Raw genomic sequence first — 72,089 nt, 5'->3', positions numbered from 1 at the left:
CGCTGGATGGATCCTGGCGGGCAGCCACACGTGCATATTCATGCGTCCTCTCTTACCTATCGCCACCGCTTCCTTGGGAGAGCAACGTCACTTTTCAGAACTTAATTGATACAAATTCCAGGTGAACGGGATGGGCAGTTGGAATAATCCGCTGTGTGAGTGCAATAAATACATACATACATACGCTCCCCAAAGGCAACAGGAGAGGTCGTCTGCGGTTCATTGGCTAGCCAAATGCTCGCCCCCACAATTGCAGCAGCGTGATGCTGACTTGCGTGACCCTGCGCTGTGGTAAAAGCGCCAGCTGTTCCGGCATTGACGAGGTCGGGAGGATAACTGTACTACCCTGGAGATGAAAAGCCAGACTTTAAGTTCCGATGGGCGCGATGTACTCGCGAAGGTGGCGATCACGAATTATGTTGGAATAGCCGTATTTTCTATTACACTGTAGCAACGGTACGCAGAGATTACCCCGTCATGCCGAAACTGCCCAAGGAGCTCGCGGGGCGACATCTCCACGTCTACACCTTGGACTACTGCTTTTGTGCAGCCTAGGTGGGAGGGGACAAAAGGACTCACCGGGAACGATGCGAAAGTCGAGTACTTCGGAAGATTGTCGAATCAGAAGATCGACACAGCCGTCTTATTTCCCTCCCTGATGTCCTCGCTCTCCGCCCCGTTTTCCCCGTACCCATTTCCTCTGGCCCACATTCACCTACCGCCAACAGGGGCTGATGCTCCTCCCAAAATTCCTGTCCCTCTACTTCCCTCTACATCACCACTCAGTTTTTTTTATTTTCCTCCACTCTTCCCTTCTCCTTCATTCGTCACAGAGAGGGCACGGCACCGTCGATGCGAACAAAAAGCCTAAACTACCCCTTTCGTCTTCCAGGTTGTTCCGTTGATTTTGATAGTGATCACGACAAGCGGATCTGATAAGGCGGGTTTCCTGCTGCCTTATCTCAACCTCGTGTTGGATGATGCGACGTGGATCGACAAGCATCTGTCGTAGTGACGTCGCCAGCAGCAAAGCTACTTAGGGAGCCGCACAGCATGCAACTCTTGGAGGGTACGGCAGACAGCAATTGACCGTCGGTTGACTGGCTCTGATAATGAATTAGCGGAGATACACGCCAATACCGATAGAATGGCTCGCTTAGTTTCTTCAGTCCAGGAACTGAACGCAAAAATGGAAGTTCTGAATCATTCTGGAAAAACTTGAAAACAGAGGTAGACGTATTAACGTCTTGGTTTTTGGCGTATAGGAAGGCAGCGCGGTATCGTAGTCAGACTGAAAAGTTGCTGACAACAACAACATATTTCACAAGGAACTGAACATTCAAGTTTAACAATATAAGAATTCATCGATTAGGCAAACAAAGACCGGGGCATATTAGACTAGTCTTAATGAGGTTCTACGAAGCAAACAAAAAAGAGAATATATTCCGGAACTGGAGCAAACTAAAGGTAACTTCCATTAGCGCAAGTGATGACTACTCAAGGGAGACGGTCGAGGTGCGGAAAACGTGGTGGGATCGCGCAGTAGCGGACAGGGCCAGCGGAAAGAAGATATCGCTACTTCATGATAAATTGAAGATGGGTTACAGCTTATATACTTGGGACACGACCAAGATGAACGCCAACCATGTCAGAAAGAGCGGCATGATAAAGGACAGTCAGCAGCAATGCACAAGTCTTAGAGCGTTAGCGGCGCCCCGTAGGAAGGGGCGGTGCTTGCGTCACCACATACATTTATTTATTTATTTAAACATACTGTCAACCCTCATTTGCGGGTTGTTGCAGGGAGGGAATACATCAGACGCAAAGATTACATCAATTCGCTTTCAAGAAACGAAAAGACACAAAGGAAAAACCACACAGAGACCATCAAACGCTATCAATATTATCAAATCAGAAGAGCATGCAATAGCTGCCAAGGAACCTAGAACCCTAGAACATCGAATAAGTTTCAAAGGACGTGACTACGTCTGCCAGGTTCTGGTATGTACAAGTTTTTATCAATGTGTACATGGCGTTGCAGAACCTGAAATAATAATTTTATCCTGTTCCTTTGCCTCATAGTTGCTAACAATTCCAGATTGCATGCGGTGAGCATGTCGGTAACCAAGTCAGTTTTTTTTTTGTTTTGAACATATGAATCAGGCGGCGAGTCTTTGAATTCTCTCAACTTCAGCTTTTGCACCATCCTGATGGGGACCCCAAACTGCGCCGGCGTGTTCTACTACTGGGCAAATAAATGTTTTGTATGCGGTTAGCTTGACGTCGTTCGTTGCGTTTCGTAGTTTTATCCGAAGGAAACACAGTTTTTTTATGCTACCGAGCACACATTTTCAATGTAGCTGCGCCAGCTGAGGTCATCATTGATTACTACACCGAGATATCTGAAACTAGTCACGTTTTTCAAAACAACATTTCCGATGTGATACTGGAAGGAAAAAACACTTTTCCGCCAGGTAATGTGCGCATATGTGGTTTTGGAATAATTAAGTTCCATGTCCCATTTTTGACACCATGCATAAAAACCCTCGAGGCACTGGTTAATTTTCATTTGGTCATCTTCACCGCTAACTGGGGAATAAAGTAAACAGTCATCTGCAAATAGCTTCCACACCACTGCCGGGATAACCCCCATGATGGCCTTCTAACGAAGGAATACAGAATTACTAGGAATAAAATACCGGCAAGAAACAGGCTGGCCAAGAGACGTTATCAGGTAGGTCAATTTTCCAGCTGCCGAAGAAACAAAGAAAACTTTGGACCTGGCAGGCATTCAAATAAAGACCTTGATACAAATCTTAGATATTCTTTTCCCTCCTCAGATAGTTATGACTTGGCAAATAACTTTAATGAACATTTTATACATGCAGTCAATAAGCCTAAACATAACACTGCAAAGTCAAATTCTTGGCAGAGCCGCTCGTCATGCGTCTTTTCAGCCTACATGCCAGGTGTCACTGAGCTCGATTTATGCCAAGTAATGCGTAGAATGCCACTAACTAAGTCGCCTGGTTCGCCATTATCCTCTTCAATGCTCGCAGTATTGTTAATCACGTAACCGAACATGAATACTCATTGTTCTCGTGATTCCCCCATGTTCTTATTGTAACACAGACATGATTAAACAACTCTATTACAAATGATGTAATAATATTAATAACAATAATGTTTATTCAAGCTCTTTTACATTGTAATATCCAGCCCCCATAAGCCACAGTGGCTTGTGTGCGGGGCTGTGCAGTCGCGGCTAATACAAAGAGCCGAAACAGAAAATACTTGGTGAATAAAAACAATTCTAAAAAAAGGCATGCAAGAAAGAACATAAAAGCAGAAAAAAAGAAAAAAAAAACAAGCAAGAAGAAAGCACACTGCGTTGCATGATGTCAAACCCCTACTAAAGCATAATGAGAGAGAGGGAACAACATCTTTATTGGCCGGCTAAATTAGTCGCAGAAAAAAATGTTTGTTTGGTTTGGTTGACAAACTTCAATTCAAATAAAAGCAGCGTAATAACATTCAAGCACAGTATAAAACCATTGTCTTCTTCAATAGCAGCTTCGCGTATTTTGTTGGCTTTGGAGGGACAGTTAATGATGGGACGGCGTCTATTTTCTTAAAGTAAAAAGAAATGTGGAACGACCGTGTTTTATTTCCATAGCCGGTTAGTACTCCAGGCAACACAAAACGTCCAGTTTTAAGGAGGCATCTTCTTTTCTTATTATCAACTCTGAAAGGACGTTAAAAGGATTTTTTAACAAGATATCAAAAATTAGTTGTTTTTCACGGTTAGAATATCTTATTCTTTCATAACAATATCGGTTCGGTCTCCACGATGTCTAGTGCCATACATAATATTGTGCGCTATTTAGTGCCGGATGCTGTTAAGAGTGTTTAGTTTATAGGAAGATGCATTTCCATAAATATATAGACCATATCTAATGATAGATTCCCCTAAGCATTTAAAAAGCATTCTTTCTACAGCGAGGCACCAAACCGATTGAAGCGCATACAAATGAAAACATACCGCTCGCAAGCGTTTTGCAAGCTGTTCTAAATGTAAATTCCAAGATAACGTTTCATCGAATTGCAAACCTACATACTTAACATCATGAACAAGATCGACCGGACAGGAGGAGCAATTATGACAGGCGCTAGTATGCAGAAATACAGATGTGCTCTCGACGAAGGCCCGGTAAGGGCTATTTTAAAATATGAATTTTTTTTATTTATTCAGACAAATATGAATATTACTAACCCAGTTCATCAGAAGACAAGTATCCTCATGCATAAGACGAGCACCAACATCGTAATTCCAACACGGTAAAAGAAGAGCTGTATCGTCAGCATACATCTAGGGTTTGGCATTTACCGGGAAAAAAGCTAATTCATTAATATAAATGTTGAATAAAAGTGGCCCCAGCACCGATCCCTGTGGCACACAAGAACTGACGCACAGCATTTCACAACAAGAATTTTTGTTACGAACACACTAGACGCGATTGGAGAAATACTTTAAGAAAAATATGGTGTAAGATCCTCTAAACCTGATATTGGCTAATTTTTCAAGGAGCAGCTTATGGTCAATCGTGTCAAACGCCTTCTGGAAGTCTAAACAGAGTGCAATAACGAGGTTCTTTTTGTCGATCTGACTGCACATATAGTCGTTGAAATCGCCTAATAAGCTGGTCGTTATAACTCCACTCCGGAATCCATACTGTGCTGTACTGATTAGGCTATGCGTGTCGCAAAATGGGGTCATACTTTTTTTTTAAGATCTTCTCTATAGTACGTATTATTGAAGACTGTATTGAGATTGGCCTACATATGTTTGTGGGGTCTTTTCGGGATCCTTTTTATGGAGAGGTCTCACAACCCTGACTTTCATATCTTTCGGGATTATGCCGCTGTTTAGGGTCTACTTTATAATATAAAGTTATGCACTTTTGAGATGAGTGAAGTTCATTAATAAATCACGCACCCTGACTCTTTCATAACCAGGCAACTTAGTTAGTGGCATTATACGCATTACTTGGCATAAATCGAGCTCAGTGACACCCGGCATGTAGGCTGAAAAGACGCATGACGAGCGGCTCTGCCAAGAATTTGACTTTGCAGTGTTATGTTTAGTCTTATTGACTGCATGTATAAAATGTTCATTAAAGTTATTTGCCAAGTCATAACTATCTGAAGAGGGAAAAGAATATCTAAGCTTTGTATGAAGGTTTTTCTTTGAATGCCTGCCAGATATAATGTTTGCGAGGTCCCAAGTTTTCTTTGTTTCTTCGGCAGCAGGAAAATTGACCTACCTGATAACGTCTCTTGGCCAGCCTGACCTTTGCCGTTATTGTATTCCTACTAATTCTGTATTCCTTCGTTAGAAGGCCATCAAGGGGGTTATCCTGACACTTTTATGAAGTCTTTTTTTGGAAGACACAACTCCATTACCTCACAATCTATCCAAGGAGATTGAGGGTTTGTACGTTTCAGCGATACTTTCCTTTGTGAACACTCATATATCAGCTGAAATTATTCAACCAATAGTTCATAGGCCTTTGTATGCTATAAGCAAGTTAGACAGTCGCAGTTGAAGCGTCGTATTTCTTTGTCAACATTTGTGGCATTCAGAATTCGTTTTTCTTTCCTAATGACTGGAGGCATTAAACTCCTAATGTCAAAGACAGTGCAATGAAATAATGATGACTGACCTTCTCTTTAATAACGCATCCAAACTTCTCATGCTTCGGCTACCTAGTGACACTGTGATCTATGCAAGTGTGTGTTAATTCGTTACCGAGAATTTCCCATGTGTAATACTGTATAACGTTCTCCTGACCATGGCTTGCTATAAGCGTGAGATAATCACTAGCTGCAAGGGTAAGTTTACCAGAAATATTAATGTTGAAGTCCCCAGAAAGTATAACCTTCTGTTCACTTCAAGGTTTTTTGAAGAGGTTTGACAGTACTTCCAGAAATAATGTTTGTACACGACATAAACCACAACTTCCTGGTTACATTTAATGATGGGCACCTCAATGAGTTCTGCCTCAGTGACCAGAGGTTTGATGCTTTCAGAAAACCAGGCACTTTTAACGAACAATAGTACACCACCTCCTTTTCTGTGTTGCCTACAGAAAAAAAAAACACTGAAATTCAGGTATTGTAAACAACGCCCATTCAACGCGCACACGGGAATAACGTATAAAAAACGTCGAGATCGAATGGTGACGGAAGAGTTCCTCGCGTCTTGAGCGACATCGTTAACTAGCTGCTCATAGTTTTTCTAGCGGAAGAATAATTAAAGATCTTAATCTGGTCGCATATAAAATCTTTCTTTCTCCGTTGGCCGGTATATTTCACGCCTAATTATGCTTTCATCTTCGGTTTCCCGTTTAGGCGTGAACGGGTTGATGTTGGAGGGAGGGGGCATATACACATAGCCGGACGTCATGCCACTAACGATAAGACACACGTTGTGGTCGTGGGAAATTTGAGTCTCATGACTCAATGGGCCCTGCCAGCCGTCCTCCGCAATCGATTGGTTTGGCACTGGGTTTACGAATATATACTCTTTCTGCGGAACTGAGTACGCCTCCCTTATCCACATTATGTTGGCCTGAACCGACGTCTCTTACATCCCCCGAATACGCAACCCGACTCCCGAACAGTGGAAAGCTGCGTTGCTGACCTCGGACCAGGAAGATCAGCGACAGCTGGTACGACGGGCACCGAGTGCGTCCAGACCTAAAGGGGCCCTTGAACAGGGGCGCCGGTGCTCCTCAAGCAAATGACACCCTCTCTTTAATTACCCTGTGTAAAACTCTGTTATATCTCTTCCTCATAATCACATTTGTCTTGTAACAATGCGAAATCCTTTAAAGTACATTTTCGCACAAAAGAAAAAAAAACGATGACGCCAGTGAGACTCGAACTCACGACCCCCGGTTTACGAGACCAGTGCTCTCCCGCTGAGCTATAGCAGTGTAGGAAATCCGCCTCCTTATCGCACCTTCGCAGAGCACACACAAGGTTTGTTTAACTACCATGTCTCCTTCCATTTTCAGTTCGTTTTAAAGATCGTATGAGCTTATCTTTTCCACCTATTTCACGCCTGTTTTTAATAATACGGACAAGTCTGAGAGGGACGACCACTGGGGTTGTTTTTTGAGAGGGGGTCTTTTGCATCGTACTAGTGGAAGTGTACGCTTAGAGTTAGATTCAATAGAGTAGATGCTACAGGCGGAGAAAAATGTGTTCGGCGCAGGTTGCCTCCATGTCAGGACTGATGTGTTTATACCCAGCTTGATCTTTTGGGCTACGTTACCCTGATTGGTTTGTGTAAGTGTAAAAAAGTGGCTGATGAATTCGGTTACGGTTCGGGTTCGGGTGAGCTTACTCCATTTCGTTTAAGTTTCGGTTCGATTAAATCAGAACTCGTGCAAGTTGGTGAACGCTTCACTAGCCGGCTCGGAGAGGTAAATTATTATCACTGCGCAAAAATTGTTTTGCTGTGTACAGCAACCACAAAAATTGAATAGCAGTGTGTTGCATTCAAAATACTATTTATCCCCCAAGAAGTAGGGCCACTTCCAAAGACAACAGTAAGCAACTACGCTACGTTATAAGGAAAACAGATCAAGCCGTGACGATTTAACAGCTACTTTCCCGTCTAGCGTTGATATTTTCCTGGGCACTACATAAAGCAACCACTGAGGGTAATAACTGTGGTGGGGTATAGTTTCTCGAGGTTTTTTTATTCTTTTTGAAATCGCAATCCGTTCTCTGGAATCACGAAATACACGGAAAGTTTAACCCCCGATGTAAGGCCTGCGCCCCGCGTTCACCCCCGTAGATTAGAAGGGACGTGTTTAAATGCCACATGTGTACATTCCTCATCGCGGTAGCTCAGTGGCTAAGGCGTTGCGCTGCTGAACAAAAGGTCGTGGGTTCAATTCCCGGCCGCGGTGGTCGCTTTTCTGATGGAGGCGAAATGCGAAAACGTCCTTGTGAACGAGATTTCTGCGCACGTTAAAGATCCGCAGATGGTCAAAATTAATCCGGAGCCCTCTAGCCCTCTACTACGGTGCCCCTCATCGCCTGCGTTGCATCAGTGCGTTAAACCCTACAATCAATCAATGTACATTCTTCCTCAGTTCTGAAAAAAAAACCCTACAGCCACCACCTAAATACTGCCTAGGGATTAGATTCCACGGCCTCCCTCAATAAACGGTTACCGGGCCTCTTCTCGATTGTGTAAGCCAAACTTTTGTTTAAAGTGAGCTTTAGTTAACGCTTGCTTATTCCTAATTTCTCGGATGTCTTGAACACATTTTGAGATAGCTATTAGCGGTGTGCACGTCATCATGAACGCGTCTCCGCTCCCCCTGACCACCACCTTTTTTCCGTCCGCTGCATTGCGCAAACTTGTCTTACAAAAAGAAAGATTGATCGGACGGGTGAACCACAAAGTGGAAATCTTTTAGGAAGGCGGTCTTTATTTGTGAAGGGCACTCCAACCCATCCGTAACCAGAAGCAGTACCAGCAGATAGCGAGTTAAAATGTCAGTGAAGCACATCTCCTAAAAAAGAAGCAGCTCTGGACACGCCAATTATGAGCGATGGGCAAATGAGATAGTGCGAGATCAGCCTGCCTTACAGCATGTCCCATCTACACGTTTAGTGCCGTTTTTTGTCCAACAAAAAACACGCAGCTCCTGCAAGTCCGAGGAATACAGTTTCTAGCAGAAGAAAGCTCATTGCATACGCTGACCGATTTCTCGGCTATATCTATGACAGTCGAACCTCTTTAAACTAAGAAGTGTGGGGACAGCTAATTAGTTTGCTGCACTCGATAGTAGTTGTAGCAGTAGGGGTAAAAAGAGGCTCTAAAAATGGGCAATCTGGCTCCAGCAAGAATACGTACTACATAAATGCATTTTCTGGCTTCGAACACACTATAACCAAGTTAACCATTACCTTTCCCTTCGTTGCAATTCAAGCGGAATTAACCCAAACGTGAGTTCATGACATTACACAGGAAAACAGTTTACTTAACAAAACAGGTCCGCCTTTTTAGTTATTTGATGAAGGATATGATCTTGATCTCAGTACTGAGCAGGGTGGAGTTTTCCACACAGTGTACGAAAAAAGGGGTCTTTATACTTATGCAGTTTTGGATGCCAGAAGGTTTTTCTAAGTAGATTCTCAGCTCCTCGTCAAATATGTCGTCTTTATATCTCATATCGCTCGTCGCTCTAACGATTTCAGTTTCGTTATAAAAGAACAAGGGTCACTGAAACAAAGCCAGACCAACCAAAGTTCGTATTTTGCTCGCTATCACCGATAATTCGCTCTATGAGTATTTTTTATAACAAGGTTCACTGTACCAACCAATATTTCAATTAAAAAAACTCCACGTTTATCGCTCTGCTAGTCCTGGTAACTGACAATCATACGAGCACCACGGCGCTCGCTGCCTTTGCCATGATGACATGTTTTGATATGTTAAATGTTAGACAATAGAAGGATTGTCTAGAACCAGCTTTACCCTTTGGGTATTTTGCTTTTTTTTGCCTAAAGAGCGAAAATCGAAAACCAGCGAAGAGCGAAGAGCGAAAACCCAAGGCGCAATGCATGAAAATCCCGTTGTCGGGTTTTTTATTTCGTTTATCCGTGGAAACACACTTTCAAAAAAATATTGTCGCGTTTCTGCCTGAAGGGAGTACTGTGCTATGAGGAACACTGTATACTGCTGGGGCGCAAAACAATTTAGACCGCCTAGAAATCTTTACGTCCGTCGAAAGGTCACGCCACAGAAGTTTTTGTTTTCCGTCTACTTGAGAAAAACGGCCGCTCGCTGCAGTGATCAAACCGGCATCCTTGTCGTCAGTAGCCAACGGCTCAGCCACCGAGCAGCTCATGAGGGTCACACTTGTCCAGTATTTACACTTTTTTCTTGGTGTTGTTGTTGAAAAAGTTTAGTGAGAAAACGGGGTAACGGAGGCTGGTCAAAAAGTTGAGCAATGGGTGGCCACCATATACCTCTGTGACCTTCTTTAAGGAAAATTCATAAATGCAACAAGGAGGCACATTCCGGGTGCGGCCTTCGCCGTTGCGCCGTACACCAATCTTGGGGAAGCGCTGTCCTAACACCGCCGCTGCGTGGGAAGATCAAAGTAGATGTTTCATATCGTCTGGTGCGAGAACCAAGCTGCCGCTTCCCCGACTGCACACATCGCACATCGTGAAGCGCTTAGTCTCGTCAATCATTGTCAGAGCTGAGTTCTTTTAGAGCGCAGCTCTTAACAGAATGCTTTGTTGAGCGAGTTGGTTCACGGCAGCTCTTAAGCCTCCGCCCGTGCGGTTTCGGGGTCGCCGTCTTCCTCCTTGTAACGAAGCGAAGATAGACGAAGGTAGAACCTAAGGTAGACGAGATAGAGCGAGCATGAAAACGTGGGAGCAAAGTGTGGCGGAAGTGTGAGGGGGAGTGTGCTAAGCCCGGGCTCGGAAGAGGCCATGCGCTGCGAGATGATGCAAGAGTAGCGCGCGCCGTCTTGCGTTCGCTGACAGCAGCGTCACTTCCTGCGACGCAGCAGCCTATGCAGTCACCGAGAAGACTGCAGTCCGCGCGGCGCTCAAACTTTGAAATGGAGAGTGGAGTTAAACTTGCACACAACGAAATTGATAAAATTCGGAAGTTTTCGTTACATGCAGGTTTCGGTTACAAGCAAATTCGGAATAAATGAAGCAGAGACGCGTGCATGAAGCAGAGACGAAAGAAAACTGCTAGATGGTGAAGTCACCCTTAAAGGATTTATTTTGCACTGAAAAACCGCGTAATTTTCGCCTCCTCTTTTCCCACGAACTCAGTCACTACACGGCACTCTAAAGGCGCAAGGTCATGTATCCCCGTGTTCGGAAGCGTAACTTGAGTGTCGCTTTTGCCGTTTCACACTTCCGTATCAAGGACCGAACTAATGCTGAAAAGGCGCCTCTATCCAATTTTATGTTTTTTCCAGCACTCAAAATTTTGGATAGGGGTATTGTACCTGCCGGCAACGTGCTTCTCTCTCGCACGCGGAGATGGAATTTCAAATTCGGGACTTGTTTTGAAAAGACAAACCATCTCGTTTTCAGTCCGCACAACTCATCACTTCCGAACCGACACCACACATGGAAGTAGAGACACGCGACTACACAGCGACCGACAGGCCTAGTGTGGTGTAGTGGCGCCCTCTGGTGGAGCACCCGCGCACTGTGTGCGCTTGTGTTTTCTTTAGGTTGTACTAGATGTCGTTGCGGTGGAACGCACGTGAGGGTAATGCTCCAATCACGTGCGTATGCGTGTGTGGTTGTGCCGTACTGGTGTGAAATAAATCATTCTTTGTCTATGGTTGAAGCAGCGAGTTCGCACTCTTCTTCTTGCGGGTTTTGCGCGAGCCGGCGCGGTGCGCCTTCGCTCCCGTCGGTGCCGAGGTCGCTCGCCGTCGCCCACGACACAACATATAGCACCTTACCAACACCGCACTAACACTGGAAACGCACGGAAGTTTGCAATCAGGGCGAAGCACGCTGAATTAGTTCATTTATCCACAAATTTTCCATAAAAAGTGCAAAACACAATAGATCAGCAGTGTTACGAATTCTCTATATCAAGGTTAACCCTCGCAACTCCTTCGTTGCATAGAAATCGCAAACACACGGATTTCAACGGGGCTGTGGATGGGGAATTGAACAACTTCGTTAAATCTAGAAATTCCTCACATCGAGGTTTGTTACATCCAGGTTTAACTATATTTAAATGGGCAGCCAAATTTGTTTTCTCAGCTCCTGTTTCTTTGTACAGAGGTTAAAGCTGTTAAAGACAACGTACAAACGCGTGGCGTTCGATACTTGCAGCGCAGCCAACTGATTATTGTTTCCACCGAGATTACGGGATGGCGCTGCGGCAGCTGGGATCGTGAAGAGTGGGGTTTCCTTGGCGGACAGTTTGAGTTTTGATCTTCTTTTTCTTGTCTGAAAAAAGAGACGCCAACAGCAAACGATAATCCGGATGACTGCTCTCTAACAAATTAGTGCCCTTGCACTCTGTGAAATTGGATGGCTTGCGAATCTCCACGCAGTCCACGAAGTGCACGAAAAAGTATGTTGGTACTAATGAGCATACTTCCTAGCCAATTACCGGAATGACATTTGTAAAGACCCGAGCTTTATCCTACCGGATAGACGTAGAGCTCCCTTTTTCTCTTCCGCGGTGTAGGCAACTTATTGGTGTAACACGCCAACGCAATCGACTCAACCATTGAGGACACCTGACCACTCCCATTGGGCTGTTTTACGGCCACGTTTAAACCTCACGCCAACACAACCGACATGTCATCGGTAAGGGTATGAAACCTTTAACTGCGCGTGATCCCTTCCCTCTTTCCCAACCCGTGCACGCGTAATCCGGCAACCGGTAATGAGCGGGTGCTTAGAAGCAAAAGACACTGTCGAACATGTCGCTGTGAAAGCCCTTTAAGCTAAACAAGTAATATTGACCCACGTCGGTGTTCTAAGCAAGCCAGTTGCTGTTCGTCCGGGAGGGATTCGCGACCAGCTAGAACGTAAGGCGACAATGGCGGCGGTAGCGGATTTTCCTTGCTTTCGCGCCCATGCCTGCTTCAATTCGGACTGATGTTTGTTTAGTTTCCACAATTCTTCCTCCAAGCCAACGACATGCGTCCGTCCCATTGCGAGTTAACACCTCGAAGGCCTCAACCTTTATCCTAGCGGACACACACATGGCTGTCCCTTTCGCTGCACTGTCGTAGGCATAAACGTGTCTCTGCCACACAGTCCCAAACCGCTCAATTGCGTAGGAACGCTGACGGGGCACATTCAGCCATGAGACTCAAATTTCCCACGACCACAACGCGTATCCTATCGATAGCGGCATTACGTCCGGCTGTGTGTGTATGCCCCCTCCATCCACCATCATCCCGTGCACACCTAAACCGAAAGCGAGGAGGAAAGCATAATTAGGCGTTAAATATTCAATTCAATTTTCAATTTCAATTTTTGTTCAGGGATGTATACATTGTAACGAAGATAGTGAGCGACCGTTAGAGCACCAGTCTCCCCGAGCGGGTATGTGTTCGGCTAAAGCGGAGGCTGACCTTCTGAGTGGCGTCAATCCCCAAGTGGGTATATGTTCCCGTAGCGACACAACGGCAGCTCCATCGACAGTGCTTCGGCGCGAGACCTGCGCGCGGACGCCAGACCTCGTTTGGACTCTGAAACGGCCAGACCTCGTTCGTGCCTCTTGCAAGACCTGCCAATAAACCCCATTATATTTTGGTGGAGGTCCTAGACTTCACGCGATCCCCAGCCTGGAACTACGAAGCAAGCGAGTGCTCCCGCCCCTGCATCGAGAAATCGACGACGAAATGGCGTCACCACAGCAGGCACCCATCGTGTGCTTCGGGTCTCTTCGCCAACGCGACCCCGCCTTTTTCAATGGCAAAGACGACGCCGATGCCGAGGATTGGCTGTCTGCCTACGAAAGGGTGAGCGCCTACAACCGATGGGATGATGGGATGAAGCTGAACAACGTCGAGTTTTCCCTGACCGAGCTCGCCAACACGTGGTTTCATAACCACAAACCACGCATGAAAACCTGGCCTGAATTCACGACCGAGTTCATTAAGGCGTTCGGTCGCCCCGTTGTGCGCAAGCTTCTCGCTGAACAGCGGCTTCGCGTGCGAGCACAGCGAGACGACGAGGGTTACACCAGTTACATTGAAGACGTCGTGGACCTCTGCAAGCGGGTGGATCCTGCGATGCCTGAGCCCGACAAGATCAGGCACATCCTCAAAGGCATCGAGGATTATGCATTTCAGATGCTCCTGGGCAAGAACCCGCAGACTGTTGACGAAGTCCTCAATTGGTGCCCCAGCTATGACGAGCTGCGTAAACAGCGTGTTGTGACTCGACAACGCACACTGCCCAACGAAGACGTTTCACGAGGGACACTGTCGTCATTGGCCGTACCTTCCGACCTTTCTCCTCTTCTGCCGCACATCGAGGCGTTCGTGCGTGCAGAAGTTTCGCGGCAGCTGGCCCTGCTTCCTAGAGCTCGAGAGCCTGCCTTTCCGCTGCCCCCGACTGTGCAGCGAGTGATTCAAGAACAGGTCGCCGAGGCACTTCCCTCAGCCTGCCAACCGCCACATGTGCCTGTATCCGTGGCTTCACCCTTGACCTCACACTTAGCGTCAGCAGTGGCACCGCCCTTTTCAACTACCGCCGCAGCGCCTTTCGCTTCCCCAGTAGCATCGACCCTAACGGTACCCATGGCTCCGCCTCTCGCTTCACCGGCTGCGATGAATTACGCTTCAGTCGTACGACAACTGGAGCCAGGCGCCTTTCAGGCATATCAGTACACGGCACCCCAGCGGGTGACACGGTATTCTCGACCGGCACCTCAACAGCTCAATCCTTGGCGCACACCAGACAACCGTCCGATATGTTACGCATGCTGCATGCCCGGGCACGTGGCGCGGATGTGCCGTCGGCGGCCACCACTTGATCGCGATGTCCACCCTGTATCGGCCTACGGATCTCAGCCGTATTTCGCCCCTGGTGATTCAGGACCGACACCGAGCTCCTGTACTAGCGAGCCACCACCATTTTCGAGCCGTCACCCTTCTTCACCGCGTCGCCGCTCCGTGTCGCCCATGCGGCCCCGACAAAATCCGGTTGCCGAGGGAAACTAACGGCTGCAGTTCCCGAGGCAAGAACTGCACGAACGTCAAAATGCCGAAGTCCTCTTATATCACCCGCTAACGTTATAGATGTGACTGTGGAAGGTGTCGCCGCACTAGCGCTTGTTGATACGGGAGCCGCAGTGTCAGTGTTAAGTGAACGTATCTGCCGCTCGTTGCATAAAGTCACAACACCTCTCGTTGGACTTACTCTTCGGACTGCAAGTGCGCAAGAGGTTAAGCCGCTAGCTATGTGCACCGCTCGTGTCCTCATCCAAGGCATCACTTACGTCATCGAGTTCGTTGTGCTTCCGTCATGTTCTCACGATATCATTCTTGGGTGGGACTTTCTATCCCGTCATCACGCCATAATCGATTGTGCTCGTGCGCAAGTTGAACTTCTACCGTTGTGGGAGCCGCCGCAGAACGAACTGTCGATCAAGTTGCTGGTTTCCGAAGATACCGATATTCCCCCGAGCTGCTCCGTGATTGTTCCTGTTTCTTGCAATGTCGCTGCGGACACAACCGTGATTTTCACACCGTCGAGTTTATTTCTTTGGCGCAAGTTGCTCCCCTTACCCTCCGCTGTCCTCGATGTTCGCTCTGGTTCAAGCTTAATGGCGGTCTGCAACGCATCCTCTTGCCCGACAACACTGTTCCACGGGGAATGTCTGGGATTCGTGGAAGCTGTTGATTCCTCGCATGTAGAGGCCGTGCCCGGCGAACCGTCGTTTTTCCCTGTGAGTGCGCTTAGTCCCGAGTGTATGGCAAGTCCAGACGTGTTCCTACAGTCTATCAACAAAGACCTCACCTCGGCCCAACGCGACCAGCTCATCAACCTTCTACAACGTTTTCGTGAATCGTTCGATTGCCAGCAAGCCACCTTGGGACGCACGTCGAATGTCGTCCACGAAATTGACACCGGCTCCCACGCGCCCCTACGGCAGCGGCCATATCGCGTGTTACCTGCGGAGCGCCGCGTGATCGACGAGCAAGTGGCAGATATGCTTGCGCGCAACGTAATTCGGCCCTCTACCAGCCCATGGGCCTCCCCCGTGGTACTGGTAACTAAGAAAGACGGGTCGATCCGGTTCTGCGTAGATTACCGTCGCCTGAACAAGATTACACGCAAGGACGTCTACCCGCTACCTCGTATCGACGATGCTCTTGACTGCTTACAGGGCGCCGAATTATTCTCCTCACTAGATTTGCGGTCAGGCTACTGGCAAGTGCCCATGGCCGATGCCGATCGCTCAAAAACGGCGTTCATTACGCCCGACGGGCTTTACGAATTCAATGTGATGCCTTTCGGGCTTTGTAATGCGCCAGCTACCTTCGAGCGAATGATGGACAATGTTTTACGGGGCCTCAAGTGGAAAACATGTCTGTGTTATCTCGATGACATTGTCGTGTTTTCGCCAGATTTCCACACGCACCTTGAGCGCCTTGAACAAGTGTTGACGTGCCTTGCTTCGGCTGGCTTGCAACTAAACTTGAAAAAGTGTCGCTTTGCTGCTCAGAGGCTAACAATCTTGGGCCACGTTGTTTCTAAAGACGGCATACTTCCGGACCCGGAAAAGCATCGTGCAGTGGCAGAGTTTCCAAAACCGACCACTCTGAAAGACCTTCGAAGCTTTATTGGTCTCTGCTCGTATTTTCGGCGATTCGTTCGAAACTTTGCCACCATTATCGCCCCTTTGACACACCTCCTCAACGGAAGCGCAGAAATTACCGCCTGGCCTCCTGCTTGTGAAAAGGCATTTGTGGCTATGCGAAGCCTGCTGACGTCGCCACCCATACTACGCCATTTTGACCCGATTGCACCTACTGAAGTGCACACTGACGCCAGTGGTGTCGGTCTAGGTGCCGTTCTCGCTCAGCGTAAAGCAGGCTTCCATGAATACGTTGTTGCATACGCCAGTCGCACCCTGACTAAGGCGGAGCGGAACTATTCCGTCACCGAGAAGGAATGTTTGGCTATTGTTTGGGCTATCGCCAAATTTCGTCCCTATCTTTACGGTCGTCCATTCCACGTTGTCACGGATCACCACGCTCTATGCTGGCTGTCCTCACTGAAAGACCCTTCCGGAAGACTCGGACGTTGGGCTCTTCGACTTCAAGAGTACGACATCCGAGTCATATACCGGTCCGGACGCAAACACAGTGATGCCGATGCCCTGTCTCGGTCACCCGTCGTGTCCGACACTGGTTCCCTGTCCACAGCAGACTGCGCGGTGGCGTCACTAGCTATACAAGATATGTCCTCAGAACAGCGTAAGGATCCGTGGATTGCCGCAATCTTGCAATACCTGTCGAGTCCATCAACAGTTCCAGCATCCCGGGCAACGCGCCACCAGGCTTCACACTGCGCCATACGTGACGACCTGCTCTACCGCCGGAACTACTCATCTGAAGGCAGGAAGTGGCTACTCGTCATTCCTGGCCATTTGCGTTCCGAATTTTGCTCTTACCACCACGCTGACGCACAGTGCGCCCACGCTGGGGTGCTGAAAACGTATCAGCGGCTCCGTTTGCGCTACTACTGGCGGGGGATGTACACATTTGTGATCAAGTACATCCGCTCGTGCACAGAATGTTAGCGTCGTAAGTGTCCCCCTCAACATCCCACGGGAGCATTGCAGCCACTACCGTGTCCAGCACGACCTTTTGACCGTGTTGGAATAGATATTTACGGTCCACTTCCCAGCACGGCCGCAGGCAATCGTTGGATTATTGTGGCAGTTGATCACTTGACACGGTACGCGGAAGCAGCTGCACTGTCCACTGCCACTGCTCGCGATGTCGCATCCTTCCTTCTTGAACGTTTTATTCTGCGGCACGGAGCGCCCAGGGAGCTGTTGAGCGACCGGGGACGAGTCTTCTTGTCCGAAGTCGTGGAGGCGCTGCTCACTGAATGCCGCGTTGTTCACAGGAAGACTACATCCTACCACCCCCAAACCAACGGGATGACAGAACGTTTTAACCGTACACTGGGCGACATGCTGTCGATGTATGTTTCTCGTGACCATTCGAACTTGGACTTAGTTCTTCCTTTCGTCACGTACGCGTATAATACGGCCACGCAGTCAACCACCGGCTTCTCACCATTCTTTCTGCTGTACGGGCGTGAACCTTCCTGCCTACTTGACACCATCCTTCCTTACCGCCCTGACATCTCGGAATGTGTTCCAGTTTCGGAAATCGCCAAGCGAGCCGAAGAGTGCCGCCAACTGGCACGCTCCTTCACGGCAGCAGACCAAGGACGTCAGCAGTATCGCCACGGCGACAGTAGTGGAACGCCAACTTACGCTGCTGGCTCCCTTGTATGGCTACGGAAACCGACTACGGCCCCAGGGCTTTCAAGCAAACTTCAGACGAAATACCAGGGTCCCTACCGAGTCGTCGAAAAAACGTCTCCCGTCAATTACATAGTCGGGCCGGTCACTCCTAGTACCGATCGTCGCTTCCGTGGCCGCGAGACGGTTCACGTTCAGCGTCTGAAGCCCTATTACGACCCGCTCATCGTCGCATCACCCTGACTCGCCAAGGATGGCTCCTTCTGTCCCCGGGGGTGACTGTAACGAAGATAGTGAGCGACCGTTAGAGCACCAGTCTCCCCGAGCGGGTATGTGTTCGGCTAAAGCGGAGGCTGACCTTCTGTGTGGCGTCAATCCCCAAGTGGGTATATGTTCCCGTAGCGACACAACGGCAGCTCCATCGACAGTGCTTCGGCGCGAGACCTGCACGCGGACGCCAGACCTCGTTTGGACTGTGAAACGGCCAGACCTCGTTTGGACTGTGAAACGGCCAGACCTCGTTCGTGCCTCTTGCAAGACCTGCCAATAAACCCCATTATAACATATTTACATATGGGTTGTAATACAGACGGAGGTCCCAAGGCCGAAACCGTACGCGGGACCTCCGATAACGATAGACAAAATATTACGAGCGACGTTAAAAAATTAAAAAGGCATACAGAACTATTGAACCATAAAGAACTATATATACAAAGGCAAACTATAAAACTATACAGAACTATTGAACAATAAATAACTATGTATTCAGAAACAAACTATAAAACTAAATAGAACTGAAGATACAATTATAAAAAGTAGTAGGTTTTAAGCAAAATATAAACAACAAGATACAATAAAAATGAAACATTATCATACCACAACAGATTTAATTGTCAAGCAGGGAGTTCCTAAGTACAGTTTTGAACTTATAGAAAGAATTTGTTTTAATATTGTTGCGTAAGGAATTCCAAAAAGATATCGCTGAAAACTGTATTGTATGTTTACCATAATTAGTTCGAATGTTAGGCAACAAGAAATTGTTTTGACTCGAAAAATACGCGTTATTCTTATTAGTAATCATGCGAAGCGGGAAAACGTCTAATACGAGTTCGCGATTAAGAATTTTGAAAACTAAGATACCGAGGCTGTACCGATAAACTTGAGTTAGAGGCAAAATCCGAAGTTGTTGAAATAGTTGAAATTGAGAAGATTGATGGGGTGCAGAGTTGATGATGAGAAAAGCTTGTGTCTGTAATGTAACGAGGGGTGACAAATGGGTGGCGTAAGAGCTTCCCCAGGATGTTATACAGTAGGTTAAATGACAGTGAAAGAAAGCAAAGTATAAGCCCAGAAGGATTTGAGTGTTAAATTATGGACGCGCCCGAATTAGTGCCTCTATACCGAAAAACGCCTTTTTAACCACTAAAATTACATGCTCATTAAATTTAAAGTTCGAATCAATGACAACGCCTAGAAAGTTAGTACGTCTGCAAACGGCAATTTTTTAAGAATTTAAATAGAGACTTGAAAAAGTAGGAAGTGTCTTGTTAGGGGAACAATAAAGCACAAAGCAGGTTTTACTAACATTAATGGTTAATTTATTTGGTAAACACCAACGCTGTAGTGAAAAACAATCAGCTTCTAATTTAGACACTAAATTACTAACATGGTTATCACTGGAGAAGATCGTTGTGTCGTGGGTATATAAAATACTTGTGCAAATATTAAGGACTGAGGAAAGTCATTATTGTATGTCACAAATAGGAGAGGCCCCAAGATTAACCCTTGGGGTACACCTTTGTTAATATTAACCGGGTGTGACGGCGAAAAGAGAGAGATAGGCTTTATATGCGGCCAGATTAGGATATCTGATTTTTTTTCTTGTAGGAGAACTACGTGCAGATGGTAACAATTGCCGCCGACACGACGATGTCGTTCAAGACGCGAGAAACTCTTCCGTCACCATTCGATCTCGAAGTTTTTCATACGTCTTTTCTGTGTTGCACATCTCAAACCACCTGTCGAAGTAACTCTTGAGACGTGAAGCAAACTGTTTTCCTTTATCCGCAGTCAAGCTTTGCGTTGCGAACTTTCTCGCAGAAATCGTCACCTGTAAGTTTTAATATTTGCAGCAATGCTCTCTTGACAGTGTCGTATTCCATAGATTCTGATGCCGGCATTCTTCCGAAGACACTAAATGCTTCGCCGAACAAACAGAGTCTCAATGCTGTCGCCCACTGGCTCTTCTCCCAACCTTTCCCTAGTGCTACCCATTCGAAGCGGCGGATATAAGCATCGAGGGGATCTCTTTTGTCATCAAAAGGAGCCGTGAGCTTTCTTGGGCAAACTTCCGGACTCTTAGACGTCTGTTGTACTGGAGATAGAAGGAAACAGTTATAGAGATACAGTTCACCGCTTTGGTTTGATGCGCTAGAAGCCGCTAAACGTAGCTTTAACAGGACCAATTCTTTCTCTTGGGCTAGCTTTTCTCTTTCTACATAGGAACATGCGCTTGGCTCTTTCTTCGTCTTCTCGATTCGCCTGTCTCACTGCTGCTCTTTCCTCTCTCCGTCTCTGATTTTCCCTCTAATTACAGGTCCAACATCTCCTCCTTAGTCAACCACAAGCTACTCGCTAATGTCATTAACATTTCAGGATCCATCTCTTCTACCGAGATAAACAGGTGACAATAGGAAAAGGGATTCTGGCAGGCTCGCCAATGTGGTTGTCACGCGTAAATGAAAGAATTCCGGACACAAAGGGATCAGGTTGAGACGAGTCTAAGGTAGGTAAAGGTATTGAGAACGTAAAAAAATAGACAATAAAAGTGTCAAAAGTCCACTACATACAGAAAAAACCCTAAATGGCTTTCAGTTCTTAATCTACCATAGTGTCCTCACACTCTATCTATTGGTTCCTATAGGTTCTCAAAGGCTATTTTCATACGGCACATTATCTTGTTGCGCCGAACCGGATCGTTGCGGTAGTCGGGTGTTCATTGCCGCAGAGGTGGCTCTCTGACCGCAGCGCGGTGAAGATGGTGACGGGGCCAGTGGGATGAAGGCGCTGGTGCGTGCGTGCTCGTGCAAGCCGGTGCGGAGGCCGGCGGAGCGCAGCCGCTGTTGTCCAGGAGCACCCGCGTCGACTGCTTTAGGAGGCCAACGGGGCAGTGCCGCTGGTACCTTGCGGGTTCCAAGACCTCCGGTCCCGCGTCCTTCGGTCGCCTCGAACCACGATCTTTCCTGCCACCTGCTCTTTGTCTTCCTTGTCCTTCCTCATCCTCTTTTCCCTACCAGCTTCCAGAAATTTCCCGCTTCTTAGTGTCCTCTTCTTCATCATCTCACCACTCTTTGCACCTTAGTTTCTGACACCCGGCATTGAGAACAAGCCCCGAAGGCAAAAACCTGCGACTGTTCTTCTGGTGTAAATCGGGAACCCGGGATTTGAGATCTGAATGCCCATTGGCAGTGGAACCTTCTACCACCAATGATGTATGTTACATAGATTAGAACAGAAAGAACCTTTGTGACGAAGCCACGTAATCGAAAGCGCGAGTGCGTTCAACTTGCGGCATGATGCTCCCGTGAAGTTTTCCAGCCCTTATGTAAATACTAAAATTCTAGGCACACCTGTAAACTCCAGTCTCCCATGCGGCTCTATGCCAAACCTGTGCAAAACGATTGTAATGGATGCGCGTCTGACTGCCACGGAAAATATCATGGAGATATTCCTTTTCTGTGGGTTTCTTTTTCTTGATCCTTGGCGCATCGAGAGCTAAGATTTATTTTTTGGCGAACGTTGTCTGGAGATGAACCGAAACAGAGGCTTCGTCGTACACCCAAATGCATTGCTGCGGAAGCAGGCGCCCGATGACGTATTTTGTAATCATGGAATGCAAATCAATCGTGGGTAGGCGGTAAGGGTGTGTCGAAATAGTGCGGCTGAAGAATTCAACAAATAAATCACGAGGAAAACATACAATACTAAAGAATTTATTTCCAGAACAAGAAATACTTAGACTGCATCAATATCTCTGGATTGAAAGAATGCACTGAAATTGGTACACGTAACTTACCTTGCCTTTATCTTATATAGCTGTCTTTCTGTGCGATAACTCTCATTACCCACAACTTATACACTCTGTAATTGACGCGGAGCATTATGTTCTACCCAGGCACCTACCTCTCTGGTATGGCGCCACACGGCTGGAGGCAAGAAACAATGATGCTGGGATACATGGGAGCAAGCCATTCTTGCACTGCCTGCCACCTAAAGTTACCATCACTGCTCACGTATAAAGATCCTGTTTAAGGTTACTTTTTTTTCTTCGTAAGAGCTGCCTCCTGTAGTCCTTACTGCGTTAACGTGTGTAGATAAATTTCTAATACGAATAACGCTTGTTTCTCAAAATATCAGATGTTGATATTACTTCTTGAAATTGCAATCATTTTGCTTCACACAGGACACAAAACAGGGTTTATTTAGGTCAAAGTAAAGGTGGTATCAAACCACTCAATTCTTGTAAATTGATGCGAATACCTGCAATCAGTGTTGTGCTAACATCACCTTCTGTTTTTTATCCCGCTTGATTCTTTCTTTGTTCACGCATACCGGCCTCGGAAAATGCCGTCAGGTGTCAACAACTGACATGCCAAGCGTTTCTTCCAGATGACTCGACAAGGACCAGAACCTCTTCTCTGAATAGTTTTTTTAGTATGGCACTTTACTCAAATATATTTATTCGGAGAACAGTAGGAAGTAGAACGGGGCTCTGGAGTGCAGTGTGCCGTTCTGTTACGTAATGCAGTCGTGTAAACGGACTAGTTGGGAATGACAGCTATGAACAGGGGCCATTCATGCCGATTGTCCCGCTTCATGATACAGTATGTATGCACCGCTAATCCAAATACATATATGCAGCATTGCAACCTGAGGGGCTAGATAATCGTTTGACATGGTAGGATAAAATGAGCAAAAGGAGGGTGTCTTCTTTAGTTTGTCCGATCATTTATGTGCCTATTGCAGGTACGAGGGGGTGACGTAGTTATTTCCCATTCCTTTCGAATAGGTCAATGGTATTGCATTTATACTAACTCAGCTTGACCTGTCGGAAGATGCTTAGATTCAAACGCATGTGGTTTAGTTTCTTGCAATGTTTTCGGGCTAGTATTTCACTCTCTTCAGCATGCTTACATGTTCAGTTCTCAACGACGTGGTTTTGACGCATGTTATAATTTTAAGCAAGTGTCCTAATATTCCATGGTTTTAAAAACTACGTAATGTGTCCTCCGTCGTAGTTTCCTTCTAAGCAAAGAAATTCTTATACGTTGTCTCTGCGTGCAAATATTGCAGCGGCTTGTAAAAAAGAAATATAATGATCGCACAGCGTAGTATGCACTATTTACAATCCCTTACGCGCACGTGAAACAAACGCGCTGAAAAGAGATCCTCTGATTACTTGCGAGGAGATAGCCAGAACACCTTCGATCTCGCCGACTGGGGACTAACATAAGTTAGGTCCTCGCCGCGGTCTTTCCTTGCAGTCAGTTCAGCGACGCTCAGAATGGGAATGTCGGGCGGGACCAAGTCCGATGTACCGAAGAGAACCGACCGCGACATCTGTCCGAATGCATTGTTGAGGTCGCGGATGTTTGTTTCGTTGAACTCGATGGACGGAGGCAGAGGATCGTAGCGTGCCTCTTTGCGCCACCTCTCCAAGGTGTGTATGGCGTACGCATTGCGCCAGTACGCGTAGGCGTGTGGCGCGTAGAGCACATGCAGCATGTCCACGCCACCCTCAAGGCCGTAGCGCAAGCAGTGCGCCAGGTGAGAGTGCTTCCTTAGTACCATGATGTAAGGCAGAGTACCGGCGTTGTAGTACCATAAGGATCCGTTGTAGCTGCACAAGGATTAAACACGGAGAATAAATTCCCACATTGTTGCCCACAATGCTACATTTTACGAAGTACCCTTAAGGTTGTTTTCCCCCACAGCTAAAGTATGCCCAATTGAAGCAGCGAAGTGTGCATATTCGAAGACTAACGAAGCCCAAAATTGGTTCGACCGAAATCGTACAATTGCGCAGCCCAAGACCAACGCCTGAACACCATTTCGCAGTGCAAAATTTCACAGTGGGCATGCGCTTTTTATTCGTCCACTTCTTTCGTCGTTCGTCCACGTCTTTCGTCGAAAATGCAAATTTACCCACGTCAGTTGGCCATTCTGGAGCAATGTGCGGAAGACGCCCTACGAGGACTACCACCCCGGTTGTGACAGCGCTAAAGAGAACATCTGCACACAAAGATAATTGTTCCTTAACCCACAACAACGAATTTATCTTGACAAAACGTCGTCTGAGACATTTTTGCTATAACAAATAACATTTGAATAGGTTCCTCAGGCAGATCTTTACATTTACATCAGTTACATGCGAAGAAGTACCGCCACCTAAGTTATGCCTGCTAACTTTCTCCTATATAACTCGTGATTCACCAGAGGCAAGCAAACGTGAGAGAAATTAAAAAGGCCCCAAAAAAGTACATTTTACACACAGACGCAGTGCCCGCAAATGAGAAACAACGCACCCCCTTACGGATGGAATAGTATTCCTCAATATATTCATCTAATCTACCAAGTTGGATGCGCTTGAACTGAGCTAAAAAAGAGGCGAATGTGAGTTGTTTTCTAGACGCGAACGTATTCAGTAGGAGCAGCGGAAATGTTTGAGAAGAAATCAAAAGGCCCTGAAAGTAAGCAAATTGCACTCACGGACACACAGCACACAAATGAGCAAGCAGTGCACCCTTCCTGCTTACATACTGTCCCTCACAATACTCCACCTCTTTACTAAGCTAAAAGTGCTTGAACACAGGCACTAAGAGACCAGCGAACGCAACCATAGTACTGAAAGCGCGTAGAAACTCACTGGCAGCAGCACAAACACGAGAGAAGAGAGAAAAAATCCCTAAAATCAAGCATATTGTACAGGCTCGCACAAAGCACGCGAATGAGCGAGGAACGCACCCTTCCTGCATAAATATTATCACTCACAAAACTACGCAACTTTACTGAGCTGGAGGCGCTTGAATTGAGCTACTGCGAAACAATCTTTTGGAAACGTTGTACTCTCAACACGTAGAAATTGACTAGAAGAAGCGCAAAAGCGACAGAAGAAAAAAAAGGCCCCAAAATCAAGCATATTGTGCTAAGGGTCATACTGCGCGAGAATGAGCAAGCAGCGCACCCTTACTCGTAAAATATTTGCCCTCACTTACTAATGTTCCCACTCTCACTCCTTTATTTGCCCTCAAATAGTTCAATATTTGCCCTCACTTGCCGACACTTTACTAAGCTGGAGGGGCTTTAACGTAGCCACTAACGAACAAGAAAACGCTATAGATGCATTGTAAACGCGACGGTATTCAAGAGAAGCAGCGCAAAAGTCGACATAAGAAAAAGGAAGGGCGCAAAAGCAAGCATATTTTACGGACAGGCACACTGCGTGCAGATGAGCAAGGATCATTGCGCCTCGATTTATTATGCCATTCGCTAAGCGGCAGGTTCTTCAACTTAGCTAGAGTCGAACCTCGTTATAGCGAACACTGATATAGCGAATTATCGGGTATAGCGAATACAATACGAAGTTTGATTGGTCACGCTTCATTGCAATGACACCTATTCTTTTTATAAAAAAACCTCTAGAGCCGCGTGATATCGGCTATAACCAAAAACATGGTTTTCACGACGGTCAATTCTCGAAAGCTAGCTTAATAAAAGCAAAACGTAAAAACGTGAGAGAAAACAACCATTTTTTAGTAGCCTAAACCACTTTACTGTGTAGACACTGTGGAAAACTTCATTCCACTAAGACTGTGAAAAGCCACCAGGCGAAGGCCCCATACTCCTTTGGGTAAATAAGAAGGCAGGCTTGTTTCGCAGAACGAACTTTGTTCGGTTATAATTTCACGTTCACGTGTTCCGGTCTGTTTAGTTAGAAATGCCACAAGGAGATAAATAAGGGCTACATCACTTATGGTGAGTTCAAAGCCTAGAACAATGAATATTTCATCTAGGATTGTTGCGCGAGCCAGGTGGCCGACTTGTTAGGGCTGATTTTTACCTATACGGTTATAAAAGATATCGGATATAACGAACAAATTTACTTCCCCGATAATATTTTGTATTAAGAGTTTCAACGGTACTAAGAAACAAGCGAACGCGCGAATTTTACGCTGGATGTGACTGTACTCAGTAGAAGCAGCGCAAACGCAAAAGAAGAAGAAAGGCCCCCAAAGCAAGAATATTGTACTCAGCTGCACACTGCGCACGAATGAGCAATGAACGCCACCTGGCTGACCGATATTGTCCCTTGTAAAAGTCCGCCACTTGAGCGAGCTCGAGTTGCTTTAACGTAGATACTAAGAAAGGAGGCAACACGTGCTTTGCCTTCTGAAAGCGAAGTTTTCACCAGAAGCAGCGCAAATGTTTGACAAGAAATAACAAGGCCCCAAAATCAAGCATATTTTGCTCACAGTCGCACTGCACGAATGAACCAGGAACACATCCTTCCTTCTTAACTAGTGTCGGTTATTATACTCCGCCACTTCACTATGCTTGAGGTGCTTCAGCCAAGCTACTAAGAAGCAGCGAACGCATGAATTGCATTCTGAATGCGACGGTATGCATTACAACCGTCGCAAATGCCGAAAAAGAATAAGGAACACCTCAAACCAACAATATTTTAGTTACGGTCACACTCTGCGTGAATGAACCAGGAACGCACACATCCTTATTAAATATTGTCCCTCGCAATATACCTGCACTTCACTAAGCTGGAGGGTCTTGAACTTGGCAACTGAGAACCGAGCGAACGCGTGAATTGAATTCTGAACGAGGCAGTATTCAGTACAAGCAACGCACAACGCTAAGAAAAAAAAAGACCACAAAAGCAAGAATATTTTGCTCACGGTCCCAGTGTGCTTTAATGAGGCAGGCAGGGTGTCGAACAGGAATTTTTTCGCGTTCGGGTCTGAGTTCGGTTACGGAGCACCATTCCGTGCTTCTTCGAACAGCGTCGTGGCGCGTCGTACCGGCTCAAACGGGTTCAAACGGGTCGACAAAAAAGAGGATTGTTTTTTTTTTCAATTGTTTAGTCTTGCGTTTTTATTACTAAATGTCTCTGTCAGGTCGGTATAAAAAGACATTCATTATACAGATTATTTATGTGAATTTTGACTTGTTCAGCGTGGCTGTAGAATCCACTGCAAACATTTTCAATGGGAGACCAACTATTACGACACTAACTTATGCGAAATTAAATGTTCGCAGGGACACCTAAGGCCGCTTACGTGTGGGAGTGGGACAGCTTTGCTCTACATGGCCACAAGTTTGTATTTAATAATTTATTTTAGTTAAATATTACAGTTAGTTTTAATATTACTCTTTTATTATAAGCACGCAGTTTCAGAAGCTGCAGTTGCTTTTGTGAGGAATACAACGTCAATTGGTCTACGTAGCCGCCGTAGTCCCACCTTGTGCTCCCATCGGCGAGCACAGGTGGGCCGGATCTCGTCACCCCATACTGCATCCCAAGGCAGCCTGTCGGCAGGCAAACAACTTTTCTGGGAAGCACAGAGCCTGCCCATCCGCAATTTTTCTGATACATAAAATGTTGCACACTCACGTCCCAAGATGCCCGCACGCACGCACTCACCCACAAACACATGTACACACCCACCCGCACACATACAGACACAAATCCTTTTTAACGAAATTAAAAGCATCGAGGATCAACTTGCGTTAAACTCAGCGTTAGAAAATGTTGCTTCTTGGAGCAAAACTTCTAACATGCAACTAAACCATGACAAAACAGTATACCTCCGAATGACTAGAAAGAAACACCCTTGGAATTTACTTATTGTACTTGTGACCAACCGCTAAAGCAACTATATGAACACAAATATCTCGGCGTAACATTAACCAGTACCTTAAGTTGGAACTCTCACATTACTAACATATGCGCTGCAGCTTTCCATAAACTTTGTTTATTACGACACAAACTCAAGGATGCTCCATCTCAAGTTAAATACTTAGCGTATACTTCAATAATTAGACCGAAACTCGAATATGCTTGCGTTATTTGGGATCCTCACACGAAAACCAATATCGATTGCCTCAAAAGAATTCAAAGAAGAGCCATCCGCTTTATTTATGGTATGTACGGGCGAACAGACTCCGTTTCTGCTCTCATGGAATCCCAACATTAGCATCCCAACGTAAATCAGTTCGGCTAAAATTACTCTATCAATTAGTTAACCGGAAGCTCTTATTTGATTCCAGTCCCTACATTAGTCTCCTGGCAACACGGCGCGGTCGTAATTTACATGCTCTTGCCTTAACTCCATATTTCGCCAAAACTAATCTTTTAAAATTTGCCTTTTTTCCACGCACGTTCAGTGAGTAGAACATGCTACCGCTTGCCGCCCTTATTTCGACAGATTCTATCGACGCGCATGTCTTCCTGGTGACGTGAAAATGACTTGCTGTTGTCTTATCCACTGTTTCATTGTGTTGTTGCATTGCTCTACTTCAGTGCCATGTTTCCCCCCCCCCCTTTTTTTTTGCAAAATGTAAGTCATGTAGTCCCGCTTAATTGGTTGTTGTATGTATGTGATGTTAGGCTTGATGCCTTTTCATATTCTTTTTTTCCTGTTTATTGCCTGTACCACTCCTGCTTGGGCTTCATGCCTGTAGTATCTTCTAAATAAATAAAATAAATAAAATAAACACACGCACACCGACATACCCACACGCCCCCAACACAGCAGCGTTGCAGAATTGGCAGCCGAATTTCATTACCATTTCATTTCCACGAATTCAAACTTCCGCAGTTATATTCCTTTAAGTTCGGCGGACAAGCAAATATTTTTCCTATTCTCATTCTTGGAATAGGTGAGAGGTCCAATAACATTCCTGTAATTCTTCAACGTAGATATTACTTCATGGGGACTGCATCGGGTTATGAATGCAAAGTAATGCTGACGTTGTCAGACGCATTGAGAACTGCAAAATTATGAAGGTACGGACGTCGCCAAAGTCGAGGGATTGCAGCAGCTTGCTGACATGTAGTGCAGAGAAAAAAAATATAAAGATATTGTGGCAACGTTGCTTTCTCTTGTGGTGTGAGAATACTAGTCACTGCTCTTTGAGTTATGTCACCTGCTTATGCCGATAAATTTATTGTCCGGAGGTTTTCTGCTGATGAAGTTTATTGTTGGTAGTGTATAGGGTCGTGAAACATGTGACACTACTAACAGATAATATTTTTACCTTTTCATCATTACAAATTATATTCTTGCTTTTTTTTCCTTCTTCTATCCGTTGGTATGAAGAAGAGTTGTCGCCAATCGCTCCTGTTAGACCTATGTTCAGGCTTAACGTGCGGAAACCCTATGGTTCAGCTTTACTATATACACCAAACAAGGCCAAAAACATTGTATGTCAAGCTGTAGGTACTGGTTGAATCCGTTTGAACTGAATTTGTTCACGTTACGGTTAACGTCGGCCGTGGCACAGTTACGTTCACCAACTCCCTCACCAGCTGTTCGGCGGGTTATATTTTAACATTCTCACATCTTTTGTTAGGCTGCGGCCACCCCTCGCCCAATAAAACTTTTTAATGAAAGATTGATAATAATAAAGATTTATAATGATTTATAATGAAATATTTACAATGAAAGTCTGCTGCAAAAACTCAACCAATCTGTCCCGATTATTCATGTTCCAGCCCTAACAACCACCCATGTCAGCACAATCCACCGTCTCCCGACGAGAAAAGGGAAAGTACGTGGGATAATTGTCCGGTATTACCGCCAAGCTGATCGCGACTTGTGGCTGTCTGAAACAAAGAAGTTGAGGGAGGCGAAGCACCTTGCCTGAATTGTCGAAAACCTTACACAACGAAAGCGTGAGCGTCTGTGGATCAGCAACGAATGGGCGTCAAACAACAGGTATCCGTTCGCTTGGCATACGAACAGTGAGATCTTCTTACGAAAGGTGCCAACCTAAGGTGCACGTCAAATCTGGGGTGATGTTGGACCGCCTGTTAGATTGATGAAATGTCTCGTGTGAAGTGGTCAACAAATGGTAGTGTTGGAAAGCAGTTTTTTCCAGAGCGTAAAGTCGTATGAACTTTGTTTTTCTTTTGTAACACTGAACTTTCGTTCTGCAAAATTCAGCATAGAGGAATTAAATACCTTGTTCAAAGTTCTTTGTTTTAGTTTTTCGGAGATCTTTTTAACCGAAGCTTGTTACGACCACTTATCACTAATGTAAACACCAGTGGCCGACTCTGATCTTTTTGTTACACGACTCTCTTAAGCGCGCTGGTGGCGTATCAGTTCTTGTTGGCAGGAATCGTAACTTCTATGTTGAAGCTGAGTTCACATAAGTCACAGACGTTTAGGAGGCGGTCGCAATCATGGATGGTTCTCCAATGTCCGTAGGTTTGTACAGACCACCAGTTTGGTTCTTGCCTGATTTTTACCCATTTCTCGAACGTATGCTAACATTTGCTTGGGGAAATGAAATTTAAATCTTTATGAGATGCGATTTCAACATAAATATGGTAGAAATGAATTTCAAACAAGACACCATGATATAAATAACACACTCGAATGGCTTTGAAGTTGTCCGTACATGCGCAACTCGTATCACAGACACGTCATCTTCACTAATAAATTTCCTTATAACCAACAACGCGTTATCATCTATAAAGGCGGACGTCATATCTGCACGCATCAGTGACCACCTACCGGTTCACATGCTCATAACTAAGAACTCTGCACGTACAAAGAGGAAACAAAGGAAGCTTTTTCGAGATAATTCAGACAAAATTGTGTTCAAATTTAGAACCGTGATAATTTCCGTTCCAGGGCCAATTGTTTCGAAAGTTGCGGTGCGGACCTCGCCTATGAATCATTTATTCAGTCATTCTCAGCTGTTTACAACAATTGCTTTTCGACAAAAATATTCAAGGAAACGAATAAAAGTTGGAAACCTTGGATAAACAAAGATGGTTACAAACAAATTAAACAAAGCAATCGACTGTATGAAAAATTTATTAAGATAAGATATGTATCAATCTGGGCTGAGTAAAAGCATAAAGCTCATAGTCTTGTCGCTATCATCAGAAACGCCGATACAGCTTATAATGTGGTATTTTCTCTAAATGCTGACCGGCCTGACATTACGCGGAAGGCAGTTACCACCGTTTTTAAGCGTTATCAACCAAAAATGCCGATTGACACCATTTTTCATAATCGGGAGGTTATAAGGAAGCCACTAGGCTAATTGGAGTAAAGGATCTCTTTGTTGGTCAGACCTCGGAATCACGCGAGCAACAACATTTATCATTCCTAGAACCCAATAAAATTCAATATATTTATGTCCCACAAGTGCGCAGGAAGGTGTGCATATCTACAATTTTTAACATGAAAAACCAGCCCGCATCTCACGTAGACGACATGCAAATTAAAGCGGTGACGGACGTTGCGGACATTGTTGCGCCTTGTTTAACACATGTTTTAGATGCGACGCATCTCATTCACTCGCCTTGTCCCTGAATCCATCCGGCGTTGTTGTCGGCGTTGTCGGCGTCCACCCCTCCCCCATTCTCCTCGCCGCGCCAGCTTCGCTCTCCGCCGCTCACCTCCTCTCCTCTCCGATAGCGAACACTCTCTCGCGAGGGGCATTAGACTGGATTGGATTGGATTGGCTTGGCTTGGCTTGGCTTGGCTTGGCTTTGCTTGGCTTGGATTGGATTGGAACTCTGCGATGCTTCGCATCACCTCAGGGTTCCCCTCGGGAAGATGGTGTAATTTTTTTGACTAGATACTATCCAGAGATTTGTTTCCTAAAAAAATGCAGATGTCGATGGTGCTGCTTATATTTAACTGTATGGATATAAATTTACCCAAAAACTATCGTCCAATATCTATCTTACGGGTATTCTCTAAAGTAATTAAAAAGCTTATGCACGGTAGGTTATCTGATTGTCTGAGCAAAAACGTATCGCTACGTAGTTTTCAACATGGATTTTGCAAGCACTTCTCCATAGAAACGGGTTTACTGAAATAGAAAAAAATACCCCTGCAAAACGTTCCCCAAAATAAACTAACATTAGGTATATGCATAGATTTTTCAGGGGCCTTTCATTCTTTAAATCGACAACACTACTTGATAAACTTCACTCGTATGGCACGCGGAGGTTGCTTACACCTTTATGTCCTCCTACTTGAAATATCGGAAATGATATGTCTGTGTGGGATAATTTTCGTCTGAACTTAAACGCATCGGCTCACGTGCTTGCCAGGGAACATTCTAAAACCACTTCTCTTCTGCATGTATGTAAAATATTGCTGCGTGGAACTTATTAGAGAAATGAGCTGGCCAGACACTCGACTTGCAAAGGGCGCAATCCCCCAAAGTGGCATGTGCCATGGTTGTGCGGCAGCCTGGCTATCCGTCGAGGAAGAAGAAGACGCTCGGGTGGACTAGCGTGTGCACGAGCTAAAGGACCTAGCTGTCTGTCCGAATTTGCCTTCCTAATTATCTGCCAATAGAGACAGATTCGTTTACTACTTGTAAATAAGCGTTTTCCTTGCTCCGCAACATCTGTGGTGCTACCCAAAACGGAGCTTCGGAGCGGCCGCCGCATCCCAGAACGAACGATGTTGGCTTCTGGAGCCTCTGGATTCGCGCCACCGTTCGTCATTATCTCCCACCCTCGCGAGCCCGGGTTCCTCACCGATGGCGTCGATGTTGAAGATTGGCTCAAGATGTACGAGCGCGTCAGTGGCCATAACAGGTGGGATCCGACACTCATGCTGGCCAACATAGGATATTACTTGAGGGGAACACCGCAAGTCTGGTATGAAACGACCGAGCACGACCTGACGAGCTGGGACGATTGCAAGTCCCGATTGAAGGAACTATTTGGGCAACCAGAAGGACGTCAGCTCGCGGCGAAAAAGGAACTGTTCGACGCGTGCACAAACAACCACCGAGTCCTACGTGTCTTATATCCAGGACGTGCTGTCCCTCTGCATGAAGGCTGATGCCCAGATGACAGAGACCGACAAAGTAGGCCATGTGCTCAAAGGAATCGCGGATGACGCTTTTCATTTGCTGCTCTGCAAAGACTGCACAACCGTCAGCGCTATTATCAAAGAATGTCAGAAGTTTGAGCAGGCCAAAAGCCGCCGCATCACAGCGCCGTTCACCCGACTGCCGAACACCGCTCCGACATCTTCGTGCGAGGACCCCGTACCCTCTCGCCGACAGTGCCCGTCTGACGTTGGCCGAGATGCTCCTGAGGGTCTGACGCGCGTCATACGACGCGAGCTCGAGGCAATGGCACCAGCCTCCCTATTTCAGCACGCATCTCAGAGCAGCCACCCGTCCATCCCGCTTATACAAGCCGTCGTACGTCAGGAGATGGAAAACCTGGGCATACTCTCCGTCTGCGCTGTGGACCATCCCGGCCGCCACGAGACCCCTTTCCGAACGGCAAGCCGAAATACTTATCGCACGTCCCATTACAGGAATCCAGCCGAATGGAGGACGCGGGACGACAGGCCGATCTCCTTCAACTGCCATAGGGCTGGCCATGTTGCTAGATACTGCCAAAGCCGTCCTCTTCGGCCTACCCGCCGCCCCTACTCGGATTTCCAGTACGCCAACGATGCCCCCCGTTCATTCTCGCCTCGACGCCAGCCACACGATACCGCCCGAATTTCGCCCTCTCGCATCGACCGCTCACCGTCCCCGCAGCATCGCCAATCGCGCTCCCCGCCGTTTCGCCGCTCGTCCTCTCCGACCCCTTACGCCACTTCGCCGGAAAACTAAGAGATGCAGCGCCTGGAGGTGACGCTGCATTGACGACCAGGCCTCAAAATCCTCTACTGCCGCTACCTGCAGGGAAGAATTTACTCGACGTTTATGTGGATGGCGTCCATGTACGTGCCCTTATTGACACTGGAGCCCAAATTTCTGTAATGAACTCTAATCTCCGCCGCCAACTTCGAAAAGTCCTCACCCCTGCCCCAACCAGTGTCATACGTGTTGCCGACGGACGCATGCCGGTCGTCTCTGGGCTGTGCACTGCTCGCGTAGAAATTTCCGGCCACCAAATCCCCGTCCAGTTCACTGTCCTTGAAAAGTGCCCCCATGACGTTATACTTGGTCTCGACTTTTTGTCAGAACATGCTGCCCTTATAGACTGTTCCTCCGGTGTCCTCCGTTTAGAGCTGCCTCTTTTGTCAACAGCAGGCGACGAACCAGGGCCACGCTTTTATTGCGAAAGAAGCGTTCGTCTCCCGGCAAAATCCGTGACATTGGTGCCCTTGTCATCGCGGCCGCCTGTGCCTAATGGTCACTACGTCGTTTCGCCGATACGCTCAGTGCTACTCGAGCGCGACGTCACTCTTCCCCACACCATAGTGACAATTACTGATAATGTGAGCAGCCTCCCTTTTGTGAACTTTGGCCTGTCCACGCAAGTGCTGCCCCAGGGTATTTCGCTTGCAACCCTTTGCCCTTTGGACAGTGATCACGTTTCCCCTCTATCGGCGGACGCACCATCGAGCCCTTTCAATGAGACCCCTGCGGAGCCTAGGCAGGAAGACGCGCTCGTGGACATGATCGCCTCCGGACTTCCAGCAGCCGAAGCTGAAGGGCTCTACCGCCTTTTGGAGTCCTATAAAGACAATTTGACTAGGGTGACCGCCCGTTGGGCCAAGCTTATGCTATCAAGCTCCGGATAAACACTGGAGATGCAAACCCAATCCGCAGGCGGCCGTACCGTGTGTCGCAGGCTGAACGGCTCGTTATACAGCAGGAAGTCGACAAGATGCTCGACAAAGACATCATAGAGCGTTCGTACAGCCCGTGGGCATCTCCCGTAGTACCCGTAAAAAAAAGGATGGCACCTGGAGGTTTTGCGTTGATTACCGACACCTAAACAAGATAACAATGAAAGACGTTTACCCCCTACCGCGCATTGACGATGCCCTTGATTGTCTCCATGGAGCCAAATATTTTTCATCAATAGACCTACGATCAGGCTATTGGCAAATTTCAGTGGACGAAAAAGATCGCGAGAAGACCGCTTTTGTGACACCCGACGGCCTTTATCAGTTTAAAGTGATGCCTTTTGGCCTCTGTAATGCGCCGGCTACTTTTGAAAGAATGATGGACTCACTTTTGCACGGGTTCAAATGGTTCATTTGCCTTTGCTATTTGGACGACGTCTTTGTTTTTTCGCCCACTTTGACAACCACATTTCCCGCCTCTCTAAAATCCCATCAGTTTTTCGTCAGGCCGGTCTCCAGCTCAACGCCAAGAAATGTCGCTTCGGATGCCATCAGCTCACTATCCTCGGCCACGTGGTTGATTCGACGGGAGTTCGACCAGACTCTGGTAAAATAAGTGCCGTTCGCGATTTCCCTGAGCCCCAGTCACCTAAAGACGTCCGTAGCTTTATTGGTTTATGCTCCTACTTCCGCCGCTTCATCAAAAATGTTGCTACCATCGCCCGCCCTCTTACCGATCTCCTTCAGAAGAGCACACCGTTTATCTGGGGCTCCGACCAAAAGCAAGCATTCTCCGCACTGATTGGACTCTTGACCTCAACGCCGATTTTGGCTCACTTCGACCCCTCTGCTCCCACTGAAATTCGCACCGACGCTAGTGGCTACGGCATTGGAGCTGTATTGGCCCAACGGCAAGCCGGTGTTGATCGAGTGGTCGCGTACGCCAGCCGCCTCCTTTCGGCCTCGGAGCGCAATTACTCTATAACGGAGCGCGAATGCCTTGCTCTAGTGTGGGCCGTCGGCAAATTCTGCCCCTACGTGTATGGTAGGCACTTCGCAGTCGTGACTGACCATCATGCACTGTGCTGGCTCTCCTCCTTGAAAGACCCTACCGGTCGGCTTGGCCGCTGGGCGTTGCGCCTTCAAGAATACTTTTTTCGGTGATTCACAAGTCCGGCCGCCTACATATGGACGCCGACTGTTTATCTCGAAACCCGGTCAGCCCTCCGGAATGCTCGGCGGACGACACTGACGCCTGTGTCCTAGCGGTCTCCGACTTCCTGAAGATTGGCGAAGAACAGCGGCGCGACCGTTCTCTGCGCTCTATCATTGACGGCGTTAAACTTGGTTCCGACGACCCTGCCCTCCGCTCCTTTGTTATACACGATGGAGTCTTATATCATCGCAACTTTCGCTCGGATGGTCCTGGTAACCTGCTCGTCGTTCCGGAACACCTACGTCGGACTGCGCTGCACCAGCTTCATGACGCACCCATGGCCGGCCATCTCGGCGTGACCCGCACCTACGACACCGTGCGACATCGTTTTTGAGTGCGAATGCACTTCTTAAGCGACCCTGAATCACGCGTCCACCGCCGTCCGTCCATCCGCACCACATACCCACTTAGGGCGATTGGCCAAAAAGAGTTCCTAATTTCTTTAGCACATATCCACTTAGGGCGATTGGCCAAGAAGAATTCTTTCGCATCACCCATGCATTCACACTTCCCCATCGACGACTGCTGCTTCGCCAGGAGCGGAAGTCGGGGCGAGTACTGCGGCGTCTACCTCGTCGGTCACGTCTACGCGAACCTCGTGTCGCACGCCGTGTCCACCTCGCCGGTCAGGGACGAGTCGCCGTACAGTGCCGTCTACACCGACGCGTACTCGGGCGACAGAATCGTGGTCGTCACCGTCTACCTCGCGCCAAACAGCTCGCGCGACGACGTCGTCGAATACGTGGACGCGGCGATGGAGAGTGTGGTCAGGCGCGTAAAGCCCTCGGACCTGGTCGTGGTTGTTGGGGACTTTAACGTGGACGTGCGAAAGGGCGGCGAGTGGTTGATGGAATACATGCTCGCCAACCACTCCATGACGTGCCTACCGCTAGAAGCTCCCACCACCATCAACGGCAGCTACATCGACCTGCCCTTTGCGAGGAACTGTCTGATACGCGCGGTCTTGCAACAACTCTTGACCGTACATTTCAGTGACCACAATGCGGTCATAATGACCGTCAACTACAACGACAACACCAACAAGTGCTGAATAAAGAATACTGTCGTTTCACTTTACTTGCGTGTGTGTGTGATCTCCTCGAACATACACTTTAATTCACCAAGATTTCCAGAGAACGACTAACGGGGTGTGTGAATCCCCACTTGATCACGCGGGGGTGTTAAATGCAACTAACGGGCGAATGCCAACACAGTTCAACATAACTCCCCCTCATAGCATCACCCGTGCATTCGCACTTCCCCATGCTCCCCTTCGGGGAAATGCGGGTGAATTTTTTCTGGCCAGGACTCTACCGCTCAGTGCAGCGTTACGTGCGTGAATATGACCTGTGCCATTGCCGTAAGCTACCCTCCAAGCTACCAGCAGGCCAGCTGCAACCACTTGAAATTCCCACTGAACCATTTTTCCGGATCGGACTAGATTTGCTCGGGCCCTTCCCCTTGTCTACTTCCGGAAACAAATGGATTGCTGTCGCTACCGAGTACGCTACCCGCTTTGCTATCACCCGTGCGCTACCCACGAGCTGTGCAACTGACGTGGCCGATTTTCTCCTCTATGATGTCATACTGACCCACGGCGCACCTCGGCAGCTTGTCACTGACCGCGGTCGAAATTTTCTGTCTCAAGTCATTGCGGACATACTTCGCTCATGTTCGATTCGCCACAAGGTGACTACAGCTTATCACCCACAAACGAATGGCCTTACTGAGCGTTTTAATAGAACCCTTACGGACATGCTTGCAATGTACGTGTCTAGTGACCACAGCGACTGGGACATTGCGCTGCCTTTCGTCACTTTCGCGTATAATTCCTCCCGTCACGACACTGCAGGCTTCTCACCCTTTTACCTTCTCTACGGGAGGGAACCGGCTGCTGCTTGATACCATTGTGCCTCGCGCCACCCACCCGTGCACCGAATATGTCCACGAAGCCATCGCAAGAGCCGACGAAGCACGTCAGCTTGCCCGTTCCCACATCGCCGTTTCACAAATCAGCCAGAAGAACCGATATGATGAACGTCACCGCGTCGTACACTTTTCGCCAGGGTCCGTCGTCTTACTATGGTGTCCGACTCGCCGTGTGGGACTTTCTGAGAAGCTGCTTTCCCGCTATGCTGGCCCTTACAAAGTACTTCGTCAAGTTACGGACGTTGCATATGAAATCGTCCCCGTCGTCCCTTCCAGCTCTGAACCCCGTAGTGACATCGTCCACGTCGCCCGCCTCAAGCCGTACCACTCCCCTGATTCCCCTTCCACATAGTAGCGGCACAGCACCGAGTCGGTGCTTATCCTGCGGGGGAGCTATGCTGCGTGGAACTTATTAGAGAAATGAGCTGGCCAGACACTCGACTTGCAAAGGGCGCAATCCCCCAAAGTGGGCATGTGCCATGGTTGTGCGGCAGCCTGGCTATCCGTCGAGGAAGAAGAAGACGCTCGGGTGGACTAGCGTGTGCACGAGCTGAAGGACCTAGCTGCCTGTCCGAATTTGCCTTCCTAATTATCTGCCAATAGAGACAGATTCGTTTACTACGTGTAAATAAGCGTTTTCCTTGCTCCGCAACAATATCTTACAAACGCTTATGTCACCCAAAGGCTTCGCTTGTCTGATACGCAGATGATACAACGTAGTTAATAACTGGTGCAACTGGGGAAAGTTCAGCTAACTAGTGTTACGATCTGCTTCCTCGTCTTGCAACCTGGGCCAGGCATAATTCCCTACTAATACATACAGTGGAACCCCCCCGATAATACGAATTTCAAGGTTCTGCGAGAAAGCTTCGCATGACCGGGGTGTCGCACGACCAGGGTGCGGGTAAATGCCGGCCTGGTAGACGGTGCCATTTGACAAGTGGGCTGATAATTTATTTAAAGTGCTACAGGTGCTATTTGATGAAACGTTTAGCAATCAATTTCTTCGCCTGGCAAAAGTTGAAACGGCCACAGACATGGCCGATGCACCACGCATAGAGTGAAACTCTAAGGCGCAAAGGACACCGCGCGGCTTGGGCCATTGCGCCCGCACGGCGAAAAAAAAACACCGGCGCGCGTCATCTGCTCCGTTCCCATTCGATTCTCAACGGTTGCGTCAACACAGATGTTATTAATCGCACTCGATGATTGATTGATTGTGGGGGTTTAACGCGCCGACGCAACGCAGGCGATGAGGCGCGCCGTAGTGGAGGGCTCCGGATTAATTTTGACCACCTGGGGATCTTTATCGTGCGCCGAAATCTCGTATACACGGGCGTTTTTGCTTTTCGCCTCCATCGAAAATATTAATCGCACTCACATTGAACTCGAGGGAATACTTTGCGTTCGGTAAGGTAGAGTTTGTAACGTGAAACAGTCATGTGTTTCACAGTCGTTCTTAGCATGGACAATACCGCCATCCCGCGGAGCCCGACGTAACGAGTGACAGCGCACCACGGCCGGGCTAGAGCGGTGGCGCGCTCTTTGTTGATACAGCCTTCGCAGCGGCGGCGGCGAGAACAATGCAGCCCCGTCTCGACGTAAAATTCCGATACCAACGCGCGCACGCCGCTGCTCTAGCCCGGCCGTGGCCGCACTCACACGGTTGCATGGAGGAGAAGAGGGGTGCCTGATCTGCGGGCCGTGCGCACAACATCGCCTAGCAACAGACGCTTGGCCACAGGTATGGCGGCGCACACTTGGTTGCCTGCATTCATTCCGCCCCATTGAACACCGGCTATAATTAGCGCTTTCTCGCGTAATGTGCGAAGCATTAGCAGAAATCCCATGTTTAAAAAAAAACCAACACCTATGTTGAGCTCCCCTCCTCTATATGGCGACCAGGCAGCCTGCCAGCCAACAAGACTAACGTGGTCTTTTGAGGGGAACTTTAGAGGGGAACTTTACAGGGGAAAAGGCGAGTGTGAAACTGCCAAGGCTTAGCGAAAGGAACGATAGTACGAGGTGGAGATGAACAAAAAACGGCATTGCCGTACATGGTGGAGACACCCTTTGAATGGCTTCGTGCCGTCGCTATGGGGTCATAGTGCTAAACACACATGTGTTTTTGTTTCCTACAAGACATATCTACGCGAAATAGATAAGACAATTCAACCGTCGTAGGTAAACCGTGTTGCGGCGAAAATTATAGTGCGGTCTTCCTAAAGTGACTTGCTTCGGCGGCCAGCAAGTGACCCAAACTGCCGGTGCCAACGGGTACGTGTCTGCACCCAGCGCCGCCTGTATTTCGCTCCACCCTTGCAGCGGACATTCCTGAATTGAGGCACTCTAGCAAACAAAAGAGTGGAGGGACAACGCGGCTTTAAAAGTTACTGATCAGCAGAGAACAGAGATATAGGGAAAAATAGCGTCGTGAAAGGAACAAGCTAGAATTGAGCGGGCGGGGAACGCGGCTGTTCGTCATCGCCGAGGGGATGCGTAGGTATGTGTTTCCGGGTTTGTCGGTGGCTCAACTAGAGCTTCAAATTCACGGTCCACCTGCCACCTTAACTTCGACTCTCGCGGTTGGCGCGTTGGCGTATTGCTGCCGCGTACACCATCGCAAGTTAACTCCCGCTCATGGGGTCCCGCCTGCTTGCTTGCGTTGGTTCAGTAAGTGGTCTGACGCGCCTACGGAATTTAGCGCATCAAGCAGCATAAAACGGGGGTTAAGAATAACGAAGGTCAGGGCGAGGTGCCGAAGCAGTGTAAAATAAGGGAAAAGCACCGGTTTATCCGCACCAAGGTCCGTCGTAGGAAACGGACCGCATGCACGCGAGCGTCATATCATAACTGTTTTTCAAAATGCGTTGTTTCTATGGGGAGTTTGCCGCGACCGCGGTGATCCGTCGGAAGAAGCGGATCGTCGTAAGTCCAGGGGACCTATCATCGGGGGTTCCACTCTACAGACAAAATAAGGAGTATTTTTTTCAAACCGAAAAACAAAAATGTCTCCCCACGAACACGTGTGATCGATACAAACCATATATAATTGGTAACAACTATGAAGGAGTTGGGAGTTCACTTTCATTGCAACTTAACCTGGGATCAACATATCAATTAGGTGCATAGAAATTGTGCAGAACTCTTGGTGTAATTTATAGAAATCGATATACACTACCGCAACGCCTTTAAATGTTATTTAATAATTCTGTTATCTTTCTGCACCTTTCCATCACCCATTTAGTATGGGGTACCAGAACACAAACAAATGACTAGGTTATTGACGCTGCAGAAAAAGGTATTAGAAATTATTGCGAATGTTTCTTATCACTGCCACTCAAAAACAGCTTTTCTCCCGTTTCCGTATCGGTAATGTACCCAGTATTTACGATTTCATATTGTTAAATTGCTTTCGTGTGGCTGTTAAAAGCCGCAACGCATTTTTAGTGACATATCTAAAAATACAAAAAAAAAAACAATCGCGTTCCGAACGCGTTTTCCGTCCTTAGAGTACACGCCGACACCCCACAATTGCAGTCTCCAGTCTGTACCCTTTAACCTCCCGGTGCTGCTACATAGATACGACACCACTTACATTCGAATATACCGACCCCCTCAGAAAAATCTAGAAACAGTTGTTTAAAAAAGCCTTGTGTACACAGTCAGTCTGTGTCGTTCCCTTTCTCGTCCCTGTGAAAAAAGTTTGCGCTAAAGTTTCACTCATGGAAATTGCGAACCAACTAGCTCGTCTCTCCATTTTGCTTCAGTCATTACGGTTCTTTTTTTTCTTGAGACATGAGCCATTGTTTGAAGGGAAAATTGATCACTGTTTGCGATGCTTTGTGTCTGCAGCCTTCCTTCAAAACATCTTTGATTTTATTTGATAAAAAACGCTATTGTATATAGTGCTTCCTGCGAGATTGTAGCAATTGTATATTTATTATCATTCAATCTATGAAAGTTTTATTTCCACCAATGTTCTTACACAGGTGAAAAAAGCGGACGGCGAAAAAGCTGCAACAATGCAGCTTGACAGGACACCGTCCGCCGATGCGGCAATGACAGCATTTCCCCTTTCGCAAAATATGGCCAGGACTGTGATTTGGTTTGATTGTTGTCTTTCCTTTGCTTCTGTTTTTTTTTTCGTCGACAAGATGCGGATTGCAATATTATCGCATACGGCCATCATATTTGCTGTTCTCGGAAAACGGCGCAGCCGCCCCGTCAAGCCGCTTGTAACAGTGGCTTTTTGCGGTTGTTTCCTCTGGTTGTAAAAATAATAAAATAGACGATATAGTTTATTGGAGCAAACTTGTGCTCCGCAGCAAACCTAAAAAAACACAAGCCTCGAAGGAGTCAGTAAGGGGACGTGCACGGATGAGCGTGTGCGAATTCAATGCCGCTTGTTTTTCTTTGCACTCATCCATTTAGATAGAGAACATTTTCAATAAAACAGGAAAACCTAGGATGGGGTTCACAAAGCAACACCCTTTCCATATCAAGCAAGACTGCCGTGCAGCATACAGAGGAAAAAGGGAAAAGACGCTTCTATTAAAAAAGAAGATAAGATTGCAGGGCGTGGCCAGGTGCTTGAAACGAAATAATATATAAACAAATCAAAAGGCATGGTTGAGGTTGCAATATTTTGATGAATATAGCAAAAACCCTTGTGTGTTTTTAGCATTCGAGCGCAGGGTACAGAGCAGTCATCTCAAGTTACTCACCGCCGTAGCTTTCCTCATGGCCGAGGAGTGTAAACCCTGAAATTAACTTTGGTGCTAGTCTTCGATCGCTGTAACCCTTTCGCTGTCACTGACGTGCCAATATATTTTCTATCGTGCGTTCCGAACTTCGCACCATGGCGCAAAGTTGGCGGAGCCTGGACTGTTCGCGCCATCTGTGGAATATTTCTAGTAGCTTCTATTTTTGCAAATTAAACAGCGACTGCACCCAGCTTTCGTTGCTAGGGGGCATGTCCGCGCTGCCCGCTATCTGTCGGGATGTGTGACCATGCGGCCTGCGATTACCGTGGCAACGGCTGTTGTGCCATCCGCCACGGGATTGTATGTTTTGTAGCGTATGCTACACTGCCTGAGGTTGAGGAGTTTCGCGTGGACCTAGAAGGGCCGTGCTGCGCAAGCACGTGGATTGTATTGGATGGGATTAGATTGAAAATACAATCCAATGGGAGTGCGGGTGTCTTGAGAATTGTGTCTGCAGATTCCCCGGTCTGCGCATTCCCGAGGAGGGACGTCATTGCCGCGGCTGACGCACTGGCGCCGGCGGGTGCCTAGCTGGGCGCCTACGTTCCGTAGCAGCCAAGCCTTACGCTGCGCTGGAGTCGCTTGATAGTCGTTTTGCGTGGCTCCTGGAGAGCCGTGCTCCGCATGCGCGCAGAGCAGTGACTGGACTGGAATGGATTAGATTAGATTAGATTAGATTAGATTAGATTAGATTAGATTAGATTAGAATAAATTGGATTAGATTAGATTACATTAGAATAGATTAGATTAGAATAAATTGGATTAGATTAGATGAGATTAGATTAGATTAGATTAGATTGGATTGGATTGGATTGGATTGGATTGAATTGGACTGGACTGGACTGCAAATTGTTCTAGCAGCAGTAAGCTTGCTAATAAGGTAAACCTAGACAACCACGAAACCTAAGAATAGCCAGCTGAACCTTAGATCACGCTACTTGTATCCTGGCATAGGCGAGCTAAGCCAGTGCTAATTTTTTTTTGTAGCGTAAGCTACACTGGCCGAGGTGGAGCAGTTTTGCGTGTATCTAGCAACGCGTGGACCTTGAAGAGCAAGGAGCATTCCATTGGATTGGATAGGATTGTATTTGGATTGCATTGGATTGAATTGGATTGGAAATCCAATCGAATTGGAGTACGGGTGTGTAGAAAATTGGGTCTGCACATTCGCCGGTCGGCGCATTCGGGAGTAGTGGCGTCATAGCCGCCGCACTGGCACTGGCACTGGCGTCTGCCCAGCTGTTCACCTCCGTTGCGCAGTAGCCAAGTCTGACGCTGCGCCGGAGCCGCTTGATAGCCGTTTCGCTTGGATCTTGAAGAACCGTGCTGCACATGCGCGAGGAGCAGTGTTTCGATTGATCGGGACTGGACTGGATTGGATTCGATTGGATTGGAAATCATTCTAGCAGCAGTAAGCACGATAATCAGCTAGTCCCAGAGAACCAGGAAACCTAAGAATAACCAGCTGAACCTTAGCTAACGCCACGTATATCCTGGTATAACCGAGCTAAGCCACTGCTAATTTTTTTCCTGTTTCCGCGTCTGCTACGGCGTGCCAGGCTAGCAGAACGCGCACCTTATGCCAGCAACAACCTCATGTGTCAGCAGCACACGAAGTTGTTTTATGACGAATGTGCCCGTTTGTATCACTATCTGCCATCATGATTTCACAACGCACAATTTCTGTGCGCTGTGCGGGCTGCTGAATGTGTTCCCATCGTGCGCGCGTTTCCTTTCGGATGGCTGACCACGCGGGGCCTTGGACTGCGAACAGCAGCGATGGTTTTTCCATTTTCCATCCGAATACGAGCTGAGCTCGGATTTGCATTCTAAGAGTTTCGAATGCGAGGAATGGGTGGGAGTTCCATAGCCTCAGATTCGTACGTTGGAAGCGTGCACGGCAAGCTGGATATATCTGGAAGAAAGGCGATATCTCACCCACGCTCCTTTCTTTCGACACGCTACGTTGCAGACGTTATCAGAGTCAAATAAATCACTATGCTCCTCCCCTGATGTTCCGGAAACCAAGCCGACTCTAAGGGGTGGGTCACGGCCAGAAACCCCCGAAAGTGAAAAGGATGGTAACGCTGACATACCTGCCCCCACCCCCTGTCACAGATCTCAGGGGTACATATGCACATTCTGAACACTAAGGATGAAGTATTGTTTCGAATAAAGGTAGAAAAGCAGTATTTACTGGGCTTCAAAGACCCACAGACGGCACCGAAGCTGACGCAAAACCAGATCTGCCGTGTTAGCACCTGAGCCTCTTCTTCTCAGACCAAATGTTCAGAAAGACACTTACCCAAATAGGGAGATTGTCCCAGGCATGCGGCAGTATATTTGCATGTAGCAATAATGATGAAATTATCGAGAAGCGGTTGTAGGATAGGGGTGTACACTTTCTTCTAGTTTATTTACTCATGTTCTGGTAGACCTATTTTTCGAAGATAAGGAAATACAAAAATTGACGAGCCAACCTAGATGTTGGTCAGTTTATGGAAATGTGCATTTTATCAAACCCGAACACTGCTTTTTCAAAGGAAGCACAGAGGGCACAAAAAACAAACTAGACAATGCAAGTGCTGTCTCCCAAACGACATGCGCAGTAAAATTGCTGCCTCTACAGGTACCCAAAGAACAGGTAAACATAATCAACTTCTCGCGATGAGACTGATCAATTCCTTGTCTTGGCATATTAGTGCTATTTTATGTTACCTTCTCCCCCTTCTATTGCTTTGTGGCCACAGTGGCACTGCCACTCAAATGTTCTTGCGAGGCTTTCTGAATGCCATAAATAAGGAGGCCATGAGTCTAAACAGTTTATAGTTCTGATTTAGGTTGCTTCTGTAACAGTATGTCGTATTTGATTTCCATAAGCTGATTAGTTATTTTTATTTCCTCTAAACTTTGTGGCTAACATTGCGACCTAGAAGTTGTAACTTGATTTTCAGGATACTTGGTTCAGGTTTATATGGGAACTTCCTCATGCTTATAAGCATAACCAGTAAATTTCGCAGAAACCTATTTGTTTAAACCCCTTCATATGCGATCAATGTGTTTTTCATTTCGGGTTCAAGTGTGGCAGTGTCTATCCCACACTGGGAGGGGTGAAGATGAGGAGACACCTGGTGTGGCACGTGGCAGTAGGACGTATGAATGCAACCTAAATAAAATCGTCAGGTTTGCAAGAGTCATGGGTGGTAAATTTACCTCTCGGCAGCTTGCTCTTACAGAAACAACTGCAGCATGAACAGGTGACTGTGGAGGTATCTCATTTTCTTCTGCACGCAGCTGGCTGTACGGCACTGTTATTGCACAGCACGCAAAGGGCCCTCAAAAGATGGAATCTCCTGGGACAGAGAGAGGACGGAAACAAAGGATTCTTGGAGGATGGAGAAAGTTGGTGGCCAAGTTTCAATACAGGGGACACACGTGGGACGAATGCGGTCTATTGCCTGCGGGACATACAGGTGACACACAAACGCCGTATATTGTCTGTTGCCTTCGGGAGCTAGACTGGACGCATGGAGGACGGAAACACAAAGGACACTTGGTGGATCAAGAAAGTCAGTGGCCAGGATGTCGCCGACGCTGCTGCTGCGTTGGAAACGCCACCCCCGCGAATTCCAGGTCACGGCTGTAAGAATGTCTTTGTTTCACTCTTTGTAGAGCCCCGTGTGTGAATTCAAGTGATGTTCCATGGAAAATTGTTGTGGGTGCCGATTAAAGCTTTGCTTTCCAACCCCCTTCAGAGCGTGGATTGGAGCCAACGTTTTGTATGTGGTCACGCCATAATTTTGTAATTTTGTCTGCAAACATTAGCGTGGCGGCAGGGACGGCCCGGAAGGTGATAACGCAACAAAGCTTGCATTGAAGTAGAGGGCTGAACTATGTTGCTAAAAGCGATTTAAAAAACTAGAAAGATATAGCAAAAGCGAGCGATATTCTTTAGCTTAACATACACCTTTCGCACCCTTTCGCAAAAACGTTACTTGATCTCATTGGGGTGTTCACGCAATTGTCATCTTTAAAAATACGTTTTTTGCAGGTTCAGCTGCCACGTTATTTTTATAATTTATGCCAAGTTTTTTGTATCTTTTATGCGCAGTATCGCATTGCTTTTTAGCGTTTTAGCAAGCGTCAACAGCATGTCGTCAGAGTTTACGTGCACACGTCCCCAATTGTTAATGTTTTGCTAACGCAAAAGACATATCCGAATTCAGAGACAAGTCACGAAGTAGAGAATTGGGCCCAAATAGTCTTTAATAGGCGAAACTGGCCCCCTTATTTGCGCAGTCGCTCGCGGCACCCGCCTTGATACGGGCTATATAAACCCTGTGTCGTCCTCTCCACTTTCCTTTAACACCTGTCCAGCTTGCTTTGAGTGTGGTGTTTAACGCACGCTAAGCTACACGTGGGCTACGATCCGCGCCGTAGTTGTGGGCTCTTCCAGATTAATTTCTGAGCCCCCCCTCACCTTCCATGGTCTTTACATGCGCCGAAATCTGGACACACGGCCCATTGGCTTTTCGCCTCAATCAGAAAAGCAGCCATGGCGGCCGGGATCAATCCCACGTACTTGGGATTGACAGCACAACGCCTTAGCCTCTGAGCCACAGTGGCGTGTGCGATGTAGTTTTTTCACGCATATTTCTCAAGGTGTTAAGGAATGGTTATCTGTGTACCGAGGAGCGCTTTCGCCTAGGCATAAAAAGTATAAAGCGGAGAGTTGGCCGAGTAGGTTACGGACTAATGAACTCATACTTCTAGCAAATTTTAACACAGGACGAAGAAGGAAAAGATGGAACACAAGCTATGTGTTTCGTGTTTTTCTTCTTCGTCCTGTGTAAACGTTCGCTAGAACTATGAGTTTATTAGAGATATAAAGCATCGCTGTAATACTTGTAGTTTAGCTATAACGATATCATTAGTAATAAAAAGTGCATTTGATTACTTCGCAAAACACGAAAATAACAACGACTTTCCAGAGCTTGTACGCCGATTTTTGGCCAGCGTTACTGCAAGCAGGCTTTAGTCGGGCTTCTACTTGTATCGAATGCACTTACTAGCGGTACGTATGAAGATACAGCCTCAGGAAGCGTGCGTTCTTGTGGGAGAAGAGCATCATGCTGCCAATCAAGCCGCTTTTGCAATACAAGACAGCCTCGTAACGGAATAGGGGCCGGAGGGACCGCACCACGAACACATCACGGTCCAGGTAGACTCCACCATATTTCATCAAGGCAAGTAGCCGCGCACCGTCTGTAGCGTGGTGATAGTTCTGGAAATGGCGTATTCCATTTCATTTCCTTTATTCAAACATAAGGGTTCGAAGGCATTCCACGAAGGTGAGGGGTAACGTCATCGTTGTACAGATTCATCAGATAAGAGCAAGGGTCACTTGTTTATTACCAGTATTACAAGTAAAACCGGCGTCAAGTGCACCGCCCTAACTATGGCTTCTTACGAGGATATAAGCGTTTGTAATGTCCTGATTTTGAGGTCACATCGGCGTAGTGCCTCCCATACCGAAGCAATCTCGATTGACTAGCACATAATTTCGATCATTATTGAAACAGTATCGTTAATATTGTAGATATTAGTAGGTCTTGAGTCATTCATCGTTCAATGCACTCAGCAGTACTAAATCTTATTATGTCCGCGTGTTTCAAACGGCTGTTGTTCGTCGTTTTACCACGCACTGAGTCCTTTTTATAAGTTTGAAAGACTCGGGGCGAATATCCGGAAGAATATAAGTGTCTCCCAAATGCGAAAGCAGTCAGTTCCCAATTTTTATTTTAAGCTACATTACCTGGGGAAATTTTTACTGGAAGCTTTCGAAATTGCAGACAATGCCCTAATTGTCAATAAAAATTCATGCCAAGAATGCGTTACGCGTACCCTGTATTACGCTTTTGTAGCCATTGCTATGCTGATGTGGGATGCTTCTTCAATTCATAGTTCTGAAAACAGTTAGAATTATGGAAACATTTGTCTAAAACGTAACGGGAGCTATGGACTTTCATTATTAGAGCGTGTTATATTCAAAACCTCTTGAAACTCAAGTGCTGTGTTGGCTTTCCAGATGTCGAGTACATGCGAGACAACAATTCTTCGAAGTACTTTTACTCAGCGTTGGCAGCGAGGACTTGCCGATATGACCTTATATTGTGAAATACAGACATGACGGGGTCGAGCGCGGCATCTCAAAATACACCCGCGGTAATGGGGAGAGTAGCTGAAGTACTTTAATATCAACGGAGTTGTTTTGAGTCAAACATAACAGTTTTTAGGAAGGCCGCGGGTTTAGGACTGGATAAAGTTTCGGCTGTTTCCTACGTGCGTTTTGGTACTTATAGCTTCCAGTAGGGGTTAGAAAAGTATTCCGGAAAGTTCAATGTATGCCACTGAATGTCCATTCAAAGCACGGGAGGCTTTTCCCGGTCGTATTTTGTGTATGCTCGGCATGTCCAAAAAATACACACCGACGTTCACACATATGCGTGCACAGTTCAACTACTTGTTTATTTTCAAGAAGCTACGGCTTACCTGAAAAGGCTTCCCCCAGACGCTTTCAGGGAACTTTGTCGGCACGAATGTGAAATTTATGCCTTGAAGCAAAGGAACGTAAGGCCCTCTGAAGGTACACGGACTGCAGTGCACCATGATCTGCTGCGGCCTGTGATTGATGTACATGGATCGGTAGTACACTACGTCAGTGAACTTTAGCTTTGGCTGATTCCATCTGGGCAGGCAGGGAGGCAACAGCGCTGTTATCTTCAAGGCCGGTTGTACAACCGCCATCCTAAAAAAATCCCAGAGAAGCCCCTCATAAGGAGAAAAACACTGTTCATTAGAAAGCTGTACTCGCACCGAAATCTCTTATGGCGTCCATTTTAAGGAGGGACTCCACCTCGTTTAAAAACGTTTGCTTACCACTAGAGAAGGTGTGATGACAATTCACTGTCTGGGCCGACATTGCCGTTTTGTAAATTGACTTCGCATTGTCGCTAAACGGGATAAAGCCTATCGTCTCTCCATTCCGTACAAGGTGATGTATGGGACCCCATCCCACCTCTGGGAACGACGGTGATTGTTTTGCACTAAAAGACAAAGCTCGTTAGACTACCGTGATGCATGAAACCATCATAAAGAGCTGCGCTATATGTGTTCTAATGGATGCCTAAGCATTACACAAACCCTCACCCTGGTTCCTTTGGAGAATGCTGAAGACGCCTTACAACAAAAATCTTTAGTTAAAATACCTCAGAGATGTTATCCAGAGCTCACGTCACATCAGCCTGCTGTTAAAGATAGCTTCTAACAAATGCTGATACATAACGTAAGGTATTTGTAATTGAAATAAGAAAGAAACGCGTAGTCCTAAAGGTGTATTATGAGATTCGTGAAGTTTTAACCAACTACTCGACGGCCCTAGTGCTTGTGAACAGTGCACGTGCGGAAGTTTACAAAACCGTTTGAAGCATTTCATAACAGTCTGGCAGTGTCAGCGAGCTTAATATCACTTTGGTACTTTATTCCTGTAGAGAAGTAATCTAAATTAACCCCATACGTTACCCCTACTTGACATGTTTCGTACTGCTATTAGAATCCCGTTGGGATAACCTGCTTCACACAGGCTCTGAACTAGTTGTTTCGTGTGTTTTGTTATGTGTTATGTAGTGCACGTGTATAAAAACCCTTGTTTTAAATAAAAGTCGGTGGTCAGTGCAGAGTGTGTCTAGACTTCATTGCTCCTCACGTTTCCGCTTTTCTTGCATTTTAACAAAATGCACCAACAGGAACGCGTTAACTCGCTTTTACAGTACTCTAATAAAAACACAATTTCCCCCTTTCCCTCGTTTAGGAGGAAAATCTCGAAAAATCCGTCCTTACTGAGCCTCTGTGAAATGTTACAAACGACAAACGTGCTCCCGAAATTTTAAGTCTCCAGGGCTGGCAGTTTTAGCCGGACTTTTACGAATCATTGATTCAGTAAGTGGGTGAGTCAGTCACACAGTGAGGCATTTCTCGTTATAAGAATATATATATATATATATATATATATATGTACATATATTTATTTATTTATATATAAATATATACGTGTGTGTGTGTAGAGCCAGAGGGGGAGAAATGCGCGCCAATCCACCCGGTGAACGTGGCTGGAAAGAGAATCTCTAAACAAAATTCACAACAAATACACACGCGATGTCACTTGAATTTACCCTCGTGGCTCTAAAACAGTGAAACCAGGAAGAAGTGAAATGCACTTAGCTACACCCTTGATTACTACAAACCGATATTCTTTCTAAAGTCCAATCAAGCATGATCCATGAATGGTCTTGAAAAGCATGATCTTGAATTGTATTGGTAAAGAACATGAATGGAAACTCCTTATAAAACGAAAGGAAGCTCAAAGCCGGTGTTAGCCGATCTCACTTCGGCGTCTCTGCTGCCGCCGACTGAGGCGGCGAGATCGTAAGCAGAGACGGAGGAAAAGTGAGATGCTATGCGTTGTTTGGAGCTACGTTTAGGTTTTACTAACACCTAGAGAATTCGCGAGGTGCGCACGCGGCCGCTACATGCGCCGCTTGCGCATGTAGCGGCCGTAGCATGTTTTGTTTTTCAGCACCGTATATTTTTCACCTGTCCTCAACTAAATTTAATGTTCCCTAATTCCTCGAACACCTGTACGCTTGCTTCGCTAGATAAAGTTATAGTGCTAAACGTTTCCTGGTTCAGATTACCATGGCAGCCTGTTCTGATCCAGGGATTCTTAGCACACTCTGCAGTGTCACCGCCGCCGTGGTCAATTGCTTCGGAGCCACTGGAGACTGGGGGACGCGGGTTAACTGACGTATTCATGGGAGGTTCTGGCTAACGCAAGGGGTGTGCTCGACCTCTACGCCACCGCTGCACCTATTGAACAACGGCTATTCAACAATGGACCCTATTCACAACATCAATCCGGTGATAGAGAATTGCCCGGAGTACACTGAACCCTTATATGTAGCCTTCCTATTTTATGAGAAAGCATTTGACTCCGGTGAAACCTCAGGAGTCATTCAGGCATTACTAAAAAAGGGTGTCCACGAGCCTTATATAATACTACCGGATATTTACAATGGTTCCACAAGAGATAGCGGTGAAATACGTATAAGGAAGGGCGTCAGACAAGGATACACAATGTCTTAAATGTTATTCACAACATGTTTACAAGAAGTATTCAGAACATTGGATTGGGGACAGGTGGGAGTAAGGGTTAATGGAGAAGACATCAGTAATATCATAATTGCTGATTATTTTGTCTTGATAAGTAACTGGGGGACGAAATCCAACGCATGCTTTCCGCACTTGACAAACCGAGTTGAACCGTGCCTGAAAACTTAATATGCAGAACACTAAAGTAATGATCAATAACCTCGGGATAGCACTGTGGTTTCAGATAGTTGGTGAGGCAGCGAAAATGGTAAATGAATATATCTACTTAGGCCAAGTTGTGACCATGGATCCCAGCCATGAGGCAGAGATTATAAAAAGGATAACAATGGGGTGTGGTGCATTCGGAAGGCATACTGAGATAATGAATGGCAGTGTACCGTTGTCCCTGAAGAATAAAGTGTATGACAGCTGCATCTTACTGGAACTCACGTACGGGGCGCAAACTTGGTCCCTCACTAAGAGGGTTCAACCTAATTTGAGGACAACTCAGTGAGCAATGCAATGAAAGATGATAGGAGTAACATTACGGGACAAGAAGAGGGCGGACAGGGTCAGGGAACAAACGCGTGCTAAGGACATTTTAGTAGAAATTAAGAAGAAGAAATGGACGTTGGCAGCGCATGTAATGCGAAGGCAAGATAACCGTTGGTCACTAAAGGTAACCGGGTGGATCCCTAGAGAAGGAAAGCGTGATAGGTGGCGGCAGAAAGTTAGATGGGCAATAAAATAAATATGTTTGCTGGGATAAATTACTCGCAGTTAGCACAGGTCCGGGATAATTGGAGGTCAATGGGAGAGGGCTGTGCTCTGAAGTCGGCGTAGATAGTGTGGCGATGAAGATTATGATTATGATGATGATGATGACCTCTCGGCTTTGGAAAACCCACCAAGAGCCGATAATACAAAGGGTTTCCCTTTGATATACCTTCTGCACAATTTTGCACCCAAGCACAATATTGCACACAGTCGTCGGCACAGGGGCCCATAATCCTTCGTTCCGACACAAGGAGATAGTGTCCAAGCGTAGCAATGCTGTCTCAATAAAACTATAGCTAAGCAATTGCGACTTAACGTTGTTTAGCTTTTAACCCACACTGGTAATAAACTTCTGGTCGTGACTGTGTTGGCGTTTAGGCCAGAGTTTGAACCCAAGAGGGAGCCGTCTGGCCCAGACTATATTAATTTAAAAAACTGAACAACAACCTACCTTATCAAGTGAATGATGTCAGGTACAACGTCGAAGGTGTACCCAAGTTTATTGTTGGCATCGTAGAAACTTCTAAACGGTATCTCGCTGTCAAAGGTAGTGGCTTTTTCCCGGTATGGAAATTGGTCGAAGAGGGATATATCCAGGATAATATCGTTGAAATCGTCTGCAAGACGCGCCTTTCTGTCTTCTCCGTTGACGTATTGATGGAGGAAAAGGGTTATGGCCAGACATAAACCCAAGCTGATAACTGCAAAAAAAGAATCCCTCTAACTTCTCCTACGTTCTTGAAGGAACCGTCCTTACCAAAGTCAACCAGCACAAATATTTAGGTGTCACTCTAACATCAACCCTTCAGTGGGATTCACACATCGACATCATCACTTCAACTGCTCTGCGCAAGTTATTTTTTCTTAGACGCCGCTTGCGACTAGCACCATGGCGTACCAAGCTTCTGGCCTACACCACGTTCGTACGGCCAATTCTCGAGTATGCCAACGTTGTTTGGTTTCCGCACACAATTTCCAGCAGAAATAAAATAGAAAGGGTACAGAGAAAAGCCATCAGGTTCATCTACAACAGGTACACCCGTAACGACTCGCCCACAAACTTGCTACTTCTTGCGGGTCTTTCAACACTATCAGACAGAGCAAGAGTAGCGCGCTTGAAATTCCTACACCAGGTACTACACCATCGGCTGAAAATAGATGCCTCCAAATATATATCACTCTCGACTTCACGCCTCTCACGCCGCAAACACTCGTACACACTAAAAGAGTACTCTTTCCATAATGATACATTTCAATACTCGCTTTTTCCGCTTGCAGTGAAAGAATGGAACGAACTGGATCCAACTATATCAAATACAGTATGCTTTTCAACTTTCTGCAAATTACTGGATAACGACTCAACCGATCACAATGGCGAACTTTAAACATGTTAAGACCACTCTTTTGTACTCATTCCCATAGCCACCTGCTTTAAGTACAAAGTGCCCTCCTTTCAAAGTGATATTCCGGTCAATGCCACCTTTGTTTGGTTTTGTTTTTCTTTTTGTAAAGCACATCTGTTGTCCACGCGATGAGCTCACTTTGCGGTTTCCTCTACATGTCCTTTGGATATGGTTGCACCCCAGCCCAACCAATAGCGCAGGGAATAGAAACCCGACGTTCCGAGGCCGGCACGGCCTTGAGGCTTCGCGGATGCGGCGCCCCCACTCTAGCGCCGTCTTGCATTCTCTAGCGCCGTCTTGCATTCTTTCAGCGCGGTTGACCTCTCTCGGGGATCTTCGCTGAACAACGTAGCCCTTTTTCCTACACGGACGGGCGCCTGTCGGCAGGGCTAAGCCGAATGATTCAGGCCCGGAGGGGCAACAAAGGGAGGGGCTGCTTCCCCCAGTTCGTTCCCCTTTCGAGGACGGCCGTCCCGGCAAGGTCAACTTCCTGGTATCCTGTCCCGCATTGTTCGTCGACGGCGCTGCGTCCTTTCTTCTGTCCGCCGACTTCGTTTCTGCCTTCCGGGCGCTCTCTTTGGGGCCGGGATCGGGTAGCCCGTCGCCGTTGATGGTTATGGACGATTTGCACCCCTCTTTTCTGAATAAGCCGTCTGGCGTCTCGCTTGCTCATGGCACGCCGGGCACCGGCTTCGGCGTTCCAGGGCCCCGACGGTCGATGCCCTCTCGCAGTTAGCCGCCCTCTCTTGCTTACGGCGGCGGACACGGAAAAGATAAACCTTTAGAGTGGTTCTCTTTTTCTTCTTTCTTGTTGTTGGGTCCGAAATTACCCGATTCTGCTCTCTTTGCGGGTATAAAACGGGAAACACACAGTCGCCGCTCTGGGAATAGGGAGGACACACCTGAGGCCTTTCGGTCTACTCGTCACTTGGACATCAAATAAGAAGGAGGGGGGGGGGGGGGGGGGGGGGGGGGGGGGGGGAAGGGAGCCATCGCGTTCGCTTTGAAGCGTGAACTGGATGTCGGGGTGGAAGGAATTTGATGCTTTTCGTAACTAAACTTCGGTGGTCTACAGTGCGCGAAGACTTTGTATGTCTATGTCTTTACATTGTTTACATGTCTGTACGTCCGTATTGTTGTCTGTATTCTTGTGTCTACATCATTGTTGCCTCTATACCATTGTTTTTACCTTCCCCTTATGTAAACATTGACGACGCTGCACAACTCAGCGGTTCTGCACGTGAAGTGAAAGTGTGTGATACCCTTTTATTGTACGGTTTATTGTTGTTTTTGCTTGTTGGCCAATGTTAGGCCCATCGCTGTTGTTCCTGCTGAAATTGTATGAATGCCCACCTGCTATGGTCTCGCCCGAGACTGGCAGTATTGAAAATAAATAAAATAAATAAAGTCGCCTAAAAAGAAAGCGCAACACAATCAGTAAACAGTGTCTCTCTTAGGCCACTTTTACTTGTGGAATTTAAACCAAGGACCAAACTGCTCTGTCTAGCGTTTTTTTAATCAGGACGGAGGGGAAATTAACGCCAATTCTACGTCCCTGACATCTTCTGAAACAGCGGAGCTAACATCGGCATTGGAAGCCACCTCAAGCACAGTCGGGGGCCCCTCACAAGGCCACTGGCTCAGGTATGTACAGTCTTGGTTACAAGTTCGTAGGCCACACCAAAGGCTTCTGTGCCACAAAGTATGCAAAGCATAAACTGAACGTTTAACAGTCACCAAAAGATTTTATGACGCTATGAATAACAGGTGTTTTCTGTAGCTTACCAAATAAAACGTTTCAGCTTCGCTCGAGAAATCAGCTAGTACGTTGAATTTTTGGCAGCCTATGCGCTTTCGCGATGGCTTAGAAACCTTTAAGACGGCGTACACGAACTTGAGTCACAGAGGTCTTCAGTTCATCGCTGCACATTTTTGGGGTACCAGGCCAGTGCACGCCGTATGCACAGGAGTACGAACCGAGATCGCGTACTGGCCGGCGATCGCATTGTATCAGGATCACTTCAAGACCGACAGCGGCGGGCGCGTATGGCCTGAAGAGTACGGCCCCTCATAATCGTGTACGGTAGCCATTCGTTTAAGTACGGCAATGGTATTTGGTGACTTCAGCACGCTGGCGGCCATCTCCGAAAGAAGCGGGGATCGTTCACAAAGCCAATCGCTGGGGTATGTATCCACGCGAAGCTCTCCCACGGAGGTCTGTTAGTTTGTCGGTGCATATGATGGGAAAGAGAGAGAAGGAATAAAATATTGTTCTGAAAAGAGTTTCGATCGGGCAATTTTAGCTCACTTGGAGTGGTTGCTTATTCACAGGTTCCTATATGCTTCCCGAGCCTTCTGGCACCTATGGATCAGCCGGTGTTGGTCTTACAGAGCGGAGCTGTCCAGCAATTCTCCATCACTCATTCTGTATGCTGACGGAATCAACAAAAAATTGGGTACTTGAGTGTTGTGCATTCTTCGATGATGCGTTTTAGTGTGCCTGGTTTTGAGTATTGGGGTCATTTTTTACGGATTTTAGTGAGAACATGCGGTTGAGGAGTAGAGGGTGTGCGAAAGATGCTGCTTGTATCTGTGGATACATTGATTGTTCTTCCCTGGAATGGCTAGGATGAGTGCGGTGAAGGCTCCTTGTGTTCTCCTTGGAATTGTTTGTTATTTTTGCATATTTTGTTATTGTGTACACCCCTTTGTCTGTTTCTTCCGTGGCCCAGAGGTTTAGCTCTCTGGCTCTTCGATGGGCGATTTTGTTGCCCTCGATATATTGTCTGCCTTAGAGAAGTACCACGCAATGAGTCATTTTAATAGTTTGAAAGACTCGGGGGCGAACATCCGCAAGAACAGAAGTGTCTCCCAAATGCAAAAACACTCAGTTCTTAATTTTTATTTTAAGCTACATTAATTGGGAAAATTTTCACTGGAAGAAGTACAGTGCTTCGTATGTTATCCCTGATATTACGAAGGCCGGCATTAGACGTAGTGTGTCGTCCTGTTTTATACCTCTTCTTTTGTTGGAGACTGTAAGTATCATGTTAATGATCTTGCCCATTGCGGTTTGAGCTTTTTAATCTTCCTGTGGAGACTTCACGTACCCCCAACATCGGCATCATGAGACCCATCTCTTGCACCTCGTGGGTAGGTAAATTGATGCTCCACGTCTTCCTGGTTGACAGTGTGCTTTGCAGGCCGTCGCAGAATTGTAGCTAAGGTTCTGTGCACATTTTCATCGCATATCCTGTCGCTAGTTGGTTTAGTTCGTGGATGCGCTTCCGAAGTTTTTTAATGTCTGTTTTTTCCAGCTCCTTCTTAAGCCGTGTCGTGCCTTCCATATGTATAGGAGTTTGGCCTACACGAAGTGAGTGTGCGTTGTGGTCACTATGGTTTGTGTGCGTGTTTAGTCATTTGGGTTTGGTGTTTATCCCATTCTGCACACGTGTCTGGTTCGTTCTTGTATTCATCTGCTTTTTTTCTGAGTTTGTTAGTCTATAGGCTGTCCATTGCCGGTTTTTGTGTTGAATCTTGGCCCTCGACTCTGGGACAAGATGATGTCGTGGTCTGAGCCCATACCCGTCCCTGTGTTTTGCCACGTGGTGTCGAGGATTCATTGCTGCACCATAGTGAGGTCGGGAGTGGTGCCTCTTAACGTACTTGTTCCGATACGCGCTAGGGTGTTTGGTTAATTGGGGACCGCCAGGCCATGTCATTCTATTACGCTGACTAATACGTTGCCTGTCATGGAGTTGAACTGGTATCCCCACACTGGGTGTGGGCCGTTGAAGTCGCCAACGAAGACGATCTGGTTGCCCTGAATGATATCGAGGCTGTCACGTATGATTTCTTACAGTTTAAGGTCTTTCTACTCTGGCCTTCCGGATACGTTGAGGACTTCTCTTTGTTGCCTATATTATTTCTGCATGCTTCCAGCAGTACGCGTTCTACTCGTCCCTGTGGAGTGATGTGGTGTGCGGCTGCAAAGTTATTTCTGATTATGGAAGCCATTTTTTTCCACTTAGATCCGTGTACCACACGAAGCCCGGATTCTTGGGTTTTGTATTCGTTTTCTGCGGTGCTACGATGTCTGGCTTGTTTTCCGCCTTTTCTTTTTTCGTTTGCAGTTCCAAAATCATGTATTTTATGCCTCTGCAGTTCTATTCATAAATTATCGCGTTCTCTTTATCCTGCACATTTCCATTGATAAATGAATGTGTTCACTTTCTGTTTTCCGCTATTCTTCTATCCAATCGTTATCCGTTTGGAAGTTGGTCGTATTTGTGCTTCTCTTTCTGGGGTTGGGCCACTTCGGCCAGTAATCACCGCGTTACCCTTTAGCCTGAGCTGCTTGCAGTCTTGTCCATCTTGCTTGCGATTGTTCCTACCTTGGTACCTTGGTGGACAGTTGCTCGACCTGGCTCGCGAAGGGTTTGATCTCGTTAGTGAGTTGTTCAATCATTTGTGTGAGGCATTGAAATCGTTTTGACCTGCCCATTTTTTTTTATTGTTGGACTGCGGTGATTGCAATCTACTGTTGTGGGTGGGTCCGGTTGGATCTCCTTCCTGACCGCCTTGCACTTAGTTTAATCGTTCTCCCAGATTTTAAATTTTTTTCAGGGCTTTTACTCTAGTTCTAATTTCGCTAAGCTGTCGCGTTTGCTTGGCAATTCATCCCTCGAGCTGTCCACATTCGCCGCAATATTTCTTTTCTGCGTTCTTTGCAGGAAGGTGTGGTAGAGCAGGCGGGAGGGGTGGGAAGTTCCTGTTGCTACCAGGAGCGATTGGAAGCGCTCCTTCCCAGCCTACCTTTTCGATGAAAGTGGACTTCGGTGGCTCCCTGATTGCGGACCTGGGTCTTCTCGACTTGGACGAGGAGCGTCTGCGGACTCCGGCTGTTCACTTCGGTTTCGTCGCTCTCGGCTTCGGGCGTCGCGATGAGCAGCTGCGCTACCTCCCACCCTCGCGGGATGGGGAGCAGCGTTGGAAATCCGGAGCCCTCTGGCGCTTCTGTGGTCTTCCCGAACTTTGCGTATAGCCGCCATCAGCTCGTTGACGCTTCCACTGCTAATTGATCACCACGTACCGCGTTTTGAAGCGAGTGTGGTGGACGTTTGCTGCGTGTCCCGGCGCACAAGCTAATATAGCGCAATGGGCAGCCGTCCAATTGCTGCCGCCATCTTTCGGCCCAGCGGGGTACCTTCGCTATTGTGACGGGTATCATCACCCGACATAGGGAGTACGTAAACTGCTCCGCTGTTAAAAGCTCGCCTGGAGCGCAGCAAGCAGCGTGTGGGTTGAAAAGCCATTAGTCTTCCATCATCGTATTTAGATGACGTTGTAACAGAGCGTGGCGCAGGCGGTCACCTTTTGCATCCCTGGTTAGAATCGGCACTGATGGCGCGTGCAGATCGGCAGAGAGCCACAGGGTCCCCGAACAGTGTTCGGTGTGTTGTTCACTATGACTCCGTTTGGTATTGTTCGCTGTGGCGCCGCCAACTTGCTTTTTCAACTCTGTCATGTTCCTCATCAGCATTATCTTGAGGGCCGAGCGTGCTGCACCTATACCATGCGACCCACAGCGTGCCCGGTTGCCAAAGTGGATATCGATCGTTCCCAAAAGAATTACTCTTTTGGGAGCCAGGTCTTCACATTAACGAGTAACCGTGAAGTCCTGAACGCGTGGTGTCATGCCCTCCCGGGAATAAGTTGAAGCTAATGACGAAGATCTACATCTGCGATATACAATTTAGACCAGATGACCTCGACACTTGTTATGAGCCCGTTACCTGCAGCAGCACTGCTCAGATTCCGAGAAGACGGTAAATTAAGCCAGGCGCATTTCCCGTAATTTTTCCTAAGATTCCAGTCCACGTCTCGGACCCGACAACATTGACGTCGGGAAGTAAACCGCTGAAATCAAGTACGGCAGCGAATGGGGAGGTTTTTTTTTCTACCGAAAGTGTCGATGGCGTATGTTGTGGGGACGGCGAAAACGGCGTTGCCGCCGAATTGCATTTTCCGACATAGATTTGTGTTTGGAGGAAAGAAACAGATTTTTTGCCTTCAAACAGCGCTCAAAGTTTGATTATTCGTAAGTGCAGCTTTGGACTTACGACATATTTCCGATATTGTTTAAAGCAGCCGCGTTGTTGTGACTGGTAGGTCGGCTTCTGCGAGGAAAGACGTCAGTGTGTCTGTAAGTGCAACGAAAAAGCTCGTTTACGCGAGCCTATACTGCGAACGCAGTCCCGAAAACTTGAGGCAAACTTCAAAAACCGTGAATGTAGGAGCACTTGCGAAACTCTGTTTGCCATGAAGTCCTTTAGGCAACCTAGCATAACCTAGCCTAGGCTACGGATGCCTACTTTGCAGATAACGCATGATTACAATCCTACACGTGGTGTTGTAAGTCTTAGCAAGGGACAAAAAAACTGCAAGACAGTGTTGGCGATGTATAAATGCTTCCAGTATAGTAGTTGTGTAGCGGACTCTTGGCCCGATGTTGGGCACGCTTTTTTATACCCGTACCAGTGAACTCCCAGCATTTCCTTTGATTGTAGGGCAACGCCTAGCCTGGGATTCACAATAAGTTCAAACGTTCTGGCTCGACAACTATTAAGGAGTATGTGTCTATAACTACTAGGGTGTGTAGGCGGCTTTCCGTGTTTTAGTATTGCTACTATAAATGTGCCTAACCTGGGATTCACCATAAGTTCAAACGTTCTGGCTCGACAACTGTTATGGGGTATGTGTCTATAACTACTAGGGTAAGTAGGCGGGCTTCCGTGTTTTAGTATTCCTACTATAAATGTTTTTACAGGCTTCCGGAATCCTTCCTAGTGATCAAATGTTTGTGAAAAACTTTAAAACTGCTTCTACAGACGGACGCGAAAGATGTGGGAGCATTTCATAATGTAGTATATCATCTGGGCCGGGTGCGGTCTTCTTTCCGGCCAGTGTAGTTCCTTTCAATTTCGGGAAACTTATGAAACTAGTAGGATTCATATGTGCCACCATATCTTGAAAGTATTTGTTTCTCTGCGGTGTTTTTATTTTAAAAATGCTTTTTTGCAGTGCACACAACTGGGCATACTGGAGAAATGTTCTGTTCCTCTAGGGTAGTTTGTACACCGGGAGCTGTTAGATATACTTGCTGTTTAGTTATTAACTTGCTGGCAGAATTTATATGTCGTCGAGGTGTTTATTGACGAGACGTAATGTTACCATGGAGCCTTTTTGGCATTCCATGTTATGTATCGGGCTTTAACTCGTTTCTTTTTAACATACAATAAATTTTCTTGCGTTGTATAGCTTCCGAAGACTCCCCATGGTTTTTTGCGGCCTTTTGGCTCCCTTACACTGTAAGGTTCATCATACTTCCTGGTTTTGTCTCAACACTCTTGTGTCTGTCGAATAGCAAAAAGGGCCGCCGAAAGCATACAAGATGTAGATAGGTCAGATAGTTCATCGAAGCTAACACTGTCAAAAAAAAAGTTTCGAAACTGGCTTCCGAAATAAAGTGTTCCCAGCTCCCAAACTGGTTTCTAGCGGCGTGGGTTTGCGGGGATTAACGTTGGTGTACATGTTACCCTGACAAGTACAGGTAGACGATCGCTACCTTATGGGTACCTATAATATCACAGTTATAATCGCTCAAAATGCACCGTAAACTAAAAGGCAAATGTATGCATATCATATTTTCTGAGCTTTCAGAGCAGTAGGTAGGCTTGGTGGCATTCGGTAGACAAACATTGTTTGACAGAACAAAATCGTCCAAGGTCGGTTTTGAGGTGAGTTTTTTTCTCTCCCCCAAAAAGAAGAGTGGGCATCAAAATCTCCATCTAGGAAAAACTGCTCTGGTAATTTGTTTACTAAGTCCCATAACTATTGCAGTGTTACTGTAAGGTGTGGTTCAAACTACACACAGCACACTGATTGTTTTGAATGGAAGCAGGGTGGCAGCCGCAGCATCTAGCCTAGGTCTAAGCTTGTCTTCCATAGCTGGACCGCCATTTTGAAGAATAATTGCAATGCCACCAGAAAGCCGGCTTCCGTGTTCTCGGTGCAAGTGGACGACGTGGTATCCTCTTGTTTGTTCATGTGGTCAGGGCCGAAGTTTGTGTTTCAAGGACATACACACACAGGTGAGTGTGCAGCAAAGATGTCTTTTCCGTGGTTTATAATATTCAAAATTCATCTGCGATTCCAATGTACAGTGAATGCCACGTTAGTTTCTTATCAAGTCAAAACAAGGTTTTTGGTCCAGTAATTATGTCTTCCTTTTCTTTCCAGTTCCTGCGGCGTTTCACCACCGCTTCGAAGTAGACTGTATAGAATCACCATCGCTTATGCCTTTCGCCTCTTCAGAGACGCTGGACGCAAGTGCAGGACGCTCGGGTGTTGAAGTGTTAGACCTCATATTGAAAAGTTCGTCTTTCAAGACTACAGAACTGAGCGTCCGTGCCAAACCTCGGCAAAGTTGTCGCGGCTCACTCAAACTCACTCACAATATTTTTTTCTAATCACCACTCCCTCAAACTCAGACTCAATGCTGAGCAGCACGTCTGCGCTCACTCAAACTCAAACTCACATTGAGCGCAAAACTCAGAACTCACTCGAACTCAAAACTCAAATTGTACTCAGAACTCAAAATGTACTCAAACTCAAAATGTAATCAAAACTCAAAATGTACTCAAACTCAAAATGTACTCAAACTCAATATGGACTCAAAACTCCAAATGTACTCAAAACTCAAAATGTACTCAAACTCAAAGTACTCAAACTCAAAATCGACTCAAAACTAAAAATGTACTCAAACTGAAAATGGACTCAAAACTCAAAATGTACTCAAAACTCACAATGTACTCAAACTCAAAGTGAACTCAAAACTCAAAATGTACTCAAAACTCAAAATTTACTCAAACTCAAAATGTACTCGAAACTCAAAATGTACTCAAAACTCAAAATGTACTCAAACTCAAAATGGACTGAAACTCAAAATGGACTCAAAACTCAAAATGAACTCAGAACTCAAAATGGGCTGAGAACTCAAAATGAATTCAGAACTCAAATGGCCTCACAACTCTCTCATGCTAGGAATTTACACAGGGTCAGATGGACTCTGATTTCATTAGCAGTCAGTGTTTGAAAATTCACGCGTGGTAAAAATATTACGGGTGCAAACTCGTGAGCTCAAACTCTTGCATTCGCCACGACATGACACCGTAACTCCTGTGAGGTCGGAAACAATTTTTGTTGCAGATTTAATACAGCTATACCTGCTGCCCATGAAGGGTAGCGCTGGTTGGAAGCAATTGTTCGTATATATTGGATACCAAACTCTTGATGTAGGCTCCGTGTTCGTGTTCATGACAGAGGCGGTCCTGGCTCGATGGTGTGCTGGGTACCCATGTCGAAACAAGCAAGATTGGGTGAGGGGACGTGCGCTCACTGCTACGTTCATTTATGTCGAAGCTGTTTAGGGTTAGGGTTCCGTGCATTCTTGCTCTGCATCCTAAAAAAACGCCTTGTGTCAAAGCGAACTGTCCCCTCGAATCTCTGAAGCGCGAGGCGTTCATGGATATACCTTTGCTGTTTTATTGCGTAGCATTCTTTGCCGAGTACACACCTCCCCCTATACCCGCCATGATCTTGTAACGCCCTGCATATGCACAAAAAATGCAGACATCACGGAAGTTCAACCTGTAATCATTATAAAAGCGTAAATGTAGAGAAATGATAAAACTAAATGTTAAAAGTCTAAAAAAGAAATCACAAAAATATAAAAAATGGCGAACCCAGTAACACGGGAGTCATAGATCTTCTCAGATTGGGTAAAAATGCAGAGAGACCCGCCGCGGTGATTCAGTGGCTAAGGCGTTGCGCTGCTGAGCACGAGGTCACGAGTTCGATTCCCGGCCGCGGTGGCCGCTTTTCTGATGGAGGCGAAAAGCAAAAACACCCGTGTGTACGACATTTCGGCGCACGTTAAAGATCCCGAGGTGGTCGAAATTAATATGGAGCCCTCCACTACGGCGCGCCTCATCACCTGCGCTGCGTCGGCACGTTAAACCCCACAATCAATCAATCGAAAATGCAGAGAGGTGTGGCGCTAAAGAATGTGGGGTATCAAATTGAGGATCTCGAGGAGGGAAAACACGTGGGACAAACAAAATAGTGCCTCGTTGTTTGCTGAGGCACTTGTATTAGTTTTTATTAGCATTTGCTAGGTGGGATGAGCTCTCGTAGCTCGGAAAAACACCACGCTGTCGTTGTAAGCAATGACCGCCACCGTACCCAGCTGTTAACATCCAGCATGCACGCGTGTGTGAGTGTGTGGGTGTGTGTTTGAGAGAGTGTGCGTGTGAGAGAGTGAGAGAGAGAGAGAGTGAGCGAGAGGGAGTGAAAGAGATTGAGTGAGAGAGAGTGGGAGTGAGAGAGTGAGAGTAAGAGAGTGAGAGAGAGTGAGAGAGTGAGTGTGAGTCAGAGAGAGAGAGTGTGAGAGTGAGAGAGTGTGAGTGAGAGAGAGAGTGAGAGTGAGAGAGTGAGTGAGAGACTGAGAGCGAGTGAGAGAGTGAGAGTGAGAGATTGACACTGCATGAGAGTGAGAGTGAGTGTGAGAGTGTGAGTGTGAGAGTGAGTGTGAGAGTGTGAGTGTGAGAGTAAGAGTGAGAGTGTGAGTGAAAGTGAGAGTGCGAGTGTGAGTGAGAGTGAGAGTGTGAGTGAGAGTGAGAGTGTGGGTGAGAGTGAGAGTGAGAGTGAGTGAGAGTGTGAGTGTGAGTGTGACTGAGAGTGACAGTGTGAGTGTGAGTGAGAGTGTGAGTGAGAGTGAGAGTGAGAGCGTGAGTGTGAGTGAGAGTGAGAGTGTGAGTGTGAGTGTGAGTGTGAGAGTGTGAGTGTGAGAGTGTGAGTGAGAATGTGAGTGTGAGAGTGTGAGTGTGAGTGTGAGTGAGAGGGTGTGAGTGTGAGTGAGAGTGAGAGTGTGAGTGAGAGCGTGAGTGAGTGAGAGCGTGAGTGAGTGAGAGTGTGAGTTTGAGTGAGAGTATGAGTGAGAGTGAGAGTGTGAGTGTGAGTGTGACTGAGAGTGAGAGTGTGAGTGAGAGTGAGTGTGAGTATGAGTGAGAGCGTGAGTGTGAGTGTGAGTGAGAGTGAGTGTGAGTCTGAGTGAGAGTGTGAGTGTGAGAGTGTGAGTGTGAGTGAGAGTGTGAGTGTGAGTGACAGAGTGAGAGTGTGAGTGAGAGTGAGTGTGAGTGTGAGTGAGAGCGTGAGTGTGAGTGTGAGTCAGAGTGAGTGTGAGTCTGAGTGAGAGTGTGAGTGAGAGGGTGTCAGTGTGAGTGTAGGTGAGAGTGTGAGTGTGAGTGAGAGGGAGTAAGAGTGAGAGTGTGAGTGTGAGTGAGTGAGAGTGACAGTGTGAGTGTGAGTGAGAGTGAGAATGTGAGTGTGAGCGAGAGTGAGAGTGTGAGTGAGTGAGAGTGTGAGAGTGAGTGAGAGTGGGAGAGTGTGAGTGAGAGTGTGAGTGTGTGAGAGTGAGTGTGAGTGATAATGTGAGTGTGAGTGAGAGTGAGAGTGTGAGTGTGAGTATGAGTGTGAGAGTGAGAGTGTGAACGTGAGTGTGAGTGAGAGTGTGAGTGTGAGTGAGAGTGTGAGTGTGAGTGAGGGTGTGTGTGAGTGTGAGTGAGAGTGTTAGTGTGAGTGTGAGTGTGAGTTTGAGTGTGAGTTGAGTGTGAGTGTGAGTGAGAGTGCGAGTGTGAGTGTGAGCGGAGTGAGAGTTTGAGTGAGTGAGAGTGAGAATGAGAGCGTGAGTTGAGTGTGAGTGAGAGTGTGAGTGAGAGTGCGAGAGTGAGTGTGAGTGAGAGTGTGAGAGTGGTTGAGAGTGAGGGTGAGAGTGTGAGTGAGAGTGTGAGTGTGAATGAGTGAGTATGAGAGTGAGAGTGAGAGTGTGAGAGAGTGTGAGTGTGAGTGAGAGTGTGAGTGTGAGTGAGAGTGCGAGAGTGTGAGAGTGGTTGAGAGTGAGGGTGAGAGTGTGAGTGAGAGTGTGAGTGTGAGTGTGAGAGTGTGAGTGTGAGTGTGACAGTGAGAGTGAGAGTGTGAGTGTGAGTGAGTGTGTGAGTGTGAGTGTGAGAGTGAGAGTGTGAGTGTGAGTGAAGTGAGAGTGACAGTGTGACTGTGACTGTGTGAGAGTGAGTGTGAGTGTGAGTGAGAGTGTGAGTGAGAGTGAGAGTGTGAGAATGTGAGTGTGAGTGAGAGTGAGAGTGTGAATGTGAGTGTAAGTGTGAGTGTGAGTGAGAGTGTGAGTGTGAGTGTGAGTGTGAGTGAGAGTGAGAGTGAGTGTGAGGGAGAGTGTGAGTGTGAATGTGAGTGGGAGTGTGAGAGTGAGAGTGCGAGTGAGAGTGTGAGTGTGAGTTTGAGTGAAGTGAGAGTGAGAGTGAGAGTGAGAGTGTGAGTATATGAGAGTGAGTGTGAGTGTGTGAGTGTGAGTGTGAGTGTGTACGTTTTGCTATATACCTTTTGCTATATCCTCATAATTATAACCAGAAAGCATTTTTATATTTGTCCCTCGTGATCCCCCTCGACGAGACCTTTAAATTGATACCCCACACACCCTAGCAGGGTCATATGGAATTCATACCAGTCAAACTAACCATGATTCTCATGACTGTAACCAGGACGCATTATTTAAGTGTCCGACGTGATTCCCCTAACAGGAAGCTTCAATTTGACGCCCCACATGCTTCAGCGGCCACCCCTTGAATTTAACCCAATTTATGACTCATAATGACTATCTCATGATTCCAACTACGAAGCCTTTTTTATTTGTACCACGTGATTCCCCTCGTCAAGACCGTAAATTTGATACCCTATACGTCCTAGCGGGGTCTCTTCGAATTTTACCCCAATATAAGACTCGCCATGACAATCTCATGGTTATAACCAGGAAGCATTTTTGTATTTCTCCCACGTGATTCCGCTCATCAAGACCATTAATTTGATACCCATCACATCCTAGCTGAATCAATTTGAATGTTAAGCCAATCAATGACTAACCATAACTATCTCATACTATAGCCCTACCACATTGTTGTCCCACGTGATTTCCCTTATCGGAACCTTCAATTTGATGCCCCGGACACCCAGTGGCATCATGTGAATTTTAAACTAATTTATGACCCATTTTGACTATGTCATGATAATAATCAGGAAGCACGTGATTACCCTCATTGAGACCTTTGATTTGATACGCCACACGCCCCAGCGTTATGAACTTGAATTTTAACCGAATTTATGACTTGACATGACTACGTCATGATATATCCATAACTCAGTTTCGTCCCGAATGATTCCCCACATCGAGACCTTGAATTTGATTCTCCACATGCCCTCGCAGCGTCATTTTGAATTTTAACCCAATCTATGACTCATTATGACTGCCTGATGACTACAATCAGGAAGCATTTTTTCATTTACCCTGCGTGATTCCGTTAATCCGGAGCTTTCATTTGATACCTTACACTCTTTAGCCTCATCAGTTTCACTTTTCACCAAATCTAATGTGGTCATTATTCTGTCTTAAGGAGCACTGCCCAGTCAATTCAGGTAATTCTTTTGAAACAGCAGAAAGGACAGCCCCCGCCCCCATTTCCCCCCGGCTCTCACCTCCTCCTTTGTGACCCCTAGTATATCAAGCCGTTAACAGTAGCAGTCGAACAACCAGCACGCCAGCGCCGCCGTGTGCTTTCCCACCACCCTTTCCCACGCTCTTAGTGGATCCGTCAGGAATAAAAGTTAAGACAACCCTTTTTTATGACCTCACCAGTCAATTATCACTCACGCGCCCAGCCGTGAAAATTAGGTATGCAGCAAGTGCTTAAGGCCATGAAAATTCAACAAGAAAAAAAACAATCAGACATCCCCTCCCTCCCAACCGATCATGCAGATCGCTATTAGTGCCGTATTCGCAGGTAACCTGAATTCCGAGTCCACAGTGACGCATGAAACTTAACAGCGAACCATAGCTGCCTGCTAGGCTACTCATATGTACTCAAACTCAAAATGGACTGAAAACTCATATGTGCTCAGAACTCAAAATGTACTCAAAACTCAACATGTACTGAAACTCAAAATGTACTCAGAACTCAAAATGGACTCAAACTCAAAATGTACTCAGAACTCAAAATGGACTCAAACTAAACATGTACTCAGAACTAAAAATGGACTCAAACTCAAAATGAACTCAGAACTCAAAATGGACTCAAACTCAAATTGTACTCAGAACTCAAAATAGACTCAAACTCAAAATGGGCTCAAACTCAAAATGTACTCAGAACACAAAATGGACTCAAACTCAAAATGTACTCTGCACTCAAAATGGACTCAAACTCAAGATGTACTCAGAACTCAAAATGGACTCAGAATTCACTAGGTCTCAGGCGTACTGACACTCAATCGGACTCAAACTCAGTCGGGATCACTCGGCTCAAACTCACTCAAGCTCAAACTCCCCATGCCACACTAGCCTCGCGCTCACTCAAACTCAAACTCACGCGTGAGTTTGAGTCCAAACGAGTCTGAGTGAGTGGACTCATGAGTGAGTTCGCCGACCTCTGGTCCGTGCAACCTTCTTTCGAGGTGGTGTCGCAGAGCTAGCAACTTCCACCGTGGGCGTAGGGCCTTTCTTCAGCCTCACTCTGTGTGGCTTCGGCAGGCGCTCACACCTGCTGTGGAGCCGCTCCCTGTTGCATCACGACGGAGTAGCTACGATTATGCACTGGTGAAAGTCGCTTCCGTGCTTCTATACACGTGATGTTTTCTGACATCTTGAAGGTAATTATTTCCTTCTCTTTTTTTCATGCGGGGCAAGTACTAGAGAATGCTGGGCTGTTGCCTTCGCAGATCACGCAGAGGTGAAATTAGGTTTCAGTTGTCAGCAGGATGCTCGTGGGAGGCACACTGACTTGTGTCCTGTAGCGGAACAGTTCCGCCGCGCCGAGACGATGACGACGACAACGGCACAACCACGAGGCGTACACTCACGTGAGCTCACGCTGGAAGAATGAATATCAGTTCGAGCCCGAAGGCTGTCGCGGCTGGTTGTCTCTGCGCAGGTCGCGACAGTTCGTTGCCCTGGGAGCTCTGCGAGCCGTGACTGCTTCGTTGGCATTTGAAGCATCGGCGTGTATCTGGTATGCACGGTTGAAGTTTCGTCATAGTGTCAACTGCCTCCACGGGTTCCGGAACTATGCTTTATGGAAAGGTGAGGGGGATGGGCTACGTCTCGATTTCATTTTTTCCCGTATGATTTTGATACGATAGACATTTTTGACACTTTGTTCTTTAGGACCATCTAAGAGCTTCTCCAAAGTTAGGTAACTAAATTCGCTATCTGAAATGACTCTGCCTCCTCTATTTAGTTAAGGGTGTTTGAAGACAGTTGCAGAGATTTCGCAAAACGACGTTTGTTTGGGCAGCCTATTGTACTGATGCTACTTAAGTAGTTAGAGAAGGACGTCTCTGTTTGCTAGCTTCGTGTTCTGGTAGCCTGCACCAATGGTGGCTGTGCATCTTTGCAACTCAAAATGGCGAGGCAAGTTGACCACTTTTCTGTGTCATTACTGTGTACTGTTGAAGTTCATTATCAGCCCATCTCCCGTACAAGGCACAATGAAAGTGAGGAAGAAGAAGCCTTGCCACGTGGAGGGTGTAACGGTCATCATCTAGTCTGTCGTCTATTTCGTTCAAATCAAACGAACTCATTATAAACAGTCTACCGGTCTCTCGTTACTTTACTTATGAGATGTTGATGGTGCTATGACCAGGAATAAACTCCCCGAAAGCAAAAAACGGCAAGCTGCCGTCGAGCAGCAGTGAAGACAACGGCGAGGGAGCATCGGAGCAGTCTGATGAAGCCGAAAACATCGCACCAGGCGGAACCGCAACGGAGCAAACAGATTCTCAGACGTAAGCGGAATTCCCACGACCTTTAAGAAAATCAGCAAGAAAGTCATCGCGAACAATAGAACCGTGTTGAAAACGCAAACACCCGCGCTAATCATTGCGGCGGAGGCTCAAAGGCAGCACAAAGCCCAAAGAGAGCCCCCCATTGTCATGCAAGCCCAGGTAATGGCTACAGCATCAAACCTAGCGAAGTCCACCGAGCAGACGGAAGGTAATTTTACAGATGAAATGGAGGGAACGGAGTTCCTAAAAATGATAGAATAGGACTTGAAAGTTGCGGGCATCTCGTTGACGATAGGAAATTGTCTAAAGGAGGAAGCGCAAGTTGTGCTTGCAGCTCCAGGTCATGCCCAGAAAATTGAATCGGCGAGTCACGTAACGCACCTTTCGAAGCGCTATATGGAGCTTGTGAAGCTGCCGAAATACCAACGACTAATATCGGGGCAAATCCCCTTAAATTTGCTACATTTTTGGCGCACAGCGAATCAACAGTTCACTTGAGGCTTAGTATAAGCAATGGACAGAAGTTGGACACCCTCACGTTGACACAAACCGGCAAAGCCGCCGCAGCAAATGAAGAACTTCAGTTCTCAGCGAAAAGAGATCATGAACAGGCCATCAAAATACCGAAACAGACATTTGGGAGGTACGAGAAATTGTTGGACCTGCACATAGTAGATCGTTTGCGACTCGATGAGGTAACATCACTGTATCATACTGAAGCCCTGCGAAAGCTATTTGAAAAGGTGCAGATGCACACGTTACGCTGCAGTCTCTCGGCATGGACGCGGAGCGCTGCGTCCAAAAGTTGACATCAGGACTCCAAAGGACCCCGCCAGTGGAGCTTCCGATCCCATTCAAGACAAAGGAGGAATCGGAAAACGCCCCTCGAGGTACTACTTCATAAATTTATACAGACGGGACGGCAACCATACGTGATTTACGTAGAAGAAATAATACCTCAGCTATACCGGGGACATTTATGACATACCGGATACGTGCCCCTGCCGTCTGCGGCTCTCGTGGGTCCGGCGATATACTCTCCCGCTCACATTGCGTCGGATAGTGCCTGCCACTCTGTGTTTGTCCCACTACCATTTCTTTTACTGACACTAGATGCGTTAGGACAGTTTCTCCAAACGAAAGATCTTCGTTGCGCCACACGAGCTCTATTTCCAGCGTGCGGAACGGACCTCCCTATCAGGCTCGCTCTCTTGGAGGAGGTCTTGCTGCGAAGGCTTTGTGTTGGTTTAGCCCTCTCCCCCGCTGTTACCCAGGAGTGGCCTCAACGTTACCATGCCCCGTTCACACAGAACTGCCCCTTTTGCACGGCTCTTGCCGGAGATGGGGACATTGAACATTTGCTGTGGACGTGCCCTTCATTGAAGCGGTGAGAACACGACATCTTCGAGGCACAGGCCTCCACCCTGGCAGACCACCTGACCTTCATCGGTGTATTTGGGGACCCCATCATCGCTCCCTCCTTGCGTTTCTTCGCGAAACGGGAGTTAACCTATACTTCTGACGTAGTATTTATGCCAACGGACATACTATCGCAATAAAGAAGTTTGAAAATAACTTCGGCTATCACCGAAGAAACGATGTCATCTATAGGAAAGGAAACTGCCGATGCGCTCCAAGGAATGATGAAATTTCAACGGGAACGGGTGTTCTTGATTAAGCGAGGAGGCTCAGCGTGAGCAGGAGACAGCAGGCGCGGGACCTAAGCAGGAGATTAAAAAATTCTACAGCATTACCGCTTGTATCTACAGTTCTGCATACAAGGCCTGCTTGTTCAGCAAGCAAACGAACTTCCTGACCGAGGAGTGCACGCGAAGCGTACCCAAGGAAGAGAAAAAAGCTGCTAGCGAAAAATAGGTGCCGCTCCAGGTATACTCAATCGAATCA

General features: G+C 46.9%; 1 protein-coding gene across 1 annotated transcript; it reads right to left on the bottom strand.

Annotated features, from left to right (window-relative positions):
• Positions 1-23,506: 23,506 nt before the first annotated feature.
• LOC144175633 (uncharacterized) lies at positions 23,507-54,504 on the bottom strand. The gene is made up of 5 exons (XM_077704685.1): positions 54,438-54,504; positions 53,270-53,435; positions 49,387-49,582; positions 47,904-48,118; positions 23,507-23,951 (listed from the first exon to the last, which is right to left on the bottom strand). Exons 1-5 carry the CDS (start codon positions 54,502-54,504, stop codon positions 23,507-23,509), a joined length of 1,089 nt encoding a protein of 362 aa, XP_077560811.1.
• Between the last annotated feature and the right edge of the window lie 17,585 nt (positions 54,505-72,089).

The sequence above is a fragment of the Haemaphysalis longicornis genome, unplaced genomic scaffold (assembly GCF_048455015.1).
Source record: "Haemaphysalis longicornis isolate Haplotype H1 unplaced genomic scaffold, Haemaphysalis longicornis Haplotype H1 scaffold_3, whole genome shotgun sequence".
NCBI classification, from domain to species: domain Eukaryota; kingdom Metazoa; phylum Arthropoda; class Arachnida; order Ixodida; family Ixodidae; genus Haemaphysalis; species Haemaphysalis longicornis.
The sequence above is the reverse complement of the archived record's forward strand: the minus strand, read 5'-3'. Positions and strand labels throughout refer to the sequence as shown.

What these genes read in the sequence shown, in the direction of transcription:
- LOC144175633 (XM_077704685.1), bottom strand. Translation starts at nt 54,504, where the DNA reads ATGCAAGACGGCGCTAGAGTGGGGGCGCCGCATCCGCGAAGCCTCAAG. An exon ending in GGCCGTGCCGGCCTCGGAAC is followed by an intron (nt 53,436 to 54,437) that starts GTCGGGTTTCTA and finishes CGCGTCTTGCAG; the next exon opens with ACGATTTCAACGATATTATC. An exon ending in TATCTTCATACGTACCGCTA is followed by an intron (nt 23,952 to 47,903) that starts GTAAGTGCATTC and finishes ATCCTTGTGCAG; the next exon opens with CTACAACGGATCCTTATGGT.